The 71,487-nt window shown below is 39.8% G+C and overlaps 4 protein-coding genes, 1 long non-coding RNA gene and 1 other non-coding gene across 8 annotated transcripts; 2 read left to right on the forward strand and 4 right to left on the reverse strand.

Annotated features, from left to right (window-relative positions):
• Positions 1 to 1,537: 1,537 nt before the first annotated feature.
• On the reverse strand, positions 1,538 to 1,644 carry LOC131023986 (small nucleolar RNA R71). Its single transcript, XR_009101584.1, has one exon. It is a non-coding gene; the product is annotated as a small nucleolar RNA R71 (small nucleolar RNA).
• Positions 1,645 to 28,084: 26,440 nt separating this feature from the next.
• Positions 28,085 to 32,730, forward strand: LOC131019796 (vacuolar-sorting receptor 1-like). Of its 2 annotated transcripts, XM_057948379.1 has the most exons (12): positions 28,085 to 28,845; positions 29,401 to 30,093; positions 30,399 to 30,487; positions 30,573 to 30,642; positions 30,719 to 30,802; positions 30,956 to 31,032; positions 31,117 to 31,198; positions 31,394 to 31,476; positions 31,612 to 31,678; positions 31,764 to 31,892; positions 32,161 to 32,273; positions 32,445 to 32,730. In XM_057948379.1, the coding sequence occupies exons 1-12, from the start codon at positions 28,551 to 28,553 to the stop codon at positions 32,532 to 32,534; spliced, it is 1,872 nt and encodes a 623-aa protein (XP_057804362.1). In that variant the 5' UTR covers positions 28,085 to 28,550; the 3' UTR covers positions 32,535 to 32,730. The 2 variants fall into 2 exon arrangements, with proteins under 2 accessions (XP_057804362.1, XP_057804361.1); XM_057948378.1 differs by having other exon boundaries at positions 32,161 to 32,730.
• A 154-nt stretch (positions 32,731 to 32,884) lies between these two features.
• Positions 32,885 to 34,383, reverse strand: LOC131019826 (uncharacterized). The gene is made up of 2 exons (XR_009100464.1): positions 33,936 to 34,383; positions 32,885 to 33,089 (listed from the first exon to the last, which is right to left on the reverse strand). It is a non-coding gene; the product is annotated as an uncharacterized LOC131019826 (long non-coding RNA).
• Positions 34,384 to 41,358: 6,975 nt separating this feature from the next.
• On the reverse strand, positions 41,359 to 44,618 carry LOC131019812 (protein FATTY ACID EXPORT 3, chloroplastic). Of its 2 annotated transcripts, XM_057948418.1 has the most exons (6): positions 44,045 to 44,618; positions 43,103 to 43,496; positions 42,831 to 42,998; positions 42,248 to 42,294; positions 42,128 to 42,165; positions 41,359 to 41,703 (listed from the first exon to the last, which is right to left on the reverse strand). In XM_057948418.1, exons 1-6 carry the CDS (start codon positions 44,285 to 44,287, stop codon positions 41,613 to 41,615), a joined length of 981 nt encoding a protein of 326 aa, XP_057804401.1. In that variant the 5' UTR covers positions 44,288 to 44,618; the 3' UTR covers positions 41,359 to 41,612. The 2 variants fall into 2 exon arrangements, with proteins under 2 accessions (XP_057804401.1, XP_057804400.1); XM_057948417.1 differs by having other exon boundaries at positions 41,359 to 42,294; positions 44,045 to 44,465.
• Positions 44,619 to 55,888: 11,270 nt separating this feature from the next.
• Positions 55,889 to 59,406, forward strand: LOC131019792 (probable LRR receptor-like serine/threonine-protein kinase IRK). Its single transcript, XM_057948368.1, has 2 exons — positions 55,889 to 57,670; positions 57,754 to 59,406. Exons 1-2 carry the CDS (start codon positions 56,214 to 56,216, stop codon positions 59,201 to 59,203), a joined length of 2,907 nt encoding a protein of 968 aa, XP_057804351.1. The 5' UTR covers positions 55,889 to 56,213; the 3' UTR covers positions 59,204 to 59,406.
• Positions 59,407 to 60,192: 786 nt separating this feature from the next.
• LOC131019811 (uncharacterized) lies at positions 60,193 to 63,374 on the reverse strand. Its single transcript, XM_057948416.1, has 4 exons — positions 62,884 to 63,374; positions 62,409 to 62,787; positions 61,459 to 61,586; positions 60,193 to 60,848 (listed from the first exon to the last, which is right to left on the reverse strand). Exons 1-4 carry the CDS (start codon positions 63,013 to 63,015, stop codon positions 60,402 to 60,404), a joined length of 1,086 nt encoding a protein of 361 aa, XP_057804399.1. The 5' UTR covers positions 63,016 to 63,374; the 3' UTR covers positions 60,193 to 60,401.
• Positions 63,375 to 71,487: the final 8,113 nt, after the last annotated feature.

Consider the following 71,487-nt stretch of genomic DNA (forward strand, 5'->3'; position numbering starts at 1 on the left):
AGACCATTGAAGAGAAGAGAAGGAAGAAGAAGCTCATAAATAGGATTTGTCATTTCTTACTCTCTCTTTCATTATGTACACCTTTAACTTTGATTTATTGTGTTTGAACATGTTAGGCTAAATTTCTCTTTGATTTGGGGATTAGGCTAGATGATTATTGTAATGGATTGATTATTTATGCTCAATATAAATCTTGTTTGTTCATTTGCACATTATCTTTTCAAACCCTTGATTTATTTCTTGTATGGATTGTTGGCCACATTCTATGCATTTCTAATTTGCACTTTGAATCGGGAGAGGATAATTGCAATAGATAAGGTGTTTGAAACATATCAATTCGATAACCGGGAGGTTGAGAGTTGGGTGAGAGTATGTCGATCTTTGTGTGCTTTTGGGAGTTATAGGTTAGAAGTTGACCGGGGACGGCAATTATGACCCGTAATCTACCGCTCTAGTCGTCCGGGAGGGGGCTAGAACTAGTTGGGAGATCACTCTAGATAATTAGGATTGTCAAGATTAATATTGAGCTATAATTGAAGTCTTTTGCTTAATCATCGATGCCTAGTCCCTAAATCACCTTAATCATCTTATTAATCCACTTGCTTATTTGGTTTTATTTGTCTTTGCACTTGTTAAGTAATTAGTAGATAATCAAACCAATCACTCCATCGTTTAGTCTAAATAGCTATAGCATAATGACTTAGGATAATCACTAGATTGAACTACTAATCCTTGTGGGATACGACCTTGCTTCCATATATTACAACTACCCGTATACTTGCGGCGTGGTGAAAATATTAGCGAACAAGTTTTTGGCGCCGTTGCCGGGGATTAGTTTAGTTTCTTTGCTTGTGATATTTTGCTTCATTGTGCTAAACTACTTTAGACATTTTACTTGCTTTAACTTTTGTTTTCTATTTTAAGATTGTGATTTGACTCTTTGTTCTTGTTGGTTGATAGGTAGTGTATGAATACAAGGTCAAAAGGTGCACCTCTTATACCTATAGACCTTGAGGTTGAAGCTTTTTGCCGACACAACAAAGCAAGAACAAGAAGAGATAGAGAGTTGGAGGGAAACATGGCGGAAAATCAAGAATTGATCCTCCAACTTCAAAGGCAACTAGAGGCTATGCAAGGGCGAATCAATGAGCAAGAGGCTCAAAGGAATGCACCACCACCACCACCTATTAGCAATATGTTCCAACCCATTGTCCAACAAGGAGGAGTGCATGCCCCGAGAATCAACGCCACCAATTTTGAGCTCAAGCCGGCCCTCATAAATATGGTACAACAAAACCAATTCGCCGGTCTTTCCCAAGATGACCCGAATGGACATCTTGGAAACTTCTTGGAGATATGCGGCACCATCAAGATAAATGGAGTCCCGGAGGATGCCATTCGACTTCGACTCTTCCCCTTTTCGCTAAGGGGCATGGCCAAGACATGGTACCAATCTTTAGAGGGTGGTTCTATCACTACATGGGAGAACATGGCTCAAAAGTTTCTCAACAAGTTCTACCCTCCGGGTAGAACCATGAAGATGAAGAAGGACATAGTCCAATTTCACCAATTTGATGGAGAATCCTTCTACGAAGCTTGGGAGAGATTCAAAGAGATGCTAAGGAAGTGCCCTAACCATGGTTTAGATCAAAACACAATCATTTGTGTATTCTACACCGGGTGTAGTGGTGAGATGCAAAGAGACATGAATGCATCGGCCAATGGAGCATTGTTGGAAAAAAGCCACGCGGAGGCCGCTCACATCATAGAGAACTTGGCCACCAATTGCCATCAATTCCCAACGGAGAGGATCATCTTGAAGAAGGTGGCGGCTACAACAAGCTCGGATCCGATAGCTCTTTTGACGGCTCAATTGACCGCCATGAATAGCAAGATTGATGCTATATCAATGTCAAGGGTAGAGCCCGTGGTTGAAGAACAAACTAGCTTCGAGGATGTGAACTACATCAACAACAACAACAACCGAGGCTATGCGAACTTCCGGCCCCAACAACAAGGTGGCTACCAAGGGCAAGGGCAATACACTCAAGGATTCCAACCTAACCGCCACCCTAACCTCTCCTATAGCAATCCAAACAATTTCTTGCAACCACCGCCCGGATTTGCGGTGAGCCATGGCATGATCAAGGAAGAGAAGAAGCTCAACCTTGAAGAAATATTGATGAAGTTCATGACCACGACTCAAGCTCACATGACAAGAACGGATGAGAAGTTAGAGGCTCAAGCCAAGCAATTGAAAATGCTTGAGATACAAGTGGGACAAATTGCCGAGTCTATAAACAATCAACGCCAACAAGGGCAATTCCCAAGCAACACAATCGTGAATCCCAAGGAGCATTGCAAGGCCATTGCTCTAAGGAGTGGGACAACATATGAAGAGCCCAAGATGCCCGACGAAGAAGATAGAAGTGGTGTTGTGGTTGAAGTTGGAGATGGCAACCCTTCCAAGGAACAAGGAGATAGAGGAAAGAAGAAGGAGGTGTACGTGGCTCCACCACCTTATTGCCCACCAATCCCTTTTCCTCAAAGACATCAAAAGAAGAATGTGGAGAATGAATTCTCCAAGTTTCTTGAGATTTTTCGAAAGGTGCACATCAACATTCCACTTATTGAAGCTTTGAAACAAATGCCCTCCTATGCAAAGTTCCTAAAGGAGGTCATATCAAACAAGAGGAAGATGGGAGAGAATGAGACGGTCAATCTAACCGAAGAATGTAGTGCCGTTCTCCAAAGAAAAATCCCCACCAAGATCAAGGACCCCGGGAGCTTCACAATCCCTTGTGATATTGGGAATGATCGTTTTGGGAAAGCTTTGTGTGATTTGGGAGCAAGTATAAATTTGATGCCGCTCTCAATCTTCAACAAGCTAGAGATTGGCACCATCAAGCCAACCACAATTGCCCTTCAAATGGCAGATCGTTCCGTTTCCTATCCAAAGGGGATAGTAGAAGATGTCCTAGTGAAAGTCAACAATTTCATTTTCCCGGTGGACTTTGTTGTTTTGGACATGGTGGAAGACAAAGATGTGCCTTTGATTCTGGGGCGCCCTTTCTTGGCAACGGGGAGAGCCCTCATTGATGTTGCTAAGGGCGAACTCACCCTTAGAGTGAATGACGAGAGCTTCACATTTTCAATCCACAAGGCTCTCAAGTACAAGGAGGAAGAAGAAAAGAGGGTTGGTGAATGCAAGATGATGCAAGTGATAGAGTCTTGCATCAACATGGAGGAGTACCACACCTACAACAATCCAATGGACACTTGCCTCCTAAACCCTCTATTCTCTTTTGTTGATAATGATGAGTTTAATGCTTCTAACTTATTTATTGAGGCTAATGAAATGAACTTTGTGCAGAAAATTTCACAAGGAGAGGCATGTTTCTTGGACTTGAGAAATGGAGAGCCGAAAGATGAAGGAGTGGAGAAGAAGACTCCCAGCTTGGAGTTAAAACCTCTCCCCGAACACTTGAAATACGCCTTCCTTGGTGAGGATGAGGCGTATCCGGTAATTGTATCATCCTACCTTTCTCCTCATGAGCTTGATCAATTGCTAAATGTTTTGAGGAAGTATAGGTCCGCTATAGGATGGTCAATTTCCGATTTAAAAGGGATTAGCCCATCCATTTGCATGCATAGGATTTTGATGGAAGATGATTTTAAACCTAGGAGGCAAGGCCAAAGACGGTTAAACCCTATTATGCAAGAAGTAGTAAGAAAAGAAGTTCTCAAATTGCTAGATGCGGGAATTATTTTTGCTATTTCGGATAGTGAGTGGGTTAGTCCCACTCAAGTTGTTGCTAAAAAGGGGGGGATAACCGTCATAAAAGATGAGCATAATGAGCTAATTGCAACTAGGTTAGTAAATGGATGGAGGATGTGTATTGACTATAGGATGTTGAACACAGCTACTCGAAAAGATCACTTTCCTCTTCCTTTTATTGACCAAATGCTTGATAGGTTGGCGGGGTATGAATTTTATTGTTTTCTTGATGGGTACTCCGGGTATAATCAAATCATGATTGCCCCGGAGGACCAAGAAAAGACCGCTTTCACTTGTCCTTATGGCATTTTTGCTTATAGACGCATTCCATTTGGTCTTTGCAATGCCCCCGCTACTTTTCAACGATGCATGATGGCCATTTTCCATGATTTAATTGAAAATGTAATGGAAGTTTTTATGGATGACTTTTCTATCTTTGGCAATTCTTTTGATCATTGTCTCCATAATCTATCTATTGTGTTGCAAAGGTGTGAGGAAACTAACCTTGTATTGAATTGGGAAAAATGTCATTTTATGGTTAGGGATGGAATTGTGCTTGGACACAAGGTCTCCAAAGCCGGATTGGAGGTGGATCGAGCAAAGATAGTGGCCATTGAGAAGCTTCCACCACCATCCAATGAGAAAGCCGTGAGAAGCTTCCTTGGACATGCCGGGTTCTATCGAAGATTCATCCAAGATTTCTCAAAGATCACCAAACCCTTATGTCACCTTCTTGAAAAAGATGCAAAGTTCAACTTTGATGAAGATTGTTTGGTGGCCTTTGAAAAACTCAAAAAGGCTTTAGTGAGTGCTCCCATCTTGATCACACCGGATTGGTCACAACCGTTTGAGCTCATGTGTGACGCAAGCGACATCGCCGTCGGGGCCGTGTTGGGGCAAAAGAAAGACAAGCTATTTAGAGTCATCTACTACGCTAGTAGGACTCTAGATAAGGCTCAATCAAACTACACCGTCACTGAAAAGGAACTTTTGGCGGTTGTGTATGCCTTCGACAAATTCCGCTCCTACCTCATTGGCACAAAATCTATTGTTCACACCGACCATGCGGCCATCCGATATTTATTTGAGAAGAAAGATGCCAAGCCGAGGTTGATAAGGTGGATCCTCCTCCTTCAAGAGTTTAATATTGAAATCCGAGATAGGAGAGGATGTGAAAATGTTGTGGCGGATCACCTTTCAAGACTTGAGAATCCCGTGGAAGGGGAAAATGCCGATGTGCCCATCAATGAGAATTTTCCCGATGAGCAAATCTTGCAAGTCAAGACCCACACCCCATGGTATGCGGACTACGTCAACTATCTTGCATCCGGCATTCATCCACCACCCGAGTTGAATCGTTACCAAAGAAAAAAATTCTTTCATGATGTGAAATTCTTCTTATGGGATGAGCCGTTCTTGTATCGACGATGTGCCGACACCATCATCCGGCGGTGTGTACCCGAAGAGGAATGGGGAGCTATTATGAGGGAGTGTCATTCTTCCCCTAGTGGAGGGCACTTTGGCACCAACCGAACCGCTTTTAAGGTGCTTCAAAGTGGCTTCTATTGGCCAACTATTTTCAAGGATTGCCACTCATTTATTTTGAGTTGTGATCAATGCCAAAGAATGGGAGGAATATCAAAGAAGCACGAGATGCCCCTTAACAATGTGATTGAAGTTGAGCTCTTTGACGTATGGGGCATAGACTTTATGGGCCCATTCCCAATGTCTTTCGGCTTCCAATACATTTTGTTGGCCGTGGAGTATGTTTCAAGATGGGTGGAAGCAATTCCTACTCAAACCAATGACTCCAAAGTGGTGATCAAGTTCCTTCAAAAGAATATTTTGACAAGGCATGGAATTCCAAGGGCCTTGATAAGCGATGGAGGATCCCACTTTTGCAACAAGTGGATGGAAGGACTTCTAAAAAAGTACGGGGTGAAGCATAGAGTGACAACGGCTTATCATCCCCAAGCCAATGGTCAAACCGAGTTGGCAAACCGGGAGATTAAACAAGTGCTAGAGAAGACGGTGAATGGGAGCCGGAAGGATTGGTCTCTCTTGCTTGATGACGCACTTTGGGCATATCGAACGGCGTACAAGACACCGCTTGGCATGTCACCATACCAACTTGTATACGGGAAGTCATGTCATCTCCCCGTAGAGTTAGAGCACAGGGCATATTGGGCGGTCAAGAAGCTCAATTTTGATTTCAAGAAGGCCGGCCAAGCTAGAGTCTTTCAACTCAATGAGTTGGATGAATTTCGAAGTGAGGCATTTGCAAGCTCAAGCCTCTACAAAGAGAGGACCAAGAGGTTTCATGATAGGATGATCCACAAACGGGAATTTGCACCCGGGGATGAGGTCCTTCTCTTCAATTCCCGCCTTTCACTCTTTCCGGGAAAACTCAAGTCCAAATGGTCGGGCCCATTCCTCATCAACAAGGTCTCCCCCAATGGAGCTATTGAATTGAAGGGCAACGATGGACGCACTTTTGTGGTGAATGGCCAACGCATTAAGGCATACTTTCGAGCCGAGCCACGAGAGAAAGTGTCCGTCATCATTCTCGCCGAACCAAAGACATGACACCATCATGAAGACGTCGAGCTCACGACGTTAAACTAAGCGCTAGTTGGGAGGCACCCCAACAAGGTATCTTTAATTTTTGCAAGTTCAATAAACACACATATACATAGGTATTATATATTCATCTATGTATATATTTTTTATGTGTGTGATTTCTTTTGTTTGGAGTTTAATTCCCTTTATCTTAAAAAAAAAAAAAAAAATTGAGAGAAAAACGCATAAAAATTGAAATTTTCAGAGGTGAGCACTCCCAGGGAGCCCGCGGTCACCACCCGCGGCCGCGGGGTGGGACCGCGGGCGAAACGCGGAATTTCAGAAATGTCCCGCGGTCACCGCCCGCGGCCGCGGGCGGGACCGCGGGCCTCCTGGCCCGGGGTTGACCACCTTTGACTCGGGTTTTTAACCCATTTTTCACACTTCTCTACTCACTTTTCACTCTCTACTCACACACCCACGAAATTACACACTCTTCCTCCTCACTTTCACTTCCAAATCCAACTACAAGGTATGTTTTACTTGCTCTCATTCCTTCATTTTTACATTCTAAGCATGATTTAGAAGATTTTTACCGATTATTTTGTGATATTTTGCATTCTACATGTTTATATGCAATTAGGGCTCAAAATTAGGATTTTTCCTACATTGTGCTACATTGTTGAATTGATGCTTTTAATTGCTTCTATGCATGTCTAGGATGATGGGTCTTTCATTTATTCGCAATTTAATCGGTGAATTTATGCTTAATTGACATTCTTGCTTAAGAATTTGCTTGTGTTGGGTGTAGATAAATGTCTAAGTTTGGGGGGGAGATTTTGGTGATTGTGGGCTTAATATTGATGCTATGTGTTGTTGTGAGATGCATTGTGATAGTGTGATTTATTTATGTGCTTTTAGAATAAGAATTCGCCCGTTTCCCGGGCTAAATTGCTTAGTTAAGTTGATAGTTAAATTGTTTTCTAGTATCTTATTGTTGTCATTGTTGTGTCAAATAAAGACTCACACTTGGTTTTGTAGGCACCTTTTGCTATGGCACCACGTGTAACAAAGGGCAAGGGAAAGGGGAAGGCCAGTACCTCCCGCGCCGATGAGGTGACTATCACTCGGCACAATCCTCAATTCTATGGGATTCAACTTCCTACTCCGGACTCCCGCGAACGTTGGGAGCAACTTTGTGCCATTCCTCACCGGCAATGCCGGTATATTTGCTCGGAGACTATCGAGGCCATGGGAATAGCCGAAGACATTTGGTCTTTGGCGGATAGAGGCGGATGGCGGCGAGTAATCACCGGGGGATGGTTAGCATACCGAGGGCTCACTCTTGAGTTCCTCTCCACATTCCAGCTCATCAAGTCCAACGGAGCTCCATCAAGAATCTCTTTCCAACTCGGGAATGAGCCCCGAGAGCTAACTATTGATGAGTTGGACGAGATTTTGGGTTGCCCCCAAGGAGGAGCATACGCCGGTGGGTTAGAGTTCAATCCCACCCGTATGTGGGAACGATGTCACTTTCGAGGCGTGGAGGAGATTGCAGGCTATGACTCCCGGCGATCAAAGGCGGCGTCATTGCGCAACCCGGTTATCCGCCTTACCCAACGGGCCTTCGGGTTCACTTTCCTAGGTCGGGAGAATGTGGGCTTTTGTCGGTCGAATGAGCTCTTACTCATTCAAGGCGCCCTCACCAACATCTCCTTATCTCTTGGGTGTCTTTTGGCCGACCAATTCGAATCTCAAGCTCACACAAGAGGGGGCAAAATATGCATTGGAGGCATGATCACCCCTATAGCGACACATCTTGGGGTGGCTATTCAAGAAGACCCCATCTCCCGTGACATCCTCCTCGACCGACGTTGCCTAGTGCAACAACACTTTCTCGCCTCCGGGAGACGGCTTTTGTGGATCCTCAAGGGGGACAACGGCAATGTGTACCTTCCATTGCCCAATCCGGCCCTTACCACCATCATAGGCCCCGGGGAGGCCGCTAACCTAGGCATGCGTCAGCCCGCCCACTTTGCCGCCACCATTGCTCACCTCCAAGGCGCACATGAGCAACAACACGCCCCCGAGGGCGAGGAGGAAGAGCAAGCATTTGAACAAGGTGGTGAGATACCTCAACCACCCCCGGCGTATCCCGGAGGGGGTGCCAGATTTGAGGATAGGATGATGGGCCGCTTTGACTCCTTCCAAGCCGCAAACATGGCCCGCTTTGATGCAATCCAAGAAGAGCAAAGAAGGCAATATGAAGCCTTTTTGCAATACCAAGAGGATGAGCGGCGCCGCTACGAAGAGCACATGCGCCACTTCCATGCCTTCCATGGCCCCTTCCCGCCACCGTAGTCGTGCCCGTACCATTGTGAGTCCGAGCCAACTTATCCTTCTCTTTTCCTCCAACCTTATTTCCACTTTGTGTGAAATAAGTTTGGGGGGGAGGGGGAAGATGGATTAGTTGTCTCGTTTATCTTGTGTTTTTGCATGTTTTGTTTTTGTTATGTTTTGAATAATTGAAAGACTTTTTGATGTTTTGATTTTTGTTGGGATAATTGTAACAAATTTTGTGAGGATGATTTGTTTGTTATTGGGCTTATGATATGATTGTGTTTTTGAAAAGAAATTGTTATGTATCACTTGTTGATTTTGCATGAAGAGTTTGAACTTGTGATGATGAGCTAAATGTTGTACCTCCAAGAACTTGAAAAAGAAATGAGCTTGTGAGAATTGAGCCTTTGATTGTCATACATTTACAATCTCATTTTGTTCTTGAGTGTAAATCATTTGAGCATGTGTGTTGATCTCTAGAACTTGCCATGAGTCCTCTCTTGAAAATAAAAGTAGATGTGTTGTTAATATTGAAGTGATTTAAGGCCATCTTTGTTAGCCACTTAACTCAAATTGTGTCCAAATTCTCATATGATCCTAGTTTACCCCTTTTGTGCCTTGTAGCCTTTCTTTGAATAACCAATAATAAAGGGGTAGAACCTAGAGTGTTGGTGGTTGCTTTGATGAAGAAAAGTTTGGGAAATGATTGAAAGTGCTTATCAAGCTTTGATTAAGTGAAAATCACTAGTCCCCTATGAGCTCAAAAAGAAAAAGAAATGAAAATGAATGTGAATAAAAGAGCATAAAGGGGAGTGATTTGCCTTTTGAATCATGGCCATGATAGATATCACTAAGGATGAAATGCAGGGATTGTGGTTTATGTTTGATAAGAGAAATAGTGAAGTCGATTTGTTCATTATGATTATTTGATCGTGGGATGAGTCACTTTGCCTAAAAACTACTCACCTTACCAAAGAACCCTCATTACAACCCAAGGAAAGCCCTTTTTGATCTTTATTTATAACACATTGAAGTATAAAGAGTTAGGATAAATGGCAAGCTTATGGTAGATTGCATGCATTGTTTCAAGTTGAGTGCAAACACGTCCATTCTAAACACTTGAGAGTTGAGTGCACCATTGAAACATCCACCTTGTGAGGATTCAAGCTTGGAGGCTATAATGTTGAACTTACTATCACTTGTGACTTCTTGAAATGCATATCTACTTGTGATACACTAGTGAAATATTTTGAAAAAATTGAAGCCCTTGAAATGACATCAATTCATGCTTACATGTTTGTTTACTTTTATTTCTTTCTTTTTGTCGTTTGGGGACAAACAACGCTTTAAGTTTGGAGGGTTGACAAACATGGATTTCATACCTCAATATCACACGAATTGTTGTCATTTTTCCCCATGAATTGATTGCATATATGTGTTTGTATCCCAATTTTGAGTATTTATGAAGTTTTGATTGCTTGGTATAGTTTTTGAGTATTTTCAGGGCAAATCAAGAGTTGATTGGAGAATTGTGAGAGCATAGGATCGAAGTACGTCTCGAGAGGAATCCATGAGCGTGAACGGCGCCCGAATCGGAGCTCGGACGAGGGAGAACGGGGCCGACAAAGTCAGCCGCGCACAGAGGCCGCGGCCGCGGTCACGCGTCCGTGGGGAAGGTATCGCCCGCGGTCACCACCCGCGGCCGCGGGGTGGGACCGCGGGCTAGGTGCTCAATTCCAGGGGTGTACCGCGGTCACCACCCGCGGCCGCGGGCTGGGACCGCGGGTCCCCCCCCACGGTCACCACCCGCGGACGCGGGGCGGGACCGCGGGTTCCCTGAGTTTTGCCCACGTTTGAGCACCACGGGCGCGGGCCATGACCGCGGGAAAAGAGCGGAGTCGCGTTTTTCAGCCCTTAAACCCCATTTTTTCCCCTTTTTCTCTCATTATTCTTCTTCTCCATCACTCATCTTCCCCAACACTCCACACACAAAACCCTAGCCTCCTTTAACACACCCATCTACCATTGAAGACCATTGAAGAGAAGAGAAGGAAGAAGAAGCTCATAAATAGGATTTGTCATTTCTTACTCTCTCTTTCATTATGTACACCTTTAACTTTGATTTATTGTGTTTGAACATGTTAGGCTAAATTTCTCTTTGATTTGGGGATTAGGCTAGATGATTATTGTAATGGATTGATTATTTATGCTCAATATAAATCTTGTTTGTTCATTTGCACATTATCTTTTCAAACCCTTGATTTATTTCTTGTATGGATTGTTGGCCACATTCTATGCATTTCTAATTTGCACTTTGAATCGGGAGAGGATAATTGCAATAGATAAGGTGTTTGAAACATATCAATTCGATAACCGGGAGGTTGAGAGTTGGGTGAGAGTATGTCGATCTTTGTGTGCTTTTGGGAGTTATAGGTTAGAAGTTGACCGGGGACGGCAATTATGACCCGTAATCTACCGCTCTAGTCGTCCGGGAGGGGGCTAGAACTAGTTGGGAGATCACTCTAGATAATTAGGATTGTCAAGATTAATATTGAGCTATAATTGAAGTCTTTTGCTTAATCATCGATGCCTAGTCCCTAAATCACCTTAATCATCTTATTAATCCACTTGCTTATTTGGTTTTATTTGTCTTTGCACTTGTTAAGTAATTAGTAGATAATCAAACCAATCACTCCATCGTTTAGTCTAAATAGCTATAGCATAATGACTTAGGATAATCACTAGATTGAACTACTAATCCTTGTGGGATACGACCTTGCTTCCATATATTACAACTACCCGTATACTTGCGGCGTGGTGAAAATATTAGCGAACAACCCACTTGACTCTTACGCCGATATTTCACAGCAGTCACGGCTCCAACACCAGTTGTACTATTTTGGAGGTCGATGGCAACTCGCCTTTTACCCAAAGTATTACTTGTGGCCAAAACTCCCTAGTTAACTAGTGATCAATTAATTAACCAAGTTGTTACAACCTTTTTGGAATCAAACCTAGTGTATCGGGAATATGATCATATAGTTATTATGCCCAAGTTAGACCTCTCGAGTTTATTCATTCATGCTTAGATCATCTTACCCCAAATCAGAATATAAACTTAGCCAACCATAACGTAAATAACATAAGCAAAAATATAAAAGAAAACATAACTGGAATTGAAATGACTTAAATGAAAATGAAAGTACCTACGGCCGAAAGTGCCGTGCAAAGCATAAAATGGTAAAGTACTAGGAAATTGCCCACAGCCTGGGCTGGTTCTAACTCTCAAAATAATGCACAACAGGACGGAATTTCAGCACCCTTGGCTTGTGAAGCTCTTCGGGTATTTATAGGAGTCATTAGGGTTTGAAGGCCCAGCCCATGACTTGCGGCCGGATCCATGCAAGCATGGAGATGCGTATCCTTTTTCAGACCTAATCTTCATGAAGATATATTTCCTTTTGGATAAGGCTGTGATTTGGCCTTATCGGTCTCTTTTGGATAGCTACCGCCTTCCGCCTTTCTCGGACTCCCACTTGCACTTCTTCCTCGCTCGTCTGTTGCACCTCTGTCTTCTCTTTCCTTCCTTCTTTCTCTCGCCTGCCAGCTCTCGTGCGGTACTTATGGACATAAGGAAAAATCCTGCTTCCACAATCCCTTTGCTTCTGGCGCATACCTCTTTCACGAGAGGTGGCAGTGCTTCCGACCCCTGGAATGTTCTGAGGATTCTTCTGCTCAGCTGACTTGGCTGCTCTGGCGTCCAGAGGAATTGCTTCCTCGCTGGCGGTCAGAGGAATGACTTCCCCGCTGGCTTCTAGAGGAATCGTCTCCGCTCTGGCTTTTGTGACTCCTCTGGCCCTTTGATTCCTCTTCCCTGGCAGACTCCTCTGCCCTGGCGGACTCCTCTGCCCTGGCAGACTCCTCTGCCCTGGCAGACTTCTCTGGCAAAGCTGACTCCGCTGGTGGCTACGATTCCTCTGCCCTTTTCGAATCCTCTGATACTCCATTTCTCTGGCATTTTGGCTTCTTCCCCGCAAGTTGGTTCCTGTCATTGAACTATGCCCTTCCAGGCGACCAAACCACACAAACACACGGAAAAAGACTCGATCTAGACTTAAAACAAACACAAAAACAGAGCACAAACCTGGGCTCATCAGTGCGGTGGGCAGTTTGCCTACAATATCCATCCCCCATTTCATGAATGGCCATGGTGAAGTGATAGCGGTCAGGGGCTCCGGGGGCAGGTGTGATACTTGGGCGAATCGTTGACATTTATCGCACTTTCTAGCATAATCAGCTGCGTCAGTTTTCATGGTGGGCCAATAGTAACCGCTGGTTAAAGCGCGGTGTGCGAAGCTTCTTCCTCCTGAGTGATTGCCACATTCACCTTCATGTAGCTCGGACAAGACGTATCTTGCTTCTGCAGGGTTAATGCATTTCAAGTATGGACCGGTAAATGAATGTTTATACAGTTTACCTCGGATGATGCAGAACCGTGCGGCCTGAGCTTTAATTCGACGTACGTCATTCCGATCATCTGGGAGTATTTCTCTTTCGAGATATTCCATTATTGGGGTCATCCACGTTTGTCCGACTTATATTGCAGTCACGTGTTCCTCGGCCTCGTCTATTTGTATTGCTGGATATTGAAGGCAAGTGATCGTTATTGTTTTAGGTTGTGCGATCTGAATTGCTGACCCCAGATTGGCCAAGGCATCAGCGTGGCCATTTTCCACCCTCGGCACTTGATTGATGGTAAACTCTTCAAAGCCCGATTGGAGTTCTTTCGTCTTGCCCAAGTAAGCCGTCATTTTCACATCTTTGGCTTGAAATGTACCCTGCATCTGGTTAACTACAAGTTGAGAATCACTAAATACGTTAATGCGTTTTACCCCAATTTCTTTAGCTAGTCCGAGTCCAGCTATCATGGCTTCATATTCAGCCTCATTGTTGGTGGTTTTGAAATCACATCGGATTGACCGCTCAATGTTGTCTCCTCGTGGTGATGAGAGGACGATTCCAAGTCCGCTCCCTCGTACGTTGCTGGATCCATCAACATATAGTTTCCAAGTTCTCGTTTGGTCTGGTTCTTCCGTCAGACAGCATAACTCTTTGTCGGCCTGTATAGTAAGGTTAGGTGCAAAGTCGACAACAAAATCGGCTAATACCTGAGATTTAAGTGCGGTCCGTGGTTTATATGTGATGTCGTATTCGCTCAATTCCACTGCCCATTTTGTCAGTCGGCCGGATAGTTCCGGCTTATGGAGTATGGCCTTTAAGGGGTAAGTTGTGGCGACTACGACCGGATGGCATTGGAAGTATGGACGTAACTTTCTCGCTGCATGGACCAATGCGAGGGCCAGCTTCTCTAGCTGGCTGTATCGGGTCTCTGCATCAAATAGTGACTTGCTCACGTAGTAGATTGGTGACTGCTTTCCCTCTTCCTCTCTGACCAACACGGCGCTGACGGCTGTATCAGAGACGGACAGATAGACCAACAAGGTCTCGTGGTCTTTTGGTTTTGCGAGTAAGGGTGAGCTAGTCAAGTATTGCTTGAGCTGCTTTAGCGCTTCCTCACATTCTTCTGTCCACTCAAATGTTCTTGACTTCCTCAAGGTGTTGAAGAAGAGGTGGCATTTTTCGGATGATCTTGAGATAAAGTGGCTTAATGCGGCTATCCTTCCTGTCAATTTCTGAACGTCCTTCATGCACGTGGGGGAAGGGATTCCCTGGATTGACTCAATCTGAGCCGGGTTTACCTCTATTCCCCGCTGAGTAACCATGTAACCTAAGAATTTCCCTGCATTGACACCAAAGGAGCATTTAGTAGGATTTAGCTTCATATTGTATTTTCTAAGAATTTCAAACGTCTCCCTCAAGTGATCAATGTGGTCCTTCGCGTGGATGGACTTGACCAACATGTCGTCGATGTAGACTTCCATTGCTGCCCCAACAAACTTGCAAACATCCGATTGACCAGGCGCTGATAGGTTGCTCCCGCGTTCTTCAACCCGAATGGCATATACTTGTAGCAATATAATGCTACGTTGGTCATGAAGGCCGTCTTCTCCTCGTCGTCAGGGTGCATCCGTATCTGATGATATCCCAAATATGCGTCCATGAAACTCATCAGTACATGGCCTGCTGTCGCATCCACTAGCATGTCGATGTGTGGCAGTGGGAACGAGTCTTTCGGGCACGCCTTGTTGAGGTCAGTGAAGTCGATGCAGACCCGCCATTTGTCGTTCTTTTTCTTGACTACCACCACATTTGCGAGCCATTCGGGATAGTGGACCTCTCTAATGAGTCCATTCTTGAGGAGCTTCGTGACTTCATCATTAACTACTTGGTTCCTCTCTGGTGCAAACTTTCTACGTTTCTGTTTCCTCGGCGGGTAGCCCGGGGTGACCTGTAACCTGTGAACAATAATATTAGGGTCAATCCCTGTCATGTCCTCGTGGGACCAAGCGAAACAATCGTAGTAATCAGATAGGAAATTGATAAGTTTCTCACTGAGCTCTGGTTCGAGTTGTGCTCCAATCCGAACTTTGTGGTCCGGAAAGCTCGCATTAATTTGAATTTCATCTATCTCCACCATCTCCTCCTCGATCAGGCTGCGTGGTCTCTTCGTTCGATTTCTCTGCTCTGCAGACTCTGACTTCTCTGCTCTGCAGATTTCGATTTCTCTGCTCTGGCACCTCACTGATTTAGACTTTCTCTCTGGCACCTCCGTGGCTTCGCTGCGCTGGCCTTTGTTGATTTCGATGCTGAAAGAGTTTGGTGCCCCAAATTACCAACAAAGTAAAACTGTGTAAAGAAAAGAGTAATGTTGGATGCAATGTTATCAACAGAATGTTAATAACATTGTAACCAACATGCAGCGGAAAGTAATAACACACAGAAATACTTTTTTCACGGATTATAAATAACCCGTGAGTGCCTCATGGCTAAATTCACTATGATCATCAACAATACAAAGTACAAATTCAGATCTCTCTGGTAATCTATCTTTACAGATTGGCTGCCTAAGATAAATCTACCTATCTAGAATCTGCACTAAAGTGTTGAAACAACACAGAAAACCAAAACAGTCGAATAACAAATGTTACTCGAACAAAGCAGTCTGCTACGCTCCAATGTCCTCGATCTTCAACCCTTACCATTGACCTCCCGTCAATACAGAGTAAGCCTTTACAGATTGGCTGCCTAAGACTCCTCCGTCAAAGCAAGGTTTGAAGAACTGGTGTCATGTTTGCAGCAAGACAAAAGTGACGAGTTGGTTGTGAACGAATGTTAGGTCGGTGAAAACGCACTCCCAAAACGTAAGGATGAATGAGGCTTCTTGCTGCTTTTATAGACCTTCATGTCGTGGTTAGTTTCCTCCACTTCCCACTTCCAGAAGCTTCCAATAACCGCTGCAATCCACCTCCGAAAACTGCCAGTCGACCAGTCTGGAATGTTGGTTGAGAGATCATGGGTCCTGAAAAGTAGGAACTAACAGCCCACCACTTTGGACCATGATAAACCACATTTCCACTTATTAAAAACGTGGTCAACAAGCATAAAACCTTTATTCCACAACAAAATAATAAAAAAACGTGAAAGGAAGGTAAAGATTAAATATATACAATTACCAATAGAGAGTCAAAGTATGGAGTCAAGGCAGACTCCGGAATGTTGGTTGAAACCCAGAAATGTTGACACCATGTATGTTATCAACATTCCACCCAACATTGAGAACACGAATGTTATCAACATTGGTCCCAACATTGTCGGAGTCAACATTGACTCTAACAATCTCCCCCTTAATCTTTTCCTTCCTGCAACAAAAACAAAAACAAAGAAAAAACTATATACAGAAAAAAATTCTATGTTACAGGAATTTTAGATCAAGAAAGAGTTAGAAACTCCCCCTTAATCAAACAAGAGGTGAACCTCAAAAACAGTCCAGAAGAGATGTTGGAACAACACTCCACTTGAAACAAACAAGAGGAAAAACCTTAAGTAAGTACTTGAGGTACAACCTTAAGAAACACAAACTGAATGTTGACCCAACAATCGGTTTGGAACAACCAAGAGAAAGTAAAGAACTCCCCCTGAATTGAGAAACAAAAGAACCTGTAAAACAGAAGAAAGGAAAACAAACAACAACATTCAGAGCATTTAACCTCTCGATCAACATTGATCAAAAACCAAGATGAAACCTTACAAAAACAAGTTGATCAAATGAAGCTTTGCTTTATTTGATCAAAATGAAGGTCGGCCGAAGGCCAAGACCTTCATTTGACCTGCCCAACACAATATACGAAGGTATATCAAAAACATGATAAATGTTGAACCAACAGATAATCAAAAATCAAGATAACATAAACTATGTTACCAAAAACAGGTGCTCATGCACCACAAACATTCACGATGTCCACGCATCAAACACACCACCAAAGAAACAATAACATTGTTTTGAACAAAGACTGCCAACAATCTCAGTCAACACCACACCCAACAATCTACTCCCCCTTTTTTGTTGAAGAAGGAAAAGGTAGGAGTTTGGAAAAGACATTTTCGCAGCAATCAATCCTCGCGAGCATAGCCTGCCCCATCTTGATCGTCCGATCCACCATTGATTGCACTTGGCTTTTGAGCTTGTGAAGATCCTCCCTTGCCTTAATGAGCTCTACAATGTCAAGATCGATCTCAACCTCCAATTCTCCAACTGGCTCCTTGCCTTTACGAGATGTTGATGTTTCTTTAATGAAATGGGCTTTGACAGAGCGGATGTTGGCAACATCAGGAATAGTTGTTCGTTCAACATCATCGTCCCCACCATACTTGTCGATCTCAGCTTCATAGCCAAAAACATTTATAACAGTACCCCACATACTCCTATCTTGTAATAAGATATCAAGCTTAAACTTTGAAAAGAAATCCTCATCCACACGTCTATCATTATGAAACTTCCTAGCAGCCAACACATGATTCGCATTCTTTGCTTTACGAGTGTAAAAACGAGTAGAATATGACTTGCTAACCTCAACCTCTGATTCAGAGGAGTTTCCAGAACAGCTTATGCGAGGAGAGGTAGTGTGAGAGGCCGAAGACACCTTTCCACTCTTCGAGGCAGGAGAGTATTCAACCTTTGGTTTGAGCACTGTTGGCTTTGATGTTGGACCAACACCACTGTCTTCTCGGCTAGGAAGGTTGAGAGTTGATGGAATCACCCGTGTGGATTTGGATCTTGAGGATCGCCTAAGAGAAGCCATACCAGCTTTTCGTTTCCGGCCTTTCTTGTCAGGAACAAAGGTCTCAACATCAATAACACTCGTGCTCTCAACATTGTCAGTAACATCAATCGTAGAAGTAGATTTGTCAACGTGAAAAGCAACATTCTTATGATAGTAATTAGATTTTTGCTGCTCAAGATTCATCTCGAATGTTACTAACTTACTAACCAAATCACCAATTCTAATCGAAGTAACATCAGCAGTTGCTTCAATGGAAGAAATTTTCATGTTGTACCTTTCCGGAAGTGATCTCAACATTTTACTTACAAGTCTCTCGTTGCTGATTGGTTCTCCAAGACCAACTGCCTCATTTGAGATCTCACACAACTTCTCATAATATGCTGGAATAGTCTCATCTTCATGCATCCTCAATATTTCAAACTTTGTAGTCAACATTCGCAATCTTGTTGCTCTAACACTTGCTGATCCTTCACATTGTTCCTGTAAAATAAACCAAGCATCGTGAGCTTCAACACAGTTAGAGATCAGGCGAAAACAAGGAACATCAACTGAGATAAAAATAGCCTTCAAAGCTCTGGAGTTGTGACTAGAAATAAGTCGTTCATCTGCACTCCATTGACTTTCTGGTTTAGGAGTAATGTTGCCAACATCATCAGTAACACGCGGTGGAGTCCATCCATCCAACACAACAGCCCAGGCACGTTCATCAATGGATTTTATGTATATTTTCATCCTAGTTTTCCACAAGGAATAGTTCTTCCCACTACTATCCAAGGTAGGAGGACGAACCGAAGCATTAGCCACATCCATTGGTGGTAATTTTGCACACAGGAATCGATTCTTAGTTCGTCAAGAACCCGCTCTGATACCAATTGAAAGAGTTTGGTGCCCCAAATTACCAACAAAGTAAAACTGTGTAAAGAAAAGAGTAATGTTGGATGCAATGTTATCAACAGAATGTTAATAACATTGTAACCAACATGCAGCGGAAAGTAATAACACACAGAAATACTTTTTTCACGGATTATAAATAACCCGTGAGTGCCTCATGGCTAAATTCACTATGATCATCAACAATACAAAGTACAAATTCAGATCTCTCTGGTAATCTATCTTTACAGATTGGCTGCCTAAGATAAATCTACCTATCTAGAATCTGCACTAAAGTGTTGAAACAACACAGAAAACCAAAACAGTCGAATAACAAATGTTACTCGAACAAAGCAGTCTGCTACGCTCCAATGTCCTCGATCTTCAACCCTTACCCTTGACCTCCCGTCAATACAGAGTAAGCCTTTACAGATTGGCTGCCTAAGACTCCTCCGTCAAAGCAAGGTTTGAAGAACTGGTGTCATGTTTGCAGCAAGACAAAAGTGACGAGTTGGTTGTGAACGAATGTTAGGTCGGTGAAAACGCACTCCCAAAACGTAAGGATGAATGAGGCTTCTTGCTGCTTTTATAGACCTTCATGTCGTGGTTAGTTTCCTCCACTTCCCACTTCCAGAAGCTTCCAATAACCGCTGTAATCCACCTCCGAAAACTGCCAGTCGACCAGTCTGGAATGTTGGTTGAGAGATCATGGGTCCTGAAAAGTAGGAACTAACAGCTCACCACTTTGGACCATGATAAACCACCTTTCCACTTATTAAAAATGTGGTCCACAATAAAAAAACGTGAAAGGAAGGTAAAGATTAAATATATACAATTACCAATAGAGAGTCAAAGTATGGAGTCAAGGCAGACTCCAGAATGTTGGTTGAAACCCAGAAATGTTGACACCATGTATGTTATCAACATTCCACCCAACATTGAGAACACGAATGTTATCAACATTGGTCCCAACATTGTCGGAGTCAACATTGACTCTAACAGATGCTCTGGCAGCTTCGACTCCTCTGCTCTGGCAGCTCGCCGACTTCGCTGCTCTGGCTGTTGTCGACTTCGCTGCTCTGGCTTTTGTCGATTTTGCTGCTCTGGCGGCTTCGACTCCTCTGCTCTGGCAGCTCGCCGACTTCGCTGCTCTGGCCGTTGTCGACTTCGCTGCTCTGGCGGCTTCGACTCCTCTGCTCTGGCAGCTCGCCGACTTCGCTGCTCTGGCCGTTGTCGACTTCGCTGCTCTGGCCTTTGTCGATTCCGCTGCTCTGGCAGCTTCGACTTCTCTGCAGCTCCGTGTGCTGACTTATGCCTTGAGTGCACCGCAAGGTATAATGTGGGTGTTCCTGTTCTCCCATGTGCTTTGAATGGGGCGGGGCTTCTTGCTGTAATTGCTATAAGGATGGGTTTTTCGCCTTCATAGTGGTTTGGTAGCACGCCCTGGAGTCCTTCTGCTCTCACTTGATCTCCTTAACTCCCCACTTGGTTGGGAATCGTATGACTTGATGATAGGTAGATGGTACTGCTTCCATTTTGTGGATCCATGGACGGCCTAGGATGACGTTGTATGCTGATGGGGCGTCTACCACGAGAAACCTAGTGGAAAGGTTGACTCCCTCTGCGTAAACGGGAAGATCGATCTCCCCTACAGTAGTCGTACTCTCGCCACTGAAGCCAACGAGTACGGCCGCTTTCTTGATTAGTTTGGACTCGTCCAAACCCATCTCCCTGTATGCACTGAAAAACAAAATATTGGCAGAGCTACCATTGTCTATTAGCACACGCTTTGTTAAACAGTTAGCAATATAAATGGAAATAACTAAAGCATCATGATGAGGGTGTAGAAGCTTGTCTGATTCGGATGTTGCAAAGCTGATTGTTAGGGTTGGATCCGTTGGTCCAGCTTTGTCGGAAGGCGGAGCCACTATTTTGCTTGATCTAGCCTGTCTGGCGTGTCTCTTTGCGGCTGAGTGGGTGATTCCGCTGACTTCGAAGCCTCCGGATATCACATTCACAGTTCTCTCATGATGTGGCGGGTCTGGTGGGCTGTCGTCTCTGTGTTTCTCTTGTCTTTCCCTTCCTTGTTGCAGGGTAAGCTTGCCCTTTTCGGTTAGGTAATCGGTGAGGTGGCCTTGATTTAGTAGGTGAGCCACTTCCAATCTGAGGGCGATGCAATCCTCTGTCCGATGCCCATGGTCTGCATGGAACTCACACCACTTGGACCTGTCCCTCTGGTCGGCTGGGGCCCTCATCCTTTCTGGCCATTTGACTTTGTTGCCTAAATTTTTGAGAGCTAAGACCGCCTCGGCTGGCGAGATAGATAAGTTGTACTCCGGTATCTTGGCCCTTTCACGTGGTCGCGTTTCGTAAGGTTGGTCATACTGTCTCCTTCTGTATTCTTGTCGTGGAGATGGGTAAGGCTCAGACCGCCTATCATTTGTCCTCCTATCAACCCTGGAGTCTCTTCTAGAGTTTCTGCTTGGTGAAGATCGGTGGTGGCTGTATTGATCTTCCTCCCATTTGATTTGTGCCCATGCCTTGGCAAGGACGTCCTCCATGGTTCTACAAGGGTATTTGGTGAGGTCTTTGTAGAGGTCTGAGTAGGGTAGAAGACCCTTTCGGAAGGCGGTGACCGCTGTTTGGGTGTTACAATTGGTGATGGACACCTTTTCTTTGTTGAATCGGCTGATATAGCCTCGAAGAGACTCGCCACGTTGTTGCACCACGGCGTAAAGATCCTTCGAAATCTTCTCAAGTTTCCTGCTACTAGCATATTGCTGCACAAATATATCTGTTAGTTGAGCAAAACTTGAAATAGAATAATTTGGAAGGTTAGTGTACCACTGGAGGGCCGGTCCTGTCAGACTAGAACCGAACCCCTTACACATGCAGGCCTGCCTCAATTCTCGAGGAATTGCTGCAGTGAACATCATTTGTTTGTACTGAGCGATGTGGTCGGTTAGATCCGTCGTGCCGTCGAACATTTGTATGCTCGAAAAGCTAAACTTGATGGGCATTTCCACCAAGGCAATTTCATCCACAAATGGCGAGTCGGCATAGCAGTTCTCTGAACTTTTGTGGATGGGTGCCGGGACACCGGGAATTCGCTGGATCAAGGCCTCCATTTCCGCCAGCTTTCTCACCAATTCTCCATCTCTGATTGCGTATGGGCCGGTTGTGGCTGGTTGAGTGAATTCATTGGTGAACAGCTGGTCTTGGGTGAACTCCCTTGGACCGTGTCCGTCAGGCTGTTGGTTAACCTGGGTTGGCGGCGTGGCTGTTTGATTTGGCCCTAGTATGGTAGGTTGTGCGCCTCCAACGGCGGCATTGCTCATTGTTACGCCCGGTGTGGTGAAGATGGTTCGAGCATGTTGTCCTCCGATGATGGTCGTTCCATCTTGTCGAGGAGTTCCTGACGTTCTGGCGTCCGGGTTGGGTTGCCCATGTTCCCGCATTTGCTCCAACGCGGATGTTGTCATGTTAATTCCTGCATTCAAAGTCACACGACCAGTGTCAGTCTGGTTACCAACCACATTACGGTTTCTTACCGAAGATGACGGATCCGTCACGGGGTGGTTGGATCCGTCCCTGCGAGTGATCGGTGTATCACCCAGTGGCTGCATGGAAGATACTTGGGCTCGAAAGCCAAGAGGTTCGATGATTTCGACAGGCTCCATAGCCTCGAGATGGTCGTACAAGTTGGCATTCTCCGTTTCCAACTTTTTGCACCTCTCTCGCTCCTGATTCATCTGTTCAGTCAGGGCGGCGATCTGGGCGGCTAGGTCAGCCTGAGCATTCCCGTGGGGAGCGTCGGGAGTTTCAGATCCGTCACGATCGTCAGACATGATCGATGCCCGTAGAAATTTGTGGAAAGTGCGTTGATTCGCTTGATTGCTAGGGCCCCACGGTGGGCGCCAAATTGTGGAGGATGAATCCAACAATCACGAAAACGACGTCAGTCACGTCAGGATCGACGGGCACTAGCAACCTGAGACCACAAATAACGTTAGAGCCCTCCGAAGAGCACCGGTGGGGGTGTCGATGGAAGGGCCTCCGACGCTCAAGTCAGTAAATAATAATAATAAAAATTGTATCGAAAGCAATGGAAAGTAAATGAAATAGTGAATCGGATCGATTTGGTCGATGGAGGTGAAGGTGATTGAGCAATTAGCGAGGGCCGTTGGGTCGTCCCGGTTGATCTGATCACCGGAGAACCTAAGGCTGGGAGCGTGGAGGCAGAAGAGTGCTAGAGAATGTGTTGGATTGGGAATGATCGTAAGTATTTGTCTGAGTGTTAATGACGGCGTGTCCCCTCATTGTGTTAATGAAGTATTATATATAGGTATGGGCCTGACGGCTAGGGTTTTGCTGGCACGTCCCCTTAAACCCTGGTCATTCCGATATTTGGGGGATCGTATCCCTGACCTCGTTCCTTTCTTTCTCTCCAAGTCGCTACCCTTCTAGGGTTTGTTGGAATGTTCTTTGAAACCCTAGCGGCTCCGAATTTTTAGGAAATGATCTTCCGCGACTTTCGTTTGACCTAGTCACCCACGTTTGACTAGGTTTTCGTAAGCGTATAATTCCGTTTGTTTGCTTTCGTGTTGAGATGTTTACTATGGTGCCGCTGCCAGGACGGAGGGGTCACGCCTCTGCCCGAGCAGAGAGATCATGCCGCTGTCAGAGCAGAGGGGTCGCTCCTCTACCAGAGCAGAGGAATCGCTGATTCCTCTGGCGAGGACTTCGCTGATTCCTCTGGCGAGGCGCCAGAGGAATCGCGGCGAGCAGGGAGGTCGCCCCGAGCAGAGAAATCGCGGCGAGCAGGGAAGTCGCCCCGAGCAGAGAATTCGCTGATCCCTCTGGCGAGGGTTTCGCTGACTCCTCTGGCGAGGACTTCGCTGATTCCTCTGGCAAGGCGCCAGAGGAATCACGGCGAGCAGGGAAGTCGCCACGAGCAGAGGAATCGCGGCGAGCAGGAAAGTCGCCCCGAGCAGAGAATTCGCTGATCCCTCTGGCGAGGGTTTCGCTGACTCCTCTGGTGAGGACTTCGCTGATTCCTCTGGCGAGGGTTTCGCTGACTCCTCTGGCGAGGGTTTCGCTGACTCCTCTGGCGAGGACTTCGCTGATTCCTCTGGCGAGGCGCCAGAGGAATCGCGGCGAGCAGGGAGGTCGCCCCGAGCAGAGGAATCGCGGCGAGCATGGAAGTCACCCCGAGCAGAGAATTCGCTAGTCCCTCTAGCGAGGGTTCCGCTGACTTCTGGTCAGTCGGATTTTATCCACTACAACTCTTAGGTGGGATTTCCTTATTAATGTCCTCAAAGTTTGTGGCTACAATCATCGGTTCATTAGGTGGATTGAGGTGATTCTCTCGTCAGCTCGTCTCTCGATTTTGTATAATGGCGAGCTCCGAGGTTTCTTCGGCTGTTCGCGTGGTGTTAGACAAGGAGACCCTTTGTCTCCTATTCTGTTTGGGATCGCTGAAGATGCTCTTAGCGGCCTTTTCCAGAATTGTGTTCGCTCGGGACATCTTGAGCCTATGCAGTTTAGTAGAGGTGTGCCCTTCCCCACGCATTTGCTCTACGCTGATGATATTCTCATTTTCTGTAAGGCCACTAAAGCAAATGCTAGAACTCTGCTTAAAATCCTGAACTTCTATGGTGAGATCTCTGGTCAGGTTTTCAGCCCTTCTAAATCTCAGATCATTTTCTCTGATCATATTGCTGCGAGAACTAAGAGACAGGTGACACGGATTTTGGCTCTCTCCATTGGTAATTTGCCTTTCTCTTATTTGGGTGTTCCGATGTTCCATGGAAAACCGAAAGCTTCCCATCTGCAGGTGATTCATGATAGAATTATTAATAAATTTGCTCGCTGGAAAGGTCTTCAGCTTTCTATGGCGGGCAGATTGTGTTTAATTAATTCTGTTATTAGTAGTTCGCTCACTCACTCGATGATGGTGTTTAGATGGCCCAAATCTCTTCTGAAAAGTTTAGATGCCAAATGCAGAAATTTCCTTTGGAATGGTGACATTAGTAAACCACCTTCTTGCTCTGTTAGTTGGAATAGAGTTTGTGCTATCAAGGCGGAGGGAGGACTTAGAATACGGTCTTTCGTGATTATGAATAAGAGCTTCCTGATGAAAATGGCCTGGAGAGTGATTGAAGGGAATAGCTTTGGCTATGACATCATTAAACGAAGGTACCTCACTTCTTGCTGCAAAGTGAAAAACGTGGCGCCCTCTTCGGTGTGGAATGGTTTGCGTGAGGAAATCGGCGGTCTGGTTTGGGATTCTTACAGCTACATTGGTAAAGGTGATTCTGTTCTTTTCTGGTTAGACGACTGGCTTGGGTATCGACTGGCAGATAAATGTGGCATTCTTTTCTTTTTGAGGAATTCTATTAATCAAACTGTTGAGGATTATTTTTTCGATGGCGTTTGGCATTTCACACAAGAGTTTGTGAATTCTTATCCCATGGTGGTCTGTGACATTCTTTTGTTGCCTATTGGTGATTCAGACGCGCGGTTTTGGAAACCTTCGTTGCAAGGCAAAGTTACGGTTGCCCTTGCTTTCTCGCACCATAGTCACAAATTTCCTAATGTTTCTTGGGGGACTTGGATTTGGGAGCCCTACATTCCGACACGTCGTTCTTTGGTTTGCTGGCGTCTTCTTCATGATCGTATGCCGACTTATGATAGGATGATTAGACAGGGCATGATTATGCCGAATCGGTGTCCTTTTTGTCACAGAGATTCTGAGACGCAGGAGCATATTTTTTGGGATTGTACTTTGGTGCGTCATAGCTGGATTATTTTCTGCAATTGGTTTTGTTTCCTGGAGGCTTTGCACTCGGCGGATATTCACAGCTTTCTGGTTCTTGCGTGGGGAAGAAAGTTGAGCTCACAAATTGGTAAATATTGGAAAGCTGGGATAATCACGATGATTTGGGCTATTTGGAATCAACGGAACAAGTGTGTTTTTGATAGCTTAAAGTTCTGTCAGAGGCGTCTGCTTCATGTGGTGCGCGTGGCTTTCCAGGAGATGCAGAAGAACTTTAAAAAACTTGGACATATGGATAACAATTGGGCAGACTATATTACTTTACGGAATATTGGTGTTCGCGGTCGTGCTGCGCCCCCGCCTACATACATTTCCGTCAATTGGTGGCCTCCTCCGGCGCCTTGGATGAAAGTAAATACTGACGGTTCGGCTCTTGGAGCGCCGGGGAATATTAGCTATGGAGGTGTCTTCAGGGATCATTGGGGATGGGTCCGGGGTTGTTTTCACTACAAGTGTGGCATGGGATACGCTTTTGAGGCGGAGTTATTGGCAGTGATTATGGCCGTTCGTATTGCTCGAACAAGGAACTGGACGAATCTCTGGATTGAGTCAGACTCCACTTATGTTGTTGGTCTGCTTCGTGATAAGGCGAAAAGCGTCCCTTGGAGGTTTAAAGCTTCTTGGGATGACACTTTGAATTCTTTAAACTTGTTTCATTTGCACATTACTCACATTTATCGGGAAGGAAATCAGGTGGCGGACTTAATGGCGAATCCCGCACGTGATCAGGGATGGTGGCCTCATGAAATCGACGAAATAAAGCATGCTGCCCGGAAGGATATGGCGGTACACTCGTTTGTTCGTATTTCCCGCTGACGTTGGGAAGGGGAACTGGTCTGCTGGGAGTGGAGTGTTCCTTCCGGTTCTGGCAGAGGTTTTGGTTGATCGGAGCTGGCGGCGAGGTACTTTGATCGAGCATTTGGTGGGTTGTCTTGCTGCTCTGCCGAACGTTGGGTGGGCCTGGGGGCGTGGTCTTTTGATCGAGCACATGGTAGGCTGGTGCTGGTGTCAGGTGATTCTAAGTTATATGGCTGGTCTTCTTGCCAGCCTTCGATCGAACACTTGGTGGGCAGGAGGGGATCAGTTCGCTAACTGGCAGAATTGCTGTGTTTGGTGTGGTAGCGACTGGTTGTGCAGCTCGTGCAATCGGGACATTCACAAAGCTATAGGCTCTGGCGACGGCATCACTCCGGCCAGAGTTCTTAGTTTGGTGGATTACTTGCTAGATGATTGGCGTGGTGGCGTCTTGTGGGGCGGATTGTGCTTCAGTCTTCTTCATGGTGTTTTAGTTTCCGGCGACGTCATCTTTCCAGCCGAAACTATTTGGATTTTTGTTTGGGAGGTAATCTCGGCGACGGAGTATAACCGGCCGTTGTTTTACTTCTTGGGTTCGTGTTTGGGTTTCTTTGTAAGTTCGCAACGACGACGTCTTACCGGTTGTGCTACTTGCGTTGGTGTGTTGTTTTTATTTGAGCTAACGGCGACGGAGTCTAACCGGCCGTTTAGCTATTCTTTTTGGGCTTTTTGGAGACGGCGTATCACCGGCCATCTGCCCCTGTTTTTTCTTTTCTGTGGGGCGAGAGCCGAGTTGGTTTGGGAACGATGGTTAGGCCGGAGTTCCGGAAACTTACTCTTCCGCTCTCTCCCCCCTCTCTTTTCTTTTTTAGTTTGTAGACGAGTACTCTTTTTCCTTTCTACGGTTTTTCCCTTTGGGTTTTCCGTAGAAAGGTTTTAATGAGGCTCGGCCCTTAGTCTGCTTTTTTGTGCTTTCAAGGGTTTTTTTTAGGTTTTCTCTTTTTTAATAAAATCGTATTTTAATAATTATTATTATTATATAATACATTAGAAAATTACAATTTCGACGTGCATCATGTGCGACAGGTCTTCTTTCGTGCAATTAAGCGAAGTACACATTGCCCCCACCGAATTAATTTATTTGGACCAATAATTATTATTATTATTCTCTCCAAACTCCATCGCTCTAGACCGACACTTTAGCCTTTATCGTATATACAGAAATAATAGTTGTCTCGATTTTTTTGCGATTTACTTTTTAAAAAGATAACATTTATTTACAAGACAACGATATATCATATATATCCCAAATTAAATACTAGTATATACATTATAAAAAAAATGAGACCTTAGTATGAAGTTTTACAATTATGAGACACGTGGCAACCATGCAAATACCATTCACGCAAAATTCCAAACATGAGCCCATCGGGCCCACCAGCCCAACCCAACATAAGTTACATGATAATTAAAACAAATTAAGAAGAGATTAATTAAAACAAATTGTGGTGACTCATAATACATATTTTATACTATAATTAATAATAAAAATAGTAAAACATTGATTAGAACGTGTATAAAGTTAATTAGGTATTATATCTATTATCTTGGGTTGAAGAGAATAATATTAGTAACTTTTCTTGCTAATTAAGAGTGCGTATTTAGACTAAATCAACGTTTTCCATCATCAAGAATCGGTCCAAAAATATTTATAAAATTTTGTTATAGATCCAAAATCGATTATTATTCTAATCTTATGCTAATACCGACACTATTGTAGTTTTCATTATTAACACGTCTTCACAATTACTAATCCAAATTCCACTTTTTTTTATTCTTTTAAATATTCATTTTTTTTTACTAAAGTTGACTCCTCTATTCAGCTTTTTCCCTCAGCTTACTTGCAGTTGCAAAATCCGTTTAGGATTTATCTGCGGGTTATATTGATCTTTCCGCTACTTCAGTAGTTTTACGATCTGGGCTGCTATTTATTTCGATACAATTTGTGTTACTCGAGCAAAGATCGAATCTTTTTTAGTGGGTTAGTTTTAAAATTCTCTTGATCTGCGTTGCAGGCTTCTCGCAACTCTATTTGGATCTTAGTTCTGATCGTAGGGGAGTGAGAAGGATGAGAGAGAAGTTTGGAATTTTAGTTTGTGTTTTATTAGTTCTCTGCGGTTCCTGCTTGGGGAGATTTCTAGTGGAGAAGAACAGTTTGAAGGTGACATCACCGGATTCATTAAAAGGTGTTTATGAGAGCGCGATTGGGAATTTTGGGGTTCCTCAATATGGAGGAACGATGTCTGGCTCTGTTTTCTACCCTAATTCCAATCAGAAGGGGTGCAGTAGCTTTGAAGATGTCGAAGCTTCCTTGAAGAAGAAGCCTGGGGGCATCCCAATCTTCCTTCTTGCTGATAGAGGGGGTAAATTTGATCGATACCCTTTTCACCCTTGATTTAGTCACCAATTCTGTATGAATAGGGAGGTTGCTCTTGATCGTGCTGTTTTGTAGTTTAATTTATATGATGATTGCATGTGTTTAACTTGATTTTTCTGCTTACTTTGTGCTCAATACTTTTGGTTGTTAGGAATCTATGAATTTAGAGAAATTTGGAGTTGAGACAATCTTTATGTTTTGAAGAGTTGATCGAGGTTTTTTGATAAGATTTGTGTAAACTTGTTAGGTAATTATAAGAATTCAAGCTAATACGGAATTGAAATTAATCGCGTTCATGTATTTGGTTAGTAGGGATAACATCTGGAATTCGCAAATCTTTCTTCAATTCATAGCTTTAGATTGGTTCTGATTGTCTAATTTTCTTGTTTCTCCAACTCCAACAATTTCAAGTTTGTGTATTTGGTACTTAAGTTTGCAAAGACTGACTACCAAAAGCTTACACTCAATGTTGAATTTTCTCTATTAGAAAATTGGTTGCATCAGCTCATCAATTAATGTATTTAGTTTGCATCTCTGCCAGAATGTTATTTTACGTTGAAGGCATGGAACGCGCAAAATGGTGGAGCCGCAGCTATTCTTGTGGCTGATGACAGGAATGAGCCTCTTATCACTATGGATAATCCCGAGCAAGAGGATGCAAATCCTGATTATCTGCAGAACATCACTATTCCATCGGCCCTTATCAGCAAGGATCTTGGAGACAAAATCAAAAAAGAATTAGCTAAAGGAGAAATGGTGAGTGTTAATCTTGATTGGAGAGAAGCCCTTCCACATCCTGACGAGCGGGTTGAGTATGAGTTCTGGACAAATAGTAATGATGAGTGTGGCGCCAAGTGTGAAAGCCAGTTAGATTTCGTCAGGGATTTCAAAGGAGCTGCTCAGATACTTGAGCAGAAAGGCTACACTCAGTTCATTCCACGTTATATAACGTGGTACTGTCCTGATGCTTTTAAGTCGAGCAAACAGTGTAAGTCGCAGTGCATCAACCAAGGGAGGTATTGTGCACCAGATCCTGAGCAGGATTTCAGCAAAGGATATGATGGAAAGGATGTTGTTGAGCAAAATCTACGTCAAGCCTGCTTCTTTAAGGTGGCAAATGAAAGTGGAAAGCCGTGGCAGTGGTGGGACTATGTGACAGATTTTTCAATCCGCTGTCCAATGAAAGAGAAGAAGTATAATAAAGAATGTGCAGATCAAGTAATCAAGTCACTTGGTAGGTTTCATTCTTTTACGTACATTTATAAGTGATAATTCTATTAACTTTTATTATCAAGGTTTAAACACTGCAGTCTCTGGTATCTGCAAAGAGGTTCTGTGGTTATTCAAATGCTTCTTCTTTTTATACATGATTTTTCATTTGGTTTAGTTAATATGTTTGTTTTGCATCGAGTGCTGAGTTAAATATTTTGGGAGTAAAGGGTTTTATACAGTAACTTTAACAGTACTTAGTTGATTCATCTGTGCTTCTCTCCCCTGAACTTTTCATTTGAGTTTAGTTATTATGTTCCTCCACTGTAGGAGTTGATGTTAAGAAGATAGACGAATGCATTGGAGACACAGAGGCAGATCTTGACAACCCTATTCTGAAAGCTGAACAGGAAGCACAGGTTTGATAATCGTAAAAAAAATCATGTCGATTTCAGTAAGTATCATCTGTGAGAGCTACTAAATTGGAATGGTACTTGATCTCAGATAGGAAAGGGCTCTAGAGGAGACGTTACCATCTTGCCGACTCTTGTTGTGAACAATAGACAATATAGAGGTAACAACTCCTAAATTCAGTTCTGTGTTACATGAAAAAGAATTTCAAATCTTAGGTACGTGTTTGTATGGTTCAGGGAAGCTGGACAAGGGGGCGGTTCTCAAGGCCATTTGTTCAGGTTTTGAAGAGACTACAGAACCTGCAATCTGTCTGACTCCAGGTTATTTTTGTTTTCCATTTTTTATTTTGACAGTTGTGTATATTTATTGATATAAGAGCATCCATCACCATCAATAAGATTTTGGCACTGGCCCTTGCATATTTCCTTCACTGCTGTGCTCTAACTGCTGTCTTTTTGTGTTTCGGGGGCCAGATATACAAACAAACGAGTGTTTGACTAACAATGGCGGGTGCTGGCAGGATACAAGTTCTAATATTACTGCTTGCAGGGTATCAAGATTTTAATAAAAATTCATTTTAGTCTTTGGGTTGCTTTGCCTTCTTTTTTCCTATCTAAGTAAAAATGTTCTACAGGATACCTTCAGGGGGAGGGTGTGCGAATGCCCTGTTGTGCAGGGAGTGAAATTCTCCGGTGACGGTTATACTCATTGTCAAGGTAATTTGTTTTGTGCGAATAGCATTAAATATTTTCTCCAAACCATAATTATCACAAGAATATATCATTCCTGACGAAAAGAAAAGGAGAGATCATTCTTGCCTCAAATTGGTTAAGTGTTGCCTTTTACATTCAAATGCTATACGACCTCCTTGCTGAGCATGGATTCCTCATACTCCTTTCTTGATATGACAGCTTCTGGTGCGTTAAGATGCGGAATTAATAATGGAGGTTGTTGGAAGGAAACAAAGAATGGACACACATACTCCGCATGCATTGTGAGTCGCCAACTTTCCCCCTCAAACTGTGCTCTCCTTCATAACTTGGATGGAACCTTTTTCTTTTTTTCCATCATACAGAGTATGCCTTTTTCAATATGTTGAAGAGCTAGATGTTTGATTGTTATATTTCAGGACGACCATACAAAAGGTTGCAAGTGTCCACCTGGATTCAAGGGTAATGGAGATAGTCATTGTGAAGGTAACAGACATATATCAGCAGTTTTACCAAGGTTGCTATTGAATCTGACATGTGGTTGACTTGGTTTGACATGAATGCCATTTAGATATTGATGAATGCAAGGAAAAGTTGGCTTGCCAGTGTTCCGATTGCAAATGTAAGAACACCTGGGGTAGTTACGAATGCAGCTGTGGTAGCAACCAACTGTACATACATGAGCATGATACGTGTATAGGTAAGCTCTTATTGAACGATGACTTTGCAAGAAGTATGAAAATTATATGCTTTAAAGCCCACAACTGTCTGCTTAACATTCTTCAATGCACTTTCTCCAATATATCTGCTAAGCATGGAACACCATATCAATATGAACAAGGGTACATACCCACAATTATTATTTGATCCCCATGATTAAGAAGTAGTATATGGGAACCACATTTCAATTGTGTTTTCTCCAGAATACAGTTGGAACTTCGTTGGGTGATTCTTCTCCGTCTGTGCAGGTAAAGATTCTGTTGTTACAACAGAATACAGTTGGAACTTCGTTGGGGTGATTCTTCTCGGTTTGACTGTGGCTGGATTTGCTGGATATGCTCTTTACAAGTACAGGATTCGGGTAAGTCCCGGATACAAGATGTTTAAATTTCGCACAATTTTGATTGTTGAAGCATTTTTAAGGGAGTGTCTCTGCTTCCATATCCAAACATATGAGAGACCACGAAGGTTACTCTTGAAGAGACCTTGTGGTGGACCTGTTCTTCTTCCGTAACATTGAATGCTTGTGCAGAGGTACATGGATTCAGAGATCCGGGCTATCATGGCGCAGTACATGCCGTTGGACAATCATGGCGAGGTGCCCGATCACACGCATGTTTGAGTACACTCATATTGTAAATTAGCAAAGCAACTCACATTGCATCGCCATCGGTTTATTTGGTTGTGTGATGTTTGCTGCCGTTTGGCACTTTTAACTTAATGATTTGTGTACATTTTAGAATCTGGCTTACATAAACTCCCACTCCTTTGGGAAATTTTCGGTTATATGCATCTAGTGATGGCACTTTTGTGGTAAATTCTCTCATTACCCATATAAACTTAATATTTGAGTTATAAACTTAATATTTGAGTGTGAGCTAAGCCAGTCCTGCAAATTCTAATATAATCTTTTTAAGGTAGTGCATATTCAGTATGTATATATTAATGCAGATTAAGAAATCATAAGTGAACAATCAAATTATTTCCACAAATTTATTGGTATTTATCAGCAAAACTAATAACATCTCCACTGAATATATCGAAAACAACTTCAAAATTCAAAAAATCTTGGCACATCATGTATTGATAGCTTTAGCTTTCCTCCAACTTGATCAACAACCTTTACTCCTTGCAAAGTATTGAGCATAATCTTTTCTATGTATTCTGCAGCTTGTGTCTGCAACATCATAAATAAGAGTAAGTTGAAGAAGCAAATGATCATATAACCAGAAAATTACGAGTCCCCTTGGAATGTAATGTTGAAAAGGTGCTAATATATATAGACAGATTTTATCAGTGTGAGAAGATAACCAACAAGTAGTGCAAAACAAAACCACTAGACTATTATTAGACCACTCTTCTTCCTACCTATACATACATCCTCTCCTCTCTTATATCTTCACACACACACCAACAAATAATTATTCACTCGCAACCACACAAACAAATAATTATTCATTCGCAAGCATTACAAATAAATTGTGAGCACAGCTGCAGAGAATAAATTACCAAAACATAAGATTTTTAAGTGGTTATTCAGTGTAAGTAGTGCAAAAGAACACCACTTGACTATTATAGAACAAGGATCTTAAACTATCTTTATTAGGCATACTGCAGAAACCAACATGGATACTGTATTAATGCTAAATCTCAACCTCAAATACATATTTATAAAAAAAAACCCCAAAAATTTGTAATCAATGTTGCTTTTAACATTGGATTAATATTTAAATCTCAATTTTATATTCATGAAATAAAGTAGAAGGGATGAATTTACAACACATTCAAAAATTGTGACATTATTCCAAAACGTTTCAAAGATTATGCCTAATTTATATTTAAAAAGTCCAAAGTTGGAGATTTATATTTCGAAAGAAAAATGTGCAAGAACATATACCAAATCACCTTCCACAAAAAAAAAAAAAAAGAACAACAGTTGCAGCACATTCCTCAACACATAAGCCAATCAGAATATAAAAATGACAAATGGTGAAAAGAAGAAAGGAAGAATTCAGAGAATTACCATGGTCCTACATTAAGGCCGGCATCCCTCATCTCCTTCTTAATTTCATCGGTGAATGGGACAAAAACACAGTCAACGTTATAGGTTTCCACCAATTCTTTAACTGCTGGAACGTCTTCTCTATTATATACTACAGCAACACCGGCCTTTGAAATTTCATCCCTCAGTCTTCGCTTTTCAGCTTTGCACTTTCTCGCTTGACTATCCAATTCCTTTAAACGTCTCTTAGCAGCCGCCAGAGCAATCTTTTTTGATGAAACTTCTTGTTGCAATTTCAAAATTTCTTGTATTTGTTCGTCTGCCAATGCCGAGAAGAGATCTGAAACAGTTGAAATCTAGGGTTTGAGGGATGCGGATGCGTCCAAGAGGGGAGAGGGAAATTAAGCAACGGTATACAGATTACAGATATATATAGCTTTTGTTCCCCACATCTCAATTTCTAGTTTTTTTTTTTTTTTTCGCTACAATCATTAATCTACAGTCTATAATATTAACAATATTATGAAGATGAGTTTTTTACCTCTAATATTTTTCTCTTCTATTTTTTAATGTTATTTCTCTAGTTTAGTTCTTTTTGAAAAATTATTAATTTTGATTCATGAAATAGAAATACTCAATATGGATGTTAAATTAAAGATTACAAAAAGATCTTTAATTTGATGTAAAAATTATCAAAATTAATTTTGAAATAAATAAATTATAATTGTTTAAAATGTTAAAATTTAATTTTTGTTCGATCTCATTTATTTCTAAGAACATCGTATTTTTTTCATTTTACTAGTAAGCAACCCGTCGAATTTCGATGGGTATCTATTAAAAAATAATTTTTAGTAATTATTCAATTTATTTTTTATTTCATTAATTTCTTTTCACTAAAAGAGAGCATCTAATAAAATTGTGTTAAAGTAAAAGAATGTAATATTTATTTGAAATCGCCTAAAATAAATGTTTTATGAAATTTATATGTTAGTAGAGTTTCGATCCAAAAAATATTAAAAGAGAAATTGTAACAAATATTTGAAATGTATCTATATTATATGTCTGTAGCTAGAATCGGTAACTAAAAAATAAGAAAAAATAAATAAATTAAATAATATCATTAATGACTTAAACTTTAAGATTGAATAAATTATTAGAGCATCCGCATTGGTGTTACATGATAGCTTACTTATGAGGGGGGGACCACATGGTGTAAAGATGATGCATTGGGGTTACTTGATAACTTACATGATAGCTTTAGTTTTGATTTTTCCATTTTTCATTTAAGTTTAATTTCATAAATTTAAATTACACAATTTACTTCAAATTTAAATTGCATTAATTTTGAAATCCTAAAAATTACATAAAACTTAATAAAATAAAAACAAATCCTACAAATAACTATTCCGGCCCTAGAGGTCCGAAACGTGCCCAAACATGCTCCATCAAATCATATTGGAGCGCGGCGTGCAACTGCCTATCTCGGAGAAGGGCATCTCTTTGCACATATTCCTCGAATGAAACTGGGGTTGCTCGACCACTCTCCGTCGAGTCACTGCTAGACACCCCATGTCCCGCGTCGTCATCTCTTCAATTGGTTGCTTCTTCACCTTCGTGCTCCACAATCATGTTGTGGAGAATGATGCAACACAGCATGATGTCCCGGAGGTGCTCCAGGTACCAATTCCGCGCGGGACTGCGAATGATTCCCCACCGAGCTTGAAGGACTCCAAAGGCACGTTCGACATCCTTTCGTGCCGATTCTTGCATCTTCTTGAACCTCGCCTCCTTCTGATTTGTCGCCATCGGTGGACTCTTGACGAAGCAACGCCACTCCGGATATATGCCGTCGCACAAATAGTAGCCCATCTGGTAGTACCGATGGTTCGCCTGAAAGAGCACAGGCGGGGCCGTTCCATCCAATACGTCGGCGAAGAGAGGCGACTGGTTGAGAACGTTGATATCGTTGTTCGAACCAGCGACACCGAAGAAGGCATGCCAAATCCACAGATCGTGAGATGCAACGGCCTCCAAGATCAAGGTTGGCTCCCCTTGATCACCGCGTGTATATGCGTCGTGCCACGCCTTAGGGCAATTCTTCCACTCCCAATGCATACAATCAAGACTCCTGAGAATCCCGGGAAAACCATGTCGCGCCTCGTGCATCTGGGTAAGGCGTGTGATGTCCTCCGGCGTTGGACGGCGCAGATAATGGGCTCCAAAAGCCCGGATGACCGCCTTGCAGAACTTCTTGAGGCATACACGCCCGATGGAGTCGGCGACTTTGAGATACTCGTCAAAAGTATCCGCACTGACGCCGGTGGCTAACTGGCGGATAGCCGATGTGCATTTCTACAACGGGGAAAGAGAGTCCCGACCTATTGCATCAGTGGTCATCTGGAAGTAAGTATCTTCACCTTGAACAACCTCGACGATGCGCAAGAACAGCTCCTTCTGCATTCGAAAACGCCGTCGGAAAAATGTAGGTCCGTACGTCGGATTGTCGTTGAAGTAGTCTTGCATAAGACATAGATGGGCTTCCTCTCTATCACGGTGGACGTAAGACCGGGGACGTTTCGCACGTCCCGCCTCCGGCGCCGGCTGGGCGTAGATGTGAGCAAGCAGTTGTTTCTGCAACTCTATCTCCTCCATGATCGCGTGAGCTACACCGTCGGATGAATCAGACGAAGAACCGTGGTCGGATTCCGCCATTGTCGGAAGAAAAAAGAAGAAAAGGCTTGAAGGAGGAAGAATAATGAGTGAAAGTGAAAGAAGAAGAAGAATTGTGGAGTGAAAGTGAGGAAGAAGAAGGAGGAAGATGGAATATAAAGAGAAGAAGAAAAAAATTCGAACGGTCAAATTTGGCACGGAAACTGAGGAGTCAAAGCTGCCTCAAGAATTCAAAATTCAATTTTTTTATAAAGGCGCGTGTAGAACACGCACCTATTTTCAACCGTTGTGAGGGCTACACGATAGAACATGTAGCCCTCGTGTAAGTGTTTGCTGCATCGGTTACACGATAGCAGCCTTACATGAGTAGGCTGCTATCGTGTAACCGTTGCAGATGCTCTTAAATTTGCAATTACCTCATAATCTATCAAAAAATTTGTCACAGCCCACTTATCCCAAGGACGGGTTAATTGGGTTTATGACTTGGTGTAAAATAAGAAGCGGGAATTAAAGGAATTTGCTAAGTAATTCAAGAACAACATTCAAGTCAACCACTAGATATATATATATATATAAACAACCGCTTGGGTAATTTACAAACGAGCCTGCCATAATGACTAGACCCTAAATGAAAGTTAGTCAAAATGAAGTAGTAATAAGTTTAAGTAGAAACGATAAATAAGTCAGAGTGTTTGCAGCGGAAAAACGTGTGAGTTATGCATATGGAGATGCATACTCAAGGTTTCATTACATATCCATCAAAAGAATTCCCGCTCAACACCAAACCATTCCATCGCCTGCTCAACCTGCACATTTAGAAATACATGCAGGGCTGAGTATAAAGATACTCAGTGGCATAAGCCGAAAAACAAACATGCATACATATATAAATTGAACTGCCAACAGTAACACACAGGGGTTTTCTTGAATGACCTGCGCTTACTAAAATATTTCTTTCATTTTCATAAAGTCGATCGGCCGATCATTTTCCTTCATATGATGCATATCTGTTCCTTTCTGTCACGCGCCGGAAAGGATGTCTCCTTACCACGGACGCCAAGACCGGTCGCAAGCGACTCGCGGTCTCTATGAGTGTACACGTTAACCCTAGCTAGCGACCTTTGTCTAACATAGGATCCCAATTGGATTTCCTTTAAAGTTGGCGAACCAACACAGATAGGATACATACGTAAAACATAAACATTTTTTACAGTCAATCATTTCATAAACATTTCGTTTTCATAAACATTTTCATTTTCATAAACATTTCATTTATCATTTGGGCATAATAATAAACTGAAATTAACAGTTAAAATCATCTCATGCATATATTCGTATAAGAGGCCTACGACACGCAGGGGATCTCTATATACGTATAGTAAAAGTAATGCCCACCTTAAACGTTCTTAAAGCTGGCGTGGAGTCGCTTCTTCTTCGGCTTCACTTTCTGTCGCGCGGACCTTCATTGATGAAGAGTCGATAAGTTCGTGAAGAAATTGTCACAAGACAAAGTCTAATTCTACGTGCCTAGGGTATCTTTTAATGTTTTAGGGTTCTAGCATCCATAATTCGTTCCATTAAAGACAGTCAAAAACCAACACACCTCTTCTAATCACATAAAGAAGTCAAAATCCTTAACTTAATATCATTTAGAAATTAACATGCTCACATAAGAGAAATTTCATTATTCACTTACATATAACTTAAATAAAACATTTTAATCCTTTTAAAATCCATACTCAAAAAGCATTGAAATATTATAATAAATGCAAGCTTATTCTCAAAATATTTCCTTTAAAGTCCTTCAATAAATTTAAATAAAAGAACGGACTTCATTTAAAATAAATAGTCCCAACTTTCAATATTAAAATTTAAATCAAGATATTTAAATTCATTAAAATAATTTGGTGAAAATTCAAACATTTTTAAAAGAAATTAGGCCAAAATTCGTAGGCTTTATTAATCAATTAACAGCCCAAAATTAATTAAACTTGGGCCCAATCAATTAAATAAACACCCATCAGGATTTAAAGGCAAAATGGGCCCAACAGAAATAAAATAAAATCGGCCCACTCTCTTTTTTTTTTTAAAATCGGCCCAACCCACAAGATAGAAGGGCTTGAGCCCACAATTAATCCTAGCCCTAATCTAACACACATAAACACAAGACACACACACACAAGCATCAGCGCCTCACTCTCCCTCTCTGCCTCTCGGCTCTCTCGCCCCTCTCGCTTCTCTGCTCGGTCGAGTGCGGCGCCGCCTCCGGCGCGCCGCCTCGACGGACGCCTCCCTCCTCTCTCTCTCCCCTGTTTCCTTCGTCCGTTTCTCTCTCTCTGTTATTTCTCCCTCGCCGGAAGTTAGCCGCACGCCGCCGCCTTCGCGTGCCACTGCCGCCTCCGCCGTGGCCAAGCACGGCGCCGCCTCGTCGTCCCCAGCCTTGGCACAGGGTGGCAGAGGTCTCTCCGCCGCTGCATGTGCCTTCTCCGGCCATTGTGAAAAACCGAGCGTCGCCGCGCCGCTTCCCCTGTTCTCCGCCGTCTCTGCCATGGCCGGAATCATGGTGGATGGCCGAACCCTAATTATTAATAATTAAGCCTTTAATCAGTGATTAAAAGCCGGGATATGACAAATTTCATCATACACCACGTTAGTTGTTGCATCTTGCGTATGACCACTCTCATCACATACTTAAATCTTTAGACCTCTTTTTCTAGCGACTCTTTTCTAGCGACTCTTGAAATTACCACGTAGAGTTGTTCATGCCTAAAAATGGGTTTCAGTACGTATAATCCTACATTTGAAAGAGATTGTCTCTGACTTTTATTTATTATCATGGCAAAACAAACACTCATAGGGATTTGCCTTCTCTGAAACCGAATTGAAAATTTAGTAAAACTTGATGGACTCATAATCATTCTAGCTATGAGAAACTTTTTGTCCGCATTTTGTCCTGAAATGAGTTTGCCTTCAATTACGCGTTCCCTAAGTTGAGTTATTATCAGCCTAGGAGTTATTATCAGCCTAGTGTCATTGCAAAGTTCATTAGATAGATCAATATTTCTGAGAAGCATGATTATGCATCCCTCTTTTAATTTAATTTCATGACTCAACAATCCTGAACACTTTGTCCCTCTTTAAGAAACTCGTGAAACTTTGTCTTAAACCCTGTTGGGACAGATGCTTGGATTTTATTTCCCTATATAATAAAATATGTTATTAGATTGTATAAATTGAAAATTAATAATTTCACAAAGCTATTTATTCAATAAAATTGTGGTAAGACTTACCCATTCATTAATCATTAGTGCTTCCTTGCTCAATTTATCTTTTTGAACCCATAAACGCAAAATTTGGACCACCACATTTTTATTTCAAATTTTTAAATTGATGACATTCAAACGAATAGATTCACTATTCGTCGACATTTCCTATATATAGAATAAGTAAATCAATTATCAAATACGCAAGCCATACTAAATTTTGTCACATTATAAAACTCAAATAATCTTGGGTCATTTAACTTGATATAAAGTTATTTAGTAGCGAATCCAATTCAGACTACTGATACAAATTTCTCAAACACCAATAGTGATACAAATTTCTCAATAATACATACGCAAGATGAAAAAACAATACAAATAGTCAAACACAAATCAGATATTCATGAGAATGAAGAATTCCGTAAATTATACGAAATTTGTAATATTAAAATAATAAATATAATTAGAGAACATAGAGAGATATACATACAATTATAGGACCCTTTGATTTCATCCCGTTACAATTATCCTCATTTATTAGATATGGAAAATTGATTAAAAAATTAATAAAAAAATAAATATTCAAGAGGAGTTCTAGGAGATATATTCTTTCATATAGTAATACGTATATATCATGTACTATTATAGCTTATCACGTATTAGAAGAATAGTTAAAAATTTAGAAAAATTAAGAATTAATGAAAATTGAGGAAAATTAGAATGAAATGATTATATGACGTCGCCACGTAAGATAGAATTTATTTTGCTTTAATATATATAATAATAATATAATATATATAATAATAATATAGATTTCCATTCATTGGTGGAAAAAATAAATACATGTCATTTTTTTCCTTTAAATTCTTTTTACATTATTATTTAATTATGATTATTTTAAATTTAAATATTTTAAAATTACAATCATTTATGCTATTAAGGAGAAGGAAATTTGTATTAATTTTACACAAAATCTCCTGTACATTCGGGTGTACGGTACACTCAGGTGTATAGTGTCATTTCGATAACATGATAGTGTAGTATTAGTGTCAGTGTCATTTCAATATAATGTTAGTGTCATTTCGAAATAGTATTATTTTATATGACATGATAATGTCATTTGTAAAACAAAATAGTGTTAGGGTTAGACCACCTCTTAATTTTAATATGAAATTGGAAAAAAATAGTTATATATTTTAAAATCACAGTTTAAAATATTATATTGATTTATTTAATTACGTGTCAAAATTATTTATTTATTTATTTATATAAACATATTTGTTGTTATGTTTTATTTTTTATATTATTCCTATTTTTTTTTATTTCTTAATTACTCCCTATAAACTTAATAGACAGTTGAGCTATTGCATCTGAATGTCGTAAAAACATTGAACCCATTCGAATTTGAGCTTAAGCCAGTCCTGCAAATTCTAATATAATCATTTTAACGTAATGCATATTAAGTATGTATATTAATGCAGATTCAGAAATCATAAGTGACGTTTCAGTGCTTGAATAATCAAATTATTTCAACAAATTTATTGGTATTTATCAGCAAAACTAAGTAATAACATCTCCACTGAAATCCTTCCACTGACATCCTACTGAAAACAACTTCAAATCTTGGTTATTTCTACAAAGCATCACAAATCTTGGCACATCATATATTGATAGTTTTGCTTTCCTCCCACCTGAGGAGTGAATTCTCCTTCACTTGATGCAAAGTATTTTCTCCGTGTGATCGCGCCTTATATCAACACGAGGTTTAAGTTTCGGCCCTTACTTCCTGACTGGACCCTCCCGTCTGCTCTCTGTCCCTGATGATCCTATAGAGATAGAATGCAAGCACTCCACCACTGCACAGTACGAGCTAACCGTCAAATGCTACATAAACATGAGAGCAAGACGCTCCACGCATCAAAAACTGAGAAGGAACACTTCTTGATTTAAAAATCAGAATAAACCGTCATACATCTAATTGAGTTTCATTGATTAAAGTATTTAGTGTTCAAATTTATTTGCTATGGTTGGCTCTAGACCACTCAAGAAAGTTCATGATGTTCTTAAAGAATTCCTCCAATTTCATCCTCATAAGAACAACAAAGGGCACCTCAGATTCACCAGTCTTATACCTCTTTTGCTCCGCATTTTGGACACAATGCAAAACACCACTCCTAATTCTAGTAAAAATGGCATTTCAGGTGGAATAAAATGACTAATTTAAAGCTGAAACAACTGTAAAAGAAAAGCTAATCAAATACAGGATCACAGAAAGTGGACCTGATAAGGGTTGTGATGAAATTGGCAATAAATGGTCGCTGCAAATAGACACAAAAGAGAGATGGAGTTAGAGCAACGAATGTGTATGACTAGCTTAGAATTTAGGCCGGACAGATTTACCATGGGCAACACGCGCAATTCCCTCACAAAAAATATTGTAGCAATTACTGCAGAGACAAACAAAAAACAAGGAAGGAGTAAGAAGAAAATAAGGTAATAATCAACACAAGAAATATAACAGAGGTAACCAAACAAATCTAAATAACTCCACTTCAACTAACAATGAGAGATTACAGGCAAAGAGTGCATATAAGTTCTCAGATACACGATCACACCTTAAAAGTATTGCAAACAGTATCAGGAGTCCAGAGCTAACAGCCTACCATTGGTCATCTCATGACTCCTTGTTATGGATTGTTAGATTTGATCTCTATTTGCATAGTTCTTCTTTCAAATTGTTTTTGCGACTACTAGAATGTAAGCACATAACCACAAATGTAAACTGAAGTATGCATGCTATAAGTTTTTATTAATAAAAATTAACCATTTGCGTGAAAGATACCTCAAAATTTTACACAAATTTGCAGTTAATACTATGTTTTATTCATGCACTAGAAAGATATTGTAAAATTAACATTTTCACGCCATAGGGTAACCATATAATGAATGGTCTAACATCATAAAACTACAGTAAACTCAGCACCTGTCTGTCCTTTCACAAGCAAGGATGACGGCTCTCCCTTCTTCCATGATTTCAAACTTGCTATACTCAGGGCCAAAAGAGTACCACCAAGCACAATACCAAACCTGATGGCAGGGATGCTTCCAGTTAACATAAATGAAAGAAAGCCTCCAACAGAAAGAAGTGCACCTGATGAAACAGAACAATCTTAGACTATAACTCTTTATCTCAACTAAAGCTTAATTGTCACATCTGACAATTGTATGAAAGATATAATGCACTTGTATCCATACCATAAGGTATCCCGACATAAAAGTCCCGGACTTTAGACACGTCATTGAGCTCATCGGTTGAGGTAGAAAAAGTTTGTACGATTTCCTTCACCGGTTCAGGGGAATTCTCTGCGGCTGTGGCCCAATATTCTTTACTTTCTTCAGCAGTTTCTTTAGCAACCTCGATCAAATCCAGTCTTGCCTTTTCTGCTTGAATTTTTAACTTCTCAGAAGTTTCTTTTAGGATGATGAATGCCTTTTCAGAATACAACTCATAAGCTTCCTTAGATGTGTTCTGCATTTTTAAAGCTTGTTCCTTAAAAGATGTGAGGGCCTGCTGCCATGCTTCCTCTGATTCTTGACCTCGCCCTTTCAGATCCTCCTTTTCTTTCTCTATACCAATATCTGAAGGCTTCTGGAGACCAAACCACAACAAAACACTATTTATTGCATATATATATTGATTGAAATACTATAACAAAAGATGACGACAAGTTTTATAATGTGTGCTTCCACGCCTCCTACAGAAAAATATTTTCATCTAATTCTAGAATTGGTGTCAGCAGCATCTATCTTTAATCGAATAAATATCAAAGGACAACAATCTACGCTGATATATGGGCATTTTCATTGCCAACTGGAAAAATTATATACACATTACCTTTATCGAAATTTTGAAAGAATTTCTGCTCGCAACACTATCAAAAGAGTTTCGAGAATATATGACACCAATCCCCTTCCCCACTGAAAAACAATATGAATGTTTTAGGAATATCCTGCTAGAACAGCCTTAGGGTCAAATACAAAACAGACTCCAGCATTACCAAACCCAAACTCCCGCTCTCAACACAATGCACAAAACCGAAATCCGATCGAAACAAAAGCACGAAAAAAATAATTAAAAAAAAACAGCTCGAAGAAATTCAATTCGTGAAAACGAAAACAAATTCAAGATGACCTCACCGATTCCTCGTGCGATGCAGCGAAGGAGAAAACGGTGCGATTCCTCACAGTCCTCTGCCGTAGATTAACTCCGAGCACTCTCGGAAGCTGCGGAAGCGACAATTTTCCATTGATTCTAGCTCTGAGCAAACCTTCAAACCCTAGTGAGGTCGGCGGCGCGTGACAAAGCGCCATAGTCGAAGCAGCTCTAGTCAAGGTAGGATAAGGGTTTATGAATGCGGTGGACTCCAATCTAACGCTCATTTCGCGAATGGAATTGCTTGTATATGTGTATGTATAGGTAGGAATTAGAGAGAAGAGGGTTTTGGTATGATGCACCTCGCAGAAAGGTACACAGTAGTGTTGGTAGAGGTATTGTATTTAACGTGCGCCGACGACGAACGAATTGCCTCTGCCTATTTTTAATTTTGAAAAAAAAATAAAAAAAAATTGGGAAAGGCGGGCCCCACTGAATCTGGTAGCGGGCCGACTCGCTTTCAGCATTTGGTTCACCAAAGATCCGACCCGTTTCTTTAAATTTTAAATTATTCTCTAATTTCGAAATAAATCCTTACGAAAATAAATAAAGAAATTATATTTGCCTCAAAGAAATCGTATAGACATATTATTATGAAAGAATCATGCTAAAGACAAGGCAAGCAAGGCATAAATGCAAATCCTCCCAAAAAATGCATCACTTTATGAAGAAAGGAATAGAATTCAAATTGGGCTGCATTATTTGGGCTTCATATACAGGCTTCGTATTGGACTAGGCCAGCTTACAATAGCATATAAATTAGCTCTAATTATTTTATGCCCAATTTTCTTTTATTCAATCTCAACTTATTATACGAGTAGAGACGTCTCTTCCAGCTTCTACAGCTTTTCTTCAGCGTCTCCGACAGTTGTTCTTCTCTAATATAAATCTTATTGTTGTTAGTATGTAAGTTCGACGATAAATTAATTTATGTTGTAATTTAAATAAAACTAGTATTCACTCCCGTGCGATGCACGAACATAATAAATTTATAACTTAAAAAAATAAATTACGTAAAACTACTAATATATGGTCTTTTATGAAAAATTACGTATATTGAAATATAAAATTTATATACAAATAAAATACAAAATTTACACATAGAATTTGTAATGGTGATACAAAAATATGTTCTCTCTGTCCCGTAAGAATGTATCACATATTCTATTTTCGTGTGTCTCATAAGAGTGTATCACTTCCATTTTGGGACATGACCTCACTTTTTATCTTTTTAATCACAACCATTCATTTACAGTCAACACATTATCTACCAATCATTTCTTAAATCTGTGCCATCTCATATGTAATACACGCTTACAGAACATAGATAATAATTCGCCACAAAATATATTGAATATCAATAGTGTTACAATGCAATTTCAAATTTGTTGCGTGACTTTTGAATTATATAAAAAATTAAATAAAGATATCTTGCTCATTGTCGATTTTTTATTTAATTATTTGTCTCTCTTTTGATTTTTTGGTCATGAAAATTTTCAGGTGTCCCTTTTTTTTATTATCAAATTTCGATAAAATTGGTAAAAGGAAAAGGAAATTCGAGTAGGACCTTTTATTGCCTTATCATATTAACATATGTCAATATTTAATATTGAAATTTATTGGTATTAACTAATGAAGTTATAAGGCAAATTTTAAGCTCCCTAATTAAATTATTGTAAAGGATGAAAAATATGCCAAAACAAAATAATTCTTAAATTTTCATCATTTCAACAAAAACTCAACATATTAATATAATTTGTTTATGTTCATTTTTATCTAAGGATGAGAAAAGAACTTTGAATTAAAAAAATGCAGATTAAGAAATATCTAAACTAAAAAGTATACTATGAAAGTTAATTGGTAAATTTGAAATAAAAGTGCACTTATTTTATTATTATTATTATTATTATTATTATTATTATTATTATTATTATTATTATTATTATTATTATTATTATTATTATTATTATTATTATTATTTATGAAAAATCTTGTAAGACATAGTTGGGGGATTCAAATATTTTATGAAAATTGTGTGAACGCATATCTATATATGGTTGGAAACTACATTTTCAGTGAGAATCTAAAAATACTGTATTGAACTAATAAGTTAATATTCCATAATTTGTATCTATGTACAAAAAAAAAATTATAACACAAAAAGAAATTATAAATACCTCATAGAATTTTAACAAATAAATAAAGAGATAATACATATACTTCCCGTATTTCATAATAAAATTTACATCATTTACACAATTATGTTTCCATGATTTCAAAAATAATAAAAACAATTTTTTTTTGAAAGAGCTAACTTCCTTTTTCAAAAAAACCTACAGTATAAAATACTAAGAGAAAGGAGAGAGAAAAGAAAATAACTTTGAAACTTTTAATTTGAATAAAATTCTTATTTTAAACTTATTTTTTATATATTATATATCAAATTAAAGTTTTTGTCATGATCTTTGATTTGATATTTGTATTGAATACATTTAATTAATCAAAATGCATAATTTTTAGGAAAACAAAAATTCTTTAAATGAAAAGAAACCGAAAAATAATTTAAAAGAAATTACAGCCAAAAAACAAATAATAAAAAAGTAGAATGAAAATATGGTCAACACATCATCTCCATTTTTTATGCAACAGGTTTTTTTTAAATTAATGGAATTTTTTGGTTATATATAGATTTGAGTTTTGCAAAAATTATGACTTTAATTTCTCCATTATTTACAAAATTGCCATCTAAATTAATTTCAAATTGAAAACTCCATTTTTAATATAGTATAGATTACATTATTGTTATGGTTATAATATATTCTCTTCGTCTCAATTCAATAGGTCACAAGGCTTGGACACTAATATTAATTTGTAATAAAATATTAGAAAGAAAGTACTTTTTTGAAGATATATTTGTCCAAAAAAATAAAAAATACGAGAGAGAAATAAAAAATAATAATTATGTGTGGGATATAATGACATTTGGTGTAATTAATGAGTTATGTGATGATATTTGTTATGTATTGACTTTCCATTTTAGGAAGTGACTATTGAAATGGAACATCCAAATAAGGAAACTTGACCTATTGAATTGAGACGGGGGAATATTAAATAATTTGTATATAATTATTTTTATAATTAATTTGATTTGACCAAATTAAATTGATGGTACAATATTTGAAATAATATTAATCTCAACTATTATCATCAATTAAAATGTTTTTTTTTTTTAATAATAGAAGTATCCCTTTGAGCATCATCTCACTTGAAACTTGAAACACCACATTTAATTTTTGAGTATCATCTCGTCTGAAGCTTAAAAACCACAACTAACATGCAATGATCTTGTCCTATCGAGTTTGTAAATAATTAAATTATGAGAATGATCTTATTTAGACCTTGAAAGATCGTAACTGAATTATGAACATCATTTAATTTAGAATTTAAAATACCATAACTGTTACGAGCATTATCTCGTCTGGAATTTGAAAGACCATAAAATTACAGAACTAAAATTGGTTTAGCTAAAGATAGCAAAACAGTACTACTAATCTACAATCCAGAAAAAATATATGTAAAAGTAGAGTAAATCAATTTTTTTAGTTGAATTATTTATAGATTTTAATCAACAAAATACATCGGAAAAGTTGAATATTTACTGTAATTGTAACATGATTGTGCCAGACTTTTCTTGTTAAATAGGAGAATAGAAATACAATTTTTATATAAGCTTTCATTTGATGAAATTGGCTAAAACAATTATTAGAGATTAGATATATGGGCAAATTGCATGAAAATACCTCACTTTATACCAAATTCCGATTTTTTGACAAACTTTTTAATTGTAGCAAGAAATTGAACGACCTTTCAATTTATTGCAATTGGCAACCCCGGTGTTTTTCCGGCCAAGTGAATGCTTATGTGGAATCCCGTGAAGTTGATGTGGCAAGCGGTTGCCGCTAATTAAACGATGTCGTCCCCAGTTATATTAAAACGTCGTCGTTTCATTCCAATTTTGTACAAAATCAAATCTTGGGTTCAATATATATCGATTTAGGGCTTCAAGTCTCCTCATCTCTCCAATTTCTTCTCGGTTCAAAGCACCCATCGAGAGTCTTCTCCCATTTGTTCTCGGTTCAAAATCTGAGGTCTAAGCGATGGAGTCTTCTTCTCAAACGGGACAATTGAGCTCATCCCACTTTCCATTACCTCAAAGATTCTGCATGTGTGAAGAGCCAGAGCCTTGCATCTTGCAGGCCTCAAATAGTGTGACTAATCCGGAGAGGCGCTACTACCACTGCCGCCGGCGTGGTCGGGTGAGAATTGCATAGTATTGCATCATTTCAAGCCTTTTTTGCATCGATTCATTACCTTTTTTTATTGTGTTGGTAGCGTGGTGATTGCAAGTATTGGGAGTGGATTGATCCAGTTCTGCCGGCGTACTATAAGGATTGCTTCTTGAAGATGAAGCTTGAAAAGGAATTAGCGCTTGAAGAAATAATTCGGCTGAGGAAAAAAATGCAGATAAAAATCCCTCCATTGTGGATGAAGAAGATATACCTTCATCAGTAGGTGATGATGACTACAAGAAACTTGGGAGTCAAATTCATAATGTGGAGAAAAGGATGAAGCTATTGTATATGGGGTTTGTAGTTATTGTTGTACTTGTCTTCTTTGCTTGGTTTTAGGATGTAGTTGTTGTGGTAGATGATGCCAATGTAATTTGAAGGTTGCCTCACATAGCACAATCTCCCCCAACTAGCATATCCCAGATTTTTAACTAGTTCTTCCACATCAAAATACCCAAACCTATCTGGATCATGTTTGAAGGTTGCCTCACATTCCCCCCCAACATAAATGTCCTTACCATCAAAACGCACAAATCTACCACCATGGTGAATGTAAATTCCAAATGAACTGTAAAAAACGAAAAAAAAAAACAACAAATAAATCACTGTATACCCTATAATCGACTACAGACGATAGAAACCCAAGCTAAAAAAAAATTAAAAGCATAAAAGAAGGGAGTAAAGCCCTACCTGTCCCCCATCTCGCATTCACTATTATCCTCGTGAACCAGAATCTGGGACCACCACCACGTTACTGACGACACTAGCAGCAATTTGAGGAATAAAGAACTCTACAACTATGGATTCCACCAATTTTTTAGTCTGAAGACTGAGATTAGGTTTCGATTTCTGGAAAAAACGTCAACTTTGGATACTCTACGTCGTGAAAAAACCAATTTAACACCCTAATTACATACGACGTCGTTTCCTCTCTTGTTTCCCTCCCATCCCAAACGACGTCGTCTACGTTTTTTAAATCTTTTTAGTCTACTTAATTCCACGTAACCCAGTCCACAAGATTAAAGTAATTACACGTCATCAGCCATATCAGCTAATAATGACACGCAATGAAAACCCCCAAATTCACTTGGCCGGAAAAACATCGGGGTTGCCAATTGCAATAAATTGAAAGGTCGTTCGATTTCTTGCTACAATTAAAAAGTTTGTCAAAAAACCAGAATTTGGTATAAAGTGAGGTATTTTCATGCAATTTGCCCTAGATATATTACATATTTTTTTTCATGTACTTTGCTTGTTTCACTTTTATGTAAATTTTTATTTCAAAATTATATTCGTTTATCTCTTACTGAAAATAAGTCATGTAATTTTTTTCTTGTCGAAATTACATTCTTTTATCTTTTATTAAAAAGAAATATTAAATTAATAATTGATCAAATTAAAATTCTCAATAAAAATAAAATCATTTTTTAGCTATCAAAATTATGGTACTACCAACAATACTGATTGAAATTAAAATGGGTGAAATTAAATTTACCTATAACAAATATAACTATTTATATGTAAAGCAATTATATATATGATTGGTTTCCTTCTTAAATAAGAGAATCAAAATATTCCTTTTATAGTAATTTTCATTGGATGAAGTTTTGTAAAAAAAATCATTGTGAGATTTGAAATTTTAGAAAAAATAAGTACTCCATACATCCCCAAAAAAATTGTCTCAATCTCCTTATTTTCTATATTTGTACATGACCTCATCATCAATTTTACAATACAACCCATTAAATACTATTTTTATACATGAATCCACCGTCAAATAACTTTTTATTATTTTTTATTAAAACTTGTGCCGCTCCTTTTTAGGGCAAACTTTTGAGGGACGGAGGGAGTATAAGTTTTCATTTGATGAATCCACCGTCAAATAATTTTTTATTAATTTTTATTAAAATTTGTGCCTCTACTTTTTAGGGCAAAGATTGTGCACTTTGTTTGTCCTTCTATGTAATTTTTTATTAGGGGTAATTGCCCCTAAGTACATTACTTTTTTCCATTTTCTGAAATTGCACATCACCTTTAAAATCCGCCTTATAATACATAACCTTTCTTTTTCTTCTGAAATTGCATATGGTCAGCCAACCACCAACCGGAAAAATGATGTGGATGCCGGAAACGCCACATATACACGTCGGAAAAAAAATTAATTGATGTGACAGCCATGTAGGATTTTTTTTTGCTATTAAATTCGAATTTCCAGAATATAGAATCAAGGCATTAATTTACCAAATCCCCAATTTTCCCCTAAATCCCCTAGTTTTACAATTTCCCCATTCGCAACAAATTATCGAACGGACGGATCTTTATCGGCTTGCGCCGAACCCGATGGTTGGCCTCCTGACATCATTGATCGCAACTTTCCCTCACTAGATCAAACGAAAACAAGAATTTCCCATCACCCCTACAGTTCTACCATAATCAACAACACGACAACAATAAATGCATTTAAACCAGCCCAAAAAGAATTATGTCAACTAAGTTTTCAGCACAGTAGGCCCTGGATAAAGAAAGCAACCCACGCCAAATGCATAATGAATAATTCAAATTGCCGGCTTGTTCGCTTTAATTGAGTTTGTGGAATCTATGCAAATTAGCAGTTGATGTTAGGGGAAAGATCGCAATCTAAGTTAAATCAACGGCGACACGTTCGTCTCCCTGCCTGGTTTGTCCCGTGCGCCAGAGCCTTGGTCGCCGGTTCGTCGTGTGCGCTGGAACCTTTGTCGCTGGTTCGTGTTGGTGTAATCGCTAGAGCAAGTGTAATCACCGGAGCTGGAGCATTTCTTGGTGTTGGTGTAATTGCTGGAGCTAGGGCAATGTGGAGCGGATCGCTAGACGCTAGGGCAATTGTGGAGCAGATTGAAATTCAAGTCTGGACGCTAGGGCAATTGTAAAAAGTGAGAAATTATAAAACTAGGGAATTTAGGGAAAAATTGGAGATTTGAGAAATTAATGCCTTAGAATTTTTATATTTCGGCATTTTAATATTTTACTACCGATGAATATTAGAATTATCGTTTAGTTACAATAACCGATAGGTGGTGGGCATGTACGTTATGCTTGTCCACGGTGGGTAGGTGATCGATTCTGCGTTTAGTTATTATACATTTATTATTATTATTATTATTATTATTATTATTATTATTATTATTATTATTATTATTATTATTATTATTATTATTATTATTATTATTATTATTATTACTCTCTCAGTCCCAATAAATGTGGCCACCTTTCCATTTTGGTTTGTCCCACTAAAAGTTGCCACTTTCTTAAAATAAAAATATTTACTTTAATTAAATCTGATTAATTAATCTAATTAAAATATCTAATTAAACCTAAACCCTAATTAAATAAACTCCCCCACACACAAAAACACACACAAAACTTGCCTCCCGCCGCCCACCCCCTTGCTTTCCCTCTCTCTCTCTTGCCCCGCAGCCTGACCCCCGCCCGCCTGCCCCCGCCGTCGGCCTCTGCTCTCTCCTTCTCGCCCCGCCGCACCGCTGCCGGTCTCTGCTCTCGCTGCGCCGCCCACCCCCTTGCTTTCTCTCCCTTTCTCGCCCCGCCACCCCTTCCCCAACCGCCGCCTGACCCTCGCCGGAAGAGGACCGTTCCGATGGATCTTCTCCACCGACTCGTTCGCCGCCGTCAACCGCCGCACTTATTTACTGAAGCAGATCTCGTTCGCCGCCGTCAACCAACTCGTTCTCCACCGACTTATTTACTGAAGCAGATCTCTCTCTCTCTCTTTGAAGGCTCTGCCACCTCTACCTCTCCCCTCTCTTTTGCAGAGGTTCTCTGCCCCATTTCCGCCTCTAACTCTCCTTCAAGTCCGGCGACTGCACAACCATGGGGCTGCCGCCGCCGAGCTCTAACTCTCCTTCAGATCTCTCTCTCTCTCTCTTTGATTTTTAGTTTTTGGTTTCTGATTTTTGGTTTTTGGTTATGCGATTTGGTCTGATTTGCGATTTGATAGAGGGGTGAGGGACGACCGTCGGCTTCGCCGCTGCCGTTGCCGTCGCCAGCGGCAGACTGGGGAACAGATTAAGTGAGAAGAAGAATGCTTTCCATACTTAATTAACTATTTAATTTTGGTGGACCACACATAATTAAAACATAACAATCTGCTTCTTAATTTTCGTGCCGAAAAGAAAGTGGTCATATTTATTGGGACGGAGGGAATATTATTTTTGTAGAAGCTCAATTTTCCTTATTACGAATTGGACAGCGCGCCATTCACGCCACTCAACTGCTATTTGAGACAAATCCATGCGATAGAAACCAAGTTAAGACTTTTAATTTTATTCAATTCAATTCAAGTCAAATGTGTCACATTGATTCATGCAGAAATCCATAGATGAAATTACGGGAAGGCCCTCGCCAAGACAAAAAAACTCAATCATATTTTACGCATTCGAAAAGGAGAAAATTGTCTCCTCCACCAACCCCCTTTCACTGTCCATTTTTGGTTTTTACTTGTTTCTCTTTTGTCAACTGAGGCAATCCAAGCTTTTGTTCCCCATCTCAATTTTCAATTTTTATTTTATTTCCGCTACAATCATTAATAAATCGAACTAGAGTAAAGTCCAAGTTTTCCAAATACTGTCACGCTTACTCATGGCACGAACCAAAATAAAAAACATAATTTTCACATTTTTTTTCTTTTCCACGAGCTATAGATAATATATGAGAGAATTGAAGCTTTAAATTATATACCTTAATAATCAATTATTAATTTAAAATTATACTATATGAAACATTAAAAAATAATTATAAATTTTAATTAAATAGTGATGAAACAAAGATCAATGGATTAAATAAAAACGATAAAAACACTCAAAATTACATGGTCCGATCATGAAGATCTAGATCCACAGGATTTGCCGATATTTTTCACTATATTTGGGACGTGATTATATTTTACATGGGGAGAAGTGAATAGAGAATGAATAAAAGAGAGTTTCAAATTTAACAATGAAAGTCCTATATTTATAAGCATAAGAGTAAACCTAACACTTGGGCTCATTAACTCAAGTAATAGGCCCAAGTCTTGTTCCATTAATATTCATTAGACCCGATCCAAAGAAATGTACATAATATTGTCCGCATCAAATAGCGAACACTTATCACACTGACAAAGTTATATTGAAACACTAAAGTGGAATAGAGGATGTAAACAATTCAAATTGTCCAAGTTAGATAATCGAGTGACGGTGAATAGTCATATTGTGGCTATTGGCTAACCACAAACTAGTTACTTAATTAATAAGAAAACTAATTTATTTAATTTTTTAAAAATAAAAATATTTTTTTTATTGTGTTGCATTATTCACATTGTAGTTATTTTTTTATATTTTTTTTAATTTTTCTAAAAAAATAAGTGAAATAAAAATAAAAATTTCCTAACAATAAAAAAAACTACAATGTAGATAATGCAATAAAATAACTAAATCTTTTTTTATGTAAAAAAATAAATTAAATTAATTAATATTTTGCCTATTCAAATAGTATTTGGACAATCATAATGCGATTGTGTAGTTTTATTGGAAATAATATGAGAGGGAAATAACATAGTAACAATAATTGTAGTAGGTTAGTATATATGTAGCACATTTACGTACATTTTAGAGATAAATAGTAAAGGCGTAAGTAATTGGTTGTAGTGGTAATAAATGCGGAGTCTCGAGATTAGTTAAGGAAAAAATTGTCATTTTGTGTGTATAAAAAAAAAAATGAAAAGATTATTTATAGAGCAGAGTAAAAATTTGCAGGTTACAAGTTGGATTTGACCCGTTTCCTCTTGGGCTGCTCGATATCAACAAACACATACCTTTGGATTTACTCTTTACTCAGATCTTACTACCACGTAACGCCAATTAATTCCCAACTGCATGTGCAAACTTTATTCAACTTAATCTAGGATTATGTGTTCGGATTTAATTAATCTTTTAAAATTAATGATCTTGTCGTGCCAAGCATTTATTGGCATTAACTACCAAGTGTTTCTGCTTTCCCCACTTAGTCAACAAGGACTCCATATAAAGTGGAATTTGAGATCAAATCTTTGCCCACTCAAAAAATTAGATTTACTTGAATTAATGAATTTCTTATCAAAATGAAAGAATGATTTTTGTGTACAAACAAGAATGATTGTGGGAAAGGCGTGAGCAAACTTCAAATTCAAGTCTTGTTTTTTTGGTGTGAGACATACATACAAAGGCATAATGCTTAAAAACAGTCTGAAAATTCAGAGGAAAACATAATTGAAATTATGTTGTTGGTTGATTTAGTGTTTGCCATGAATCATAGCAGATGACAGGGATGAAGTGCCACGTCAGCTAGACTTCCAGTTTGACCTCAACAAAATTCAAACTGGAAAGTGAGAGACAAATTCTAATTCTAATTTAATACAATAGCTCATTTATTCCCTAAATCTGGCGAAACTTTTTCGACACCAGTTTCAAAGAAGAGTACTACACAGCCACGTTGTGGCCACCCACAATTTACCTAAATAAAAAATAATTTAATTTATTTAACTTATTTTTTAAAATAAAAATAAGATTTAGTTATTTTATCAAATTCTCTACATTGTAATTATTTTTTTGTAATTTTTTGGTAACTTTTTTATTTTTATTAAAAAGTAAATTAAAAATAAAAAATGTAAAAAAAATAAAAAAAATAAGTACAATGTAGAGAATATAGTAAAATAACTAAATCCTATTTTTATTTTAAAAAATAAATTAAATAAATCAATATTTTTCTTATTATACTAGTGTGTGGGTGGCCACAATGTGGCTGCATAGATTTATTGTTTAAAGAATTAATAGTATTTTGTGTGACAAATATGATAGATAAAAGGTAATAAGAGGTATTGGCTTGTAAATATTCAATTTTTTTTTTCAATTTTTTAATTTTGCACCCCAATTTTAAAATTTGTTTATAAATACTTGAACTTTGTATTCTTTTTGATTTTTTACTCAACAAATTTTTAACTCTAAATTATTGCTGACATGGAAGCCGAATTGACATCCCAAATCGATAATTACATGTTTAAAATCTCACATTGACAATAAATTTGTCTGCTTTATTATGAATTCCAAACTTTCCTCTAAGTCTGATTGCCATGTCATTAACGATTTGAGGGTAAAAATTCGTTGGGTGCAGAATCAGAAGAAATAAAATGTTCGAGGATTTATAGGTAAATTTTAAAGTTGAGGTGCAAAATTATAAAATGAGAAAAATTCGAGTATTTATAGACCAATACCCCAAGTAAAAATGTGAATAAAGGAAAAAATTGTTGTCATGTGCAACCCAAAAGAAATGTTTTTTTGGATTTAAAAATAATTAATGTATTAATTAATTTTTGTTTTTTTGGTAGTGATGGGAGAAACAGGGTAGTAAAGAAGTAGTTGGAGAAAACAGAGAAAGTAGAGAATATAGGAAGAGTATATCATCAAAAACATTAAATTGCAGAATTTATGAGAGAGAGAGAGAGGGAATTCCAAGACAGATAGATGGAGAAAAGCAAAAGGCTATGAGTATTGAAGGCACACTCGCAACCGCACTGACATCAACTTTAATGACCTCCCATCATCACTCCTCCTCTCCCTCCCCTCTTCTAAATTTCCTTCCGATTCTTCCAATCCTCCACCTCTCTCTCTCTCTCTCTCTCTCTCTGCAGTTACTTTCCGACCAATTTTCCCGGCTGTAATAAGCTGCCAAATTGGACTCAAACCTCTGCTGCAAATGCTTTTTGAAATACTAGTTTCCTTTTCTTGACTGAGAAAAAATGTTGTTGAAGTTAGTGGCTTTCCTCTTCTTGTCTCCATTGCTCCTGAACTTGGTCCAATCCCTCGACCCTGCTTTCAACGACGACGTATTGGGCCTCATAGTCTTCAAAGCAGGCCTCGCCGACCCGCAGTTGCGCCTCACTTCTTGGAACGAGGAAGACAACGTCGCCTGCAAATGGGTCGGGGTGAAATGCGACCCGGATACCAACCGGGTCACGGAGCTCATTCTCGACGGATTCTCTCTCTCCGGCCACATTGGGAGGAGCCTCGTCCGGCTGCAGTCCCTCACGCTTCTGCAGCTCTCAAGAAACAATTTTTCAGGGACCCTTAATCCCATTCTTGCTCAAATCCCATCTCTCGAGGTTCTTGATTTGAGCAGCAACAGCTTATCAGGATTCATCCCCGAGGAGCTTTTCCAGCAATGTGGGCCCTTGAAGGCCATTTCTCTCTCTAGGAACAGATTCACCGGCCCATTGCCGCACTCCTTGAGCTCCTGCTCGAATCTGCAGAGGCTCAACCTGTCGTTCAATCGGATTTCAGGTCAGTTGCTTCAAAGCTTGTGGTCTCTGAGCTCGCTTCGGTTTCTTGATTTGTCTGATAATTTGTTGGAGGGTGAGATTCCGGGAGGGATCGACAGTTTACCTGAATTGAGAGTGATTAGTTTGAGGAGGAATAATCTAGTTGGTTGGCTGCCTGAGAATCTTGGCAACTGTTTGATGCTCAAGAGTGTTGATTTTAGTGGCAACTATTTCAGTGGCACTCTTCCTCTCTCAATGAGGAAACTTGCACTGTGTAGATATCTTGATGTGAGTATGAATTCATTGACAGGACAGTTCCCTGATTGGATTGGGGAGATGAGAAGCTTGGAATTCTTGTACATTTCTGGTAATAACTTTTCTGGTAGGCTACCTAGTACTCTAGGCAATCTCCAATCCTTAAAGGAAGTGAACGTGTCGAAAAATAGGTTTGTGGGGAGCTTGCCGGAGTCATTTGAGGGCTGTGTGAGCCTTAAAGTTGTCGATTTTGGCCAGAATTCGTTCTCCGGTAACCTGCCTTCGTGGCTCTTTGTGTTGGCTTTGGAGAGTGCATCTCTCTCTGTGAATAGGTACAGTGGGAGCATCACTCTCCCTGCTTCGTGGCTGCAGTCGTTTCAGAGCCTCGAAGCCTTAGATTTGTCGTCCAATGCATTGACCGGTGGGATTCCAGCAGCTATTGGGAACTTCAGTAGGCTGCAGGCCTTGAATGTGTCACATAACTCTCTAGCTGGTTCGGTTCCATCAAGTGTTGGTGAGCTTAACACGACTCGTGTTCTTGATATGAGCCACAATCGGCTAACTGGGAGCATCCCGCCTGAGGTTGGACGCGCTGTTTCACTGCAGCAGTTGAGATTGGATGGCAATTTGCTGACTGGAGCCATTCCAATAGAGATAGGGAACTGCTCATCTCTGACCTCATTGTAAGCTGTCTTCAAATACTATGTTTTGCTGTTTAATTAACTGTGGCATTGTTTGATCTAACATGGTCTTGTTTCGTATATAGGGTCTTGTCGCAGAATAATCTCACCGGTCCCGTGCCTGGTTCGGTCACGAACCTATCCAACCTCGAGGTGTTGGACTTGTCATTCAACAATTTATCAGGAAGCCTGCCTAAAGAATTGACAAACCTTTCGCACCTTGTCTCGTTTAATGTCTCCTTCAATGGTCTCGAGGGGGAGCTCCCGGTGGGAGGCTTCTTCAACACCATCCCCACGTCGTCTGTGATTGGGAATCCGTTGTTATGTGGCTCCATTGTCAAGCAATCGTGCCCTGCTGTCCATCCCAAGCCTCTGGTCCTCAACCCCAACTCATCTGTCTCGAATCACGGCCCCCTCCCACCAAATCTTCGACACAAGCGGATCGTGCTCAGCATATCTTCCCTTGTGGCCATTGGTGCAGCTGTCTTCATAGCTCTTGGTGTGGTCACAGTCTCTATTCTCAACATGCACGCGCGCACATCCATGGCACGGTCTGCTGCTGCGTTCACATTCTCCGGGGGCGATGATTTCAGCCCTTCCCACGACACCGAGGCTAACTATGGGAAGCTTGTGATGTTCTCTGGAGAAGCTGACTTTGCTACTGGGGCCCAGTCTCTGCTCAACAAGAACTGTGAGCTTGGGCGCGGTGGTTTTGGGACTGTCTACAAGACAGAGCTTCGAGGGGGGCGCTCCATCGCCATCAAGAAGCTTAACACCACGAGTTTGGTGAAATGTCAAGAAGATTTCGAGAGGGAGGTTAAGACACTAGGCAAGATGAGGCACCAGAATCTGGTGGCACTCGAAGGATACTATTGGACGCCTTCGTTGCAGCTGCTCATCAACGAGTATGTCTCTGCAGGAAGCTTGCACAGGCATCTCCACGACGGAGGGGACGATGGCAGCAGCCTCACTTGGCAGCAAAGATTCAACATAATCCTCGGGACTGCTAAGGGCCTAGCTCATCTGCACCGGATGAATGTCATCCACTACAACATGAAGTCGAGCAATGTTCTGATAGACGTCTCTGGTGATCCGAAGGTGGGAGATTTTGCCCTGGCCCGGCTGCTACCTGCATTGGACCGTTACATCCTGAGCAGCAAGATTCAGAGCGCGCTAGGGTACATGGCCCCGGAGTTTGCGTGCCAAACTGTGAAGATCACTGAGAAATGTGACGTCTATGGATTTGGGGTCTTGACCCTCGAGGTGCTGACCGGGAAGAGGCCCGTGGAGTACATGGAGGACGATGTGGTGGTGCTGAGCGACATGGTGAGGGAAGCGTTAGACGAGGGGAGGATAGAGGAATGCATCGACAAGAAGCTCAAAGGTGGTTATCCGGTGGAGGAGGCGATTCCGGTGGTAAAGCTTGGCTTGATTTGTGCCTCTCAGGTGCCATCAAATCGCCCCGACATGGAAGAGGTCATACGGATTTTGGAACTCATCCGATCTTCATCGGAGAAGGAAGAAATGGAATCATAATCTACAAGAGAAAGATTTTAACTTAAAAATGTTGGTATAAGGTGAAGAGGAATCCAGTTTCTCATGAAAATCTTTCATTAGTGTTGAAATATTTTGTCATTAAGAATATCTTTGTTTGTTCCTTACATTACTGGATTTCTGTTCACCAGCTCCAACTCATGTGATCTCTCTAGTTATATTAGTATACATGTGATTGATCTTCATCACAAAGCCTTAAACATGCTACCTATTATACCTTACATTCTCATTTCTTTTTGCTTTTTAGTTAGCTTTCTGTAAGTATTTTGCTTAACATGAAATTAATGCAATCATTACTCGTTTGTTTGGTTGGCTGCATAATTACACCTTGGATGTGAAGAATAATCAAGAAACAATGGAATTCTTATCATGTAGGGTTCTTGATTGCAATTAAACAGCACCCTTGTTTAACTAAATTAATCAATACCATCTTTTGATCGTTGCTTACTGCCTAAGTGATATGGTACACACCATCATTCGCAATCACGTTATTACATCATAAAATTTTCAAGCACATGTAGTTAGTTATGTTCCGTTTAGAGGGGAAAAGGCAAAAGCGATCTCAATTCTCAAGAAGTGTAATAAGTTGGAGAAAAAGATGAAGAATGGAGGGTTATGGCATTTGGGGGAAAATGTTTAAAAAATTGTTCCAAGAAATAACTTTTGGTGTTATGGGGCATTGCTTTATGGGACAGAATGATGGAGCCATGCAACTACTTTTATTTGAATAGGTAAGTTGGATGGAGCATTAGCATTATTAGCATGTAATATTAAGTGGGGACACACTCAATGTTAATGCTCATTTGGCATAATCATTTCATTGATTAAAGTGAAGCATGCACTCTATATTTCCATATTCCAACCCACACCACCAAACAATTTTTTTCATAAACTCCAATCTTCATAAATGTTATACATGGTATTGATTATATTAGAATGAGATATAAACAAATTGCACCAAACCAAAAATATTGAATAATCTTTGAACATTTATCACACTACTAACAAAGAGGGAAAAAATGTTACAAACAAGAAGCTTCCACTTTAGCCCAAAAGATCCTATATAAAAAGGCAGTGTTTACATTTTCCTATCATGGCAAAAACATTTTTCTATCAATTGTTATTCCCCTTGGCAAAGGCTGTATACATCTTACTCTTGTATGGGGTTTATCGCGTAATCCTAATCGTCCCAGCCATTCTCCCATCCGTCTCTCTTTGGAGACCTAGAGGTTAGTCCATCAGCAGAGACACTTCTTACTTGGTGCCCGGAGGGTGACTTCACTTCAACATCCTCATCCCAGTCGTCGTCCCAATCGTGATCCCAGCCTTCGGAGCCATCCACATTTGCAGTAGATTCTGGAAGGCCCATTTCGAGCTCTTGATATGGAACTCCATCCTGCTGGTTTCTCTTCCTAAATCTGCAACAAGCCCATGTCCCTCCCAATAGTAATGTTACGAGGAAAGAAGCGTATACAGCATATATAGGGGTCACTTGCTTAGAGTAGAAAGAGAGTTGCTGAATAATCTTGTCCACAGAAGCAGACTGGACTAAAACAAGTTCGCATGGGGAACCTCCAGAACTCACTATCAGTTTATTGCTCTTGCCTACAGAAGATGTTATATCTATCTGCAAAGCATGGATCCATCAATGAAGCAGAAATACGAAGAAGAAGAAGAAGAAGAAGAAGAAGAAGAAGGAAAAAAAAAAAAACAGAGCGTAGGACACATACAACCTAGGCTATATGGAATTTTTAAACAGGAATCCTATTCGTCTAGGTCCTAAGGGTTACAAAACTCCCCTTTTTAGTACTTGAGAATGAAACTCATTATACGCCTAGCTCTCCGGCATTATATACATAGAGAAATCATAGTCCTTCACTACTTCTTGTCTTTATAACTCTAATCATCAATTTTCTAGTTATATACAGGTAGCAATAGATTAGCATAAGGCTATATTGCCATCACATATAAGCCAATAATTTCCAAATACCGTCTTTTTTCTTAAATGTCATTTGTTGTACAACATAATTTTTTTCCTTAATCATCATAGAAATGTCATTTTTACACAACCCATTCAGAAAACTGCAGGCAAAGGACAAATACATCATGGTGATTTGTAGAATTCAGCATAATAAATACCCTAATAGAAGATTTCAAACATCATATTCATATGTGACAGAGTGAGACAAACAACCCAACGAAGAAAATGGATGCACACAAACAATGAAGATCTATACCTTTTTACTTGTATGTTTGGGTACTTCAACATCTGTCAAAATATTTTGTATAGAATTAGGTAGTATGACATTCACTTTTAAAGGACTTTCCCCTTCATTTATCACCACAAGGAACACATGTTCTGACCCTGCCAAAATAAAGTAAGTGTGGTTATTTCTTTGCAGGAGACCACATCTTGAATGAGTATAGCAATTCATCCAAAAAAAGGAAATGAAAAAGAAACTATGACTTTTCCAAATCGCACAAGTGAGAACCAAAAAGTTTAGGATCCCTCCATAAGAGCTACAGGCATATACATACTCTACTTTGGGCACAGACAAAAAATTGTGAACAGCAACCTCCATGAGACACATTGAATAACTTTTTATCAGCAGTAGAGAGAGTCTAAAGCAAACTATTTGGGGTACATTATCAGCTCAAAGAAATCATCAATCATCTAAGCATAGAGGGGTAATGATTCTGAACTTGTCACAGACAGTTCATACAAAAAACATTGTAGAAAGTCCTGTGTGTCAAACATACATTTCTCAAATAACTATAGAATTGTGTGTGGTGGTGGTGGTGGGTGGGTGGGGGGGGGGGGGGGAAGTGCAATCAAAGAACCGTTCCATTCCATCAGCCAATTATCCACACATAATAACAAGTTGGCTCTGTTTCTTCACTCAAGCGAATTATCTTTGTCCCTTTCTGAGTCCCACTAGAGGTGTTGCACAATCCTTAATACTTGGATAATTGAGTTTAGCCATTCTAGGGGGCAAAAAAGGTTTCTACATTCAAGACTCAAGATTCTGCTCCTACCAAAGATATCCTAACTACAGGAAACCACTGGAATTAACCAATATTTCATATATATAATCTTAGACTTTTTTTTTTAATAAAAAATACCATCTTGCATGAACACAAAAGAATTAGATAGTACAAAAATCAACATATAATAGGAGAGCCATACCACCATCTTTCGAGATTTTAATGCAGGCAATCATCATTTGCTCCTTGCAACTACTAATTGATCCATTGCAGCTGACATTGTCGTTCGAATTTGGCATGGTCGCATTGGCCTTCACATTGCCTCCATCAACTCCACTGCCCTTCTTCTCACCTGCAGGCGGGCTAGGAGCACCTAAACTTTTAGTGCCATTGTCGGTTGATCCTTTCGGATCAACTGGCAATGTTGCATTACTACTAGTCTCATTGCCCGCCTGAGATTCTTTCTGCTTCTCTAATTGAGGCTTTTCAGATTCCTTCTCCTTCTCTAATTGAGGCTTTTCTGTGTTTATCGAACTTGTATTCGTACTCGAACCATTATCTGGGCTGGCAATTGGCGAAACCTATACAACAAAAATCACTTATAATCTATAATTTTCGTTTGTGGAGAACAACCACACTCCCTAATACACACACGCACGCGCGGAGAAGAAGCTCACCTGAGAAGCTGCAGAGGCATTATTCTCCTCAGTAGCAATCAATTTCCGTAGATGAAAAACTGAAGAGGCATTGCAAGTGGTAGAAACAAATAGGAATACGAAGACAATTGCAATAAACTCATTTTTATCCATTCCACAATACCTCCAGCTTCTCTACACCCAAATTTTCTAGCTTGTTCCGATCATTTCAATCGAAACGAAGCCAATAAACTCATTTTTCTAGCGGAATCTTCAAATTGAGCTATCCCTTCCTATTAGGCTTAGGATTGACGCAGTACAGCGCCCGAGTTGCTGCTCAGAAACGAGAAATGAGATGCAATGAATCCAAAATCGGAAATTTTCGGGAATTGAAGCTGGATAAATTAGGAAGTAAAGCGAATTGATGAACGATTGAATTTAGGGTTTATGAATCGTTGGATCTAAACCATGAACAGAAAACGAGATCGCGCCAGTGTTAATCGGCTTTTCATTCCAGCAAGCAATTAGTTGTCAACAGTTGATCATCTACGAGCTGATCCAATAAATAGTTGACACGTGTAACGGGCCTTATTTATAGTAAGTATAGTAAGCCGAGGCCCATCTGATTTTGGGCCTTAAGAACGTCGCCGAGTTAGTACTTAGTAGCAGTAGTTTATTTAGGCCCAGTTCGATAGCTTTGTTATGGTTGTATTACTTCCTTTCCTGAGCTAATATTTCTGTTTGACAGCCAAATAAAATAAAGTTGAAAGCCCTTCAAAAACCCTTGGCCCCGCCTAAAATCACACATTTTTCGAGGAAAGCTAATCGAGGGTTCCCTATGTTAGCTAATCTTGAGCCTAACATAATTTCCTTTGTTTCGAATTTACCCCTCTTTTTCAAATTTGACATTTCTTTACTTTTACACCTTGGCGCTCATTTTCCATCATGAGAAACATTTTTAAGATAGCAGGGCTCAACGAATTCACGTAGTTCAACAGCCTCTTCTTCGATTTGTTGCTATGTTCTCGTCTCCAAATAACAGGGATTTCAATCGAGTCATTTATCCATTAAAAATTGAAACGAGATATTTTGTTTTGTTTTTACTCTACATCATTTTGATTTGGGATTAATCGGTGCTAGCTCTTGATATTAGGTGCGCACGATTTATCGGATCTGCCGTCGCAACATTCGATTGGCGTGGAGCCGTAGTCCGGTGTCATCGATTGAAATTCTGCGCAATTCTATCATATAGGGTTTCACTTCTGTAAGTTATTCGAATCCATTTTCTTTGCAATTGATAATTCGACCTGGGGAGCACTTGTAGTGCGTGTGATGTGTGTGATAATTTACAAATTTGGTCATATTCCGTAGCAATTTTCTGTCGACTCAAAAGTGCCTACTGTGAAATTGTATATATATTGCAATAGTGAAATTGATGTTGTGTTGCTGTCATAAAATCTATGTGCAATGGATTTATGTTGTTTGTGGTGGGTATTTATTTTTGATTGTGTGTTGTGTACTCAGCCAAATAAATATTATACGACGTAAGAATGCTTATGTATATTGGGCGTAGAGGAAATTTTGCATGAACAGATGATGCAAATAGCGGTCGTTCTTGATGCTGTCAATAGGGCAAGGTCGAGGAAACGTAAGCGTAGAGTGCCAGCTGTGCCATATAGGATGCAACATAGAATCCCAGATCAAGTAAAGCATCTTAATTGAATTATAGGTTTTAGCGAGGACGATTGTATAACAAATTTGAGGATGGACCGAAATACATTCGGTCGATTATGTCTGTTATTGAGAGACTTAGGTGGGCTGAAAGATGGTAGATATGTGTCTATGGAAGAGCAAGTTGCGTTATTCCTTTCTGTATTTGCTCACCACAAAAAAAAATTGTGTTGTAAAGTTTGATTTTTGGAGAAGTGGGCAGACAGTGTCACACTATATTCATGTTGTGTTGAGAGCCATCCTCAGTCTCCATGTCATATTATTGGTAAAGCCCACGGCGCGCGGTTGACTCAACCCAAAACACCTAAGGGATTGACTCGCAATTGTACGAGGTCGTCCTAGTGTAGTAAGCTAACCCAAATCGTCTCTCAAGGAAGGCTAAACAGGGCTCTGATCATGCTACGCACAGAAAACAGAAAGTAAACCTACACACTCTAATCAGAAGTTTGGGTCTGACACTCACTCTCCAATTAACTAATGGGTTATTGAAATAAAGCATATAAAGTTAACTAGGCAATCGAAAGGAAGCAGAAAAAGAAAGCAATAAGAAAGCATATAGAACTAGGGTTCTAAACTAACAATCTAGAAAGCAATATTAAATGAAAAAACACAAAACAACAATTATCTAGGCAAGGGAAATAAACAAGCGTTCAAATCTATGGAAAGCACTAGCCATCATCAATCCCGAAGAACATGTAAATGAAAAGCAACACAAATTCAACGAAGAATTACACTAACAAATCGACCAACAAGCTAACTATTATAACTAGGCGATGGAATAATCAAAAGCATAAATCAACATCAATAACAATTATCTAAATATACTCATTCATCTAAGTAAATAAACAACCAAAATCAACCAAGGGAAATAAATAAAACTAGTAATGAGAATTCAATGAGTTCTTACAATAATTTGATGCAAAACTTCAATCCAAATGATCCAATGTTGTTAAGACGTGTTCTAACTGTCACAACCCAAAACCATTTATTTTTTTTGCAATATTTACTTAGAAATTATTAGATTTTCAAGTTATAAAAACCTTAGAATATATCTATTGATCGAATTTATATGTCTAGTCGCGACCCTAGTTAGATGAATAAATTTATAAATTTTAATGTGTTCTCAATATAAATGTATATTCTCTTCAATTTATTATTCTACATGGGCCTTATTTATTATTTATTTACTCTTGTTGGACTGAAATTTAATAAAAGTCCATAACATCTTACAAGATCAGGGCAATACATGTTTTTCTTCCTCATCCAAGATTTGTATAAAATTTTAACCACAATTTCTAAATCTTCTTAGCTAAGCTTATTTCCTCAGCCACATGTTTTACTTGGGAAACAAGTTCTATCATTTCTGCACAAATAATTCATTCTATTTAAACCACGTTCTATCAACTTCAATTAATACACCACCAACTGATTTCCTAATCTGACCCTTTCACCATATAACTTCTCCTGCTATTCTCACTGCAGAAATTCAAAGCGGTAATTTTCAATGTTTCTGTAAGATTATCAAGTTTTATACTCATATGCAACAATTTCTGCTTTTATTTGTAAATTAGTTTTGTGCAGAAACACACAAAAACAAAGACATTTCAAATCTTAAAATCAAATGCCCAACAAAGGAATAACACTTTCATTAATTTATAGAAAAGGAAAATAGAATAGGAGAAAGAGTTGGAAGTTTGGGCTTGGGCCCTAGGGTTGGTTTTAATTTAATGGTTGGGCTCTCATTTTAAATGGTTTGAGCTTTTAATTTAGTTATTTTTTTTAAGTAGTAAGCATAATTTATTTAAGCCCATAATTACTTTTTTAATTTCCACTTCAGATTTTCTAAAAAACTTATATGAATAATTTTCTCAAGTTTAATTATATTAAAATATTATATAAAGTTTTATTAGGCCCTTATGTCTTATTATTTGAATCTATCTGACTAGGTGCGGCGCGACTAGGACGTGAACTTTAAATTGCTCGCAGGCTTCGATACCTCCCTCGAAGTCTATAAAAACCTTCATAGACTTCTCACCTTCACCTTCCTCAAAACTGCATCTTGCTCTCAGGTCAATGAAATACAACCGATTGAGTCTGATGGCTCTTTTGCTTTTGAAGAAGCCAGCTTGTATAACATTTTTGACTTCCCCAGGTTGTGGGATGTCATCATCTATGGCTTTGATAAATTTTCTTTAGACTATCTCGAGTCGCAAGGCTTCACAAGAGTTCCCCTGATCACTCACACAGATGCAGGGACTTCAACTTCTAAAGCTGCCAAAGAGCCCATTGATGCTGCTCCTCAAGAAACTTTTGATCCTGTTGCTCTTGATCAACAAACTCCGGGTTCTGCAGCCATTCCTCAAGAAACTCCTGTTTCTGAACCAGCTCTTCACGAAACCTCTGTGTCTACAACACCTGATCACCAGATGACTGAATCCATCAATCATGCAACTGAAGATGACACTATTGTTTCTATAGCTCCAGATCAACAAGCTTCACAGATAACTGAACCCATCAGTTATCCTACTGATGAAGAACCGCAGTTGATGGATATTGATCAGACTGGAGTCTCCACTAATCCTCATGTGATGGAAAATCTAACAGTTGATATGGCAGTTCCATCCACTCCTGAAGGATTTGTAGAGGACGCATCTGAAGAATCCTCTGATGCTGCTGATCAAGAAGAGGAAGTCACCCCCATCTATAGACTCACTTACTTTCCTCTCATCTCTACTGATGGTGTGCACGTCATTCTTGCCGATCATGCATCCACCGACTCCTCCAAGAAAGCCTCCTGGTATCCCATCTGGACAGATGTGAAAGAATAGATAAATGGGTACGTGCAGATATGAATGATTGGTGGGAAAAGTTAAAGGAAAGTTATACCAAGTGGGTAGTCTTTGTTAATCTGAAACTGACCACTGATTTTCAAAGATAAGCCTGGAGATACTTCCTAATCAACTGGGTTGAAAGAGCAATGATCGAAAGGCTTTTTGCTGCTCAGAAGAAAGCAATGATTCAAATGATTCCCTATCCACTGAAGAGATTTGCGTGCCCTCCAAGAGTCAAAAATGGTGTTAACCGAGACATCCTAAAGAGGGAAGCCAATGCTGTGTGCAGGATATGGAATGTGACCAAGGACAATAACTCAAAAGCTTTTCATGACATCTGGAAAACTGTCTTTGAGTTGTATGATCAGAAGCCTTAGCTTGTTGAGTTTGTATTATCTTGTTCTGCTCTGTACCTCAACTGATTTCTCATCAGTTATTCTGAAATGAAAATACAACTCCGTTTGATCTCAACCCGAAGACAATATCTTTTTATCCATGCTCTGATTATTTACTTCAGTTTTGTCCTCACTCTGTTTCTTTCTGTTTTATTTTTCCTTTGTGTGCAAGTTTATAGGTTATCTTGTTAAGGGAGAATAGTATTCACCCTGTTTAGTAATTTGCCTTTTGATTTCAATCGTTGTTTGTCTTAGAACTGGTGTATGGTTTTGGCATCAAGGGGGAAATTGTTGAGAACTTAATGAAATATCATAGCCCTAGTTTTGATGATACCAAAATCCTAAAGGCTTCTTTGTAATAGACTAGAACCTTTCAAACTCAAGTGTTGGAGTTCATCTTCTAGTTGCTTAGTGTTCTGAAGACCGAAGACTGAAGACCGGAGGAATGAAGGATGAAGAACGAAGGACTGAAGACTGAAGACTGAAGAACTCAACTGATGTTCGCAATTAAAGGCAGAGTAAAATACTGATATTTGACTAGAACGAGTTTCTCAACTGAAGAATCAGTTATGACTGATTCATCTAATGCTGGCTACGTGGGATCAACGAACTGATACTAAAGTCAAGTATCAGTTGACATTCTTCCTCGGACTGAAACTCCAACGTTAAAAAGAAGCCACGCAATCAAAGTACAGCCGCATTAAATGCAGAGATACAGAGGATCGTCCTTTCTCTGCAGAGCATTCCTTTTTGGTGATTACCTTTTCAGAGGCGCCTTACCTCCTGTACCTGAATAGCCGTTTCTCACCAAATAAGGAACCTCGAAGATTGAAGCCTCAGCAAAATTTGAATTACTCTCCAACGGATAAATTCTTGAAGACCATCTCCGCCAACGGATCTATTCAAGACCTCTCCTATAAATAGAGCTCGAGGACCACTTCAATCTTCACCGATTCAAATACACAAGCTGAAACACTGTCGAAATTGCAACCCAGCCAATCAAAGCCTTCCAAAGTTTGAATCGAAAAAGAGAATCACAAAGCCAAAATCAGTCCACTGCTGATTACATATATTCTTTTTAAACCTTAAGCAAATATTGTTTATCCAAAGCCTAAGTTACTGATTACAGAGAGCCAGTTCTCTGTGATCCAGTTAGTAGTTTTCGAACCTCCTTTCAACTGAGCGAAAAGAGTGTTTGAGTTGTGTGGAGTTCAGACCAGTGTTCTGACTCCAAAGAGATCTTAGTGCCCAGTGTGCGCTAAGTGTGTTTGAGAAATTCAACCCAATGTGTTGGTGCTGAAACATGTGTTTTCAGTTCAAGGTTTGCTGTGCACCTGTAAGCATAAGCCCAGAGTGTTTGTCAGTGTGATCTACTGACTGTGGATGTAGGAATTGGATTCCGAACCACGTAAAAATCCCTTTGTTGTTTATCGCTTTCAGTTCTACTTTTTTATCTGTGCACAAACGTTCTTAACCGAAACTGACTAATCGCAAAGTGAAACTTTAACTTGACAACGTGTTTCTAAAAGGCTTTTCCAAAAGACTAAGTTTTCCGCTGCATGTGTTATTAGTCTAACTAATAATTTTTCGTATAATCAGTAAGATTCATAACACTTCTCTGTTCAATCCAAGACTGAAGCTCTACGAGTGTATCAGTTAAAGTCTTGACTTTAACTGATATCTTTACTGAAGTGTTTTTCAGTATCAGTCTCCAACCTTTCGTTAACTGGTTCATCAGTAATACTTTTCAGTATCAGCTAACTGTTAAAGGTTGTATTATGTTTAATTTTAAAAAACTGCCTTTAGGTGTATTTCCCCCCCTCCCTCCCCCATACACCTTTTCTAGACCATCCAGAACCCAATAATATATATATATATATAGGAACCATTTTAAACCTGTAGATCATCAAGATCTACGGTTGATTCATCACCTTGTTGGATGAATTCATGGTCCTGAGTTCGAATCCCATAGATAGCAAAAAAAATATTTTTCGCAATTCATACATTTATACAGTGAATTCATACGTGTTCTACTAAAATTCATACATTTTTGTTGGTTTGTAGTTTTTATTTTAAGAGTTGTTTTTACTGTAGCCCTTCCCTATATATAGGGAAGGGCTAAAATAAGAGCATTTCTTAAGATATAAAATAAGAATAATTTTCAGCCCTTAGATCATCAAGATCTACGGTTGATTCGTAATCCTGTTGGATAGATTTATGGTCCTGAGTTCGAATCCCAAAGGTAGCAAAAATTTATTTTTCACAATTCATACCTTTATACAACGAATTCATACGTGTTCTACATAAAATTCATACATTAAAAATTGCTCTTATTTCTTATTTTAATATGTGCTCTCACAGTAGCCCACTCATATATATATATATATATATATATATATATATATATGAAAGTAATGTCTTTTATCGTGATTTTTAATTTGATATGCATATAAAATATTTTATCATTAGTCAACAATTTTTCAGATACTTCATCAGTTTTGGTATTAGATATTCCGCCTCTCATATTTTTATTTGCATCATTATCTACGATAAATAATTAATTTAGTAGTCGACAATACTGATGGAAGATTTATTTCTCATCAAAGTTCCAATGATACACAAATTCAATCAACCAAGAAAACATAAAGTGGAAAAACAACGTTCATGTTGGATATTATGCTACCTGATAAACATGGTTTTCGTACCTCAATATCGCATGAATTGTTGTCATTTTCCCCCATGAATTGATTGTTAATATGTGTTTGTGTCCCAATTTTGAGTTTTGTTGAGATTAGATGCTTGGTGTAGCTTTTGGAGTGATTTCAAGGAAAATCGAAGATTAGTTGGAGAATTGTGAAAACATAAGAGTGAAGTACATCTCGAGAGGAAGCTGTGAGCGCGAACGGCGCCAAAATCGAAGCTCGGACGAGGGAGAACGAAGCCGACAAAGCCGGCTGCGCAAGACCTCATGGCCGCGGCGCCGGCCGTGGCTGAGGAGGAAAGGATCGCAGTCCCACCCGCGACTGCGGGGATGACCGCGGCTCCCTGCACCGGAGTACAGAATGAATTTGGCCGACACCCACGGCCGCTGCCCATGACTGCGGGCTTATCTTCTTCGCGGGAAAAAGGCGAGATTCCGCCCCTTGTGGGCCCAGACGGAAATTTTAGCCCCAAAACTCCATTTCCCCCCCTCTTTTCTCATAACATTCATCACACACGCCAACTCCATCACTCCAAAAAACCCTTCACACACTAAGCCCTAGCCTTCATTACTACATTCAACCACCAAGATTGGAAGGACATTGAAGAAGAAAAAAGATTGAATGAAGCTTATTAAATAGGATTTGTCTTTTCTTACTCTCTCTTTCATCTATGTACACCTTTAACTTAGGTTTGTTGAGTTTGAACATGTTAGGCTAAATCCCACCTTTGATTTGGGGATTAGGCTAGATGGATGTTGTTTTGGATTGAATATTATGCTCAATATATATCTTGTTTGTTTATATTGCTATTATCTTTTCAAGCTCTAAGTTTATATCTTGTATGGATTGTTGGCCACTTTCTATGCATTTCTAATTTGTGATTTGAATCGGGAGAGGATAATCATAATAGATTAGGAGCTTGAAACATATCAACTCAATAAACCGGGAGGTTGAGAGTTGGGTGAGAGTTTGTCGATCTTTATGTGC

The sequence above is a fragment of the Salvia miltiorrhiza genome, chromosome 4 (genome assembly GCF_028751815.1).
Source record: "Salvia miltiorrhiza cultivar Shanhuang (shh) chromosome 4, IMPLAD_Smil_shh, whole genome shotgun sequence".
In the NCBI taxonomy this organism is placed as follows: Eukaryota; Viridiplantae; Streptophyta; class Magnoliopsida; order Lamiales; family Lamiaceae; genus Salvia; species Salvia miltiorrhiza.

Coding starts and splice junctions, on each gene's coding strand:
- LOC131019792 (XM_057948368.1), top strand. CDS start 56,214: ATGTTGTTGAAGTTAGTGGCTTTCCTCTTCTTGTCTCCATTGCTCCTG. Junction 57,671..57,753: donor TGCTCATCTCTGACCTCATT/GTAAGCTGTCTT, acceptor TTTCGTATATAG/GGTCTTGTCGCAGAATAATC.
- LOC131019811 (XM_057948416.1), bottom strand. CDS start 63,015: ATGGATAAAAATGAGTTTATTGCAATTGTCTTCGTATTCCTATTTGTT. Junction 61,587..62,408: donor TAAAATCTCGAAAGATGGTG/GTATGGCTCTCC, acceptor TTATTTTGGCAG/GGTCAGAACATGTGTTCCTT. Junction 60,849..61,458: donor CCAAACATACAAGTAAAAAG/GTATAGATCTTC, acceptor CATGCTTTGCAG/ATAGATATAACATCTTCTGT.
- LOC131019812 (XM_057948417.1), bottom strand. CDS start 44,287: ATGAGCGTTAGATTGGAGTCCACCGCATTCATAAACCCTTATCCTACC. Junction 42,999..43,102: donor TTATGTCGGGATACCTTATG/GTATGGATACAA, acceptor CTGTTTCATCAG/GTGCACTTCTTTCTGTTGGA. Junction 42,295..42,830: donor GCTTGTGAAAGGACAGACAG/GTGCTGAGTTTA, acceptor TTGTCTCTGCAG/TAATTGCTACAATATTTTTT.
- LOC131019796 (XM_057948378.1), top strand. CDS start 28,551: ATGAGAGAGAAGTTTGGAATTTTAGTTTGTGTTTTATTAGTTCTCTGC. Junction 30,094..30,398: donor TCAAGTAATCAAGTCACTTG/GTAGGTTTCATT, acceptor CCTCCACTGTAG/GAGTTGATGTTAAGAAGATA. Junction 31,477..31,611: donor ACACATACTCCGCATGCATT/GTGAGTCGCCAA, acceptor GTTATATTTCAG/GACGACCATACAAAAGGTTG.